At 42.7% G+C, this 72089-nt stretch overlaps 1 long non-coding RNA gene across 1 annotated transcript; it reads right to left on the bottom strand.

Annotated features, from left to right (window-relative positions):
• Nucleotides 1-19934: 19934 nt before the first annotated feature.
• Nucleotides 19935-37009, bottom strand: LOC122218931. The gene is made up of 3 exons (XR_006202178.1): nt 36848-37009; nt 21492-21582; nt 19935-20865 (listed from the first exon to the last, which is right to left on the bottom strand). It is a non-coding gene; the product is annotated as an uncharacterized LOC122218931 (long non-coding RNA).
• Nucleotides 37010-72089: the final 35080 nt, after the last annotated feature.

Raw genomic sequence — 72089 nt, 5'->3', positions numbered from 1 at the left:
AGAGCCATTACTCATAATCTCCAAGGAGTTATGCAGAACTGGTAGAGTACCAGTATGCAGAACTGGAAGACAAGCAAGCACCTAAATGACAGAGTCCAGGGTGGTGATCTTCTGTTTGATTCTTGACAAATTCTGGAATGGGCTACTCTGTCAAGTTGTCTGTGTTTGGACAACAGTCACATGAAGCAATGAACAGAAATGCACAAATGGGAAGTCATTGCATGTTTATTTCATTTATGGCATTATTGTTGAGAGCACACAAAGTTTGGAGGAAGCTAATTCACGGGGGCAGGATAAAAATAGAATGGATATTCTCATTTGGGAATAATAGACCCAGATAAAGTGAAATATACAGGGGCAGATGGAAAGTCCTATGTTTAGGTTTAAAAACAAACAAACAAACGAGACAAATGGGAGAATGTTGAGGATCCAGCCTTATAGCAGTTAGAGTGACCAGTCTTGTGTACTTGGCTGATTTTATGTTTAAAAGAAATACCCAAGTGGCACTTGGCTGGCCCAGTCAGTGGAGTGTGGGACCCTTGATCTCAGGGTTACAGGTTCGAGCCCCACACTGGGTGTAGAACTTACTTAAAAATAAAGTCTTTTTGAAAAAAGGGAAAGGGAAATACCCAAGGGTATAAGTTGGTTTGCCTTCAGAAACATGGGTCACCTCAGACGAGAAAGAAAACAGCTTTACCTGCACTGGCAAAGATCTCATTTTGAGCATTGAGTTGTCTTTTGGGTGGGTACTCTATTTTAAAGGGACAAAAACTAAAAGAAAGGAAACTCTCGGGATCTGGAAATTATGCCAAACGAGTAAAAGTTGAAGGATCTAATTACAGTGTTTAGGCCAGAGAAGACATGTTATGTCTTCAAATATTTGAAGAAACGATGAGATTAGGCCTCTAATTTTCTTTAGCTTGAGAAGCTGAAATTAGTGCAGTGAGGTGCGATTCAACTCAATATTGAAATAACTTCTAAAAATTAGGTCTTCTAAGTTTCATCTAGTACTCCATCCATAAAAATTTTTTTAATTAAAAAAAAATATATCTTCTAAAGAAATGATTGAGCTGGATAATGAGAAGTGTGGTTCTTCTCCACAGCGATCCTCAGACACAAACTAAGTGGCCACTTATCAGGGATGTTGGAAAAGAATTTCCGGCATCAGGTGCGAGTTTGAAATGTATTGGTTTTCCCCTATCTTTATGAAGATTCCTTTTAATTAAGAAGAAATTCCACGGGTCTTCATATACTAATACTTCGACCAGTTACATGAGAAGGTATATATACTAACACAAAAACATTTATTTGGGTCCAGAACTATTGCCATATAGAGATATTTGAGATGGCTCAAAAGCATCTTTATATTTTGCAAAACTTAAGTTCTCAAGACATATTTATCCCAGAGACAATGCCTCCTGCTCTTTTGGATTCATAACTCCTGTGAATAACTTCATGACCTCTCATGTTTCCACAGTTCACGTGGATACTGAACAGGATAATAAAAATATGATTCGTGAGGCATCTGGGTGTCTCCGTTGGTTGAGCATCGACTCTTGGTTTTGGCTCAGGTCACGATCCCAGGGCTGTGAGATCGAGCCCCGTGTCAGGCTCTGTGCTGAGCAGAGAGTCTGCTTAAGACCCTCCCTCTCCCGCTGCCCTTCTCCCAGACTTGTGCTTAAGTGCTCTCGCTCTCTCTCTCAAAAAAAAAAAAAAAACTATATATATATATATATATATATATATATATAGTACATATACATACAAATATATATGTATATATACATACAAATATATATGTATATATACAAATAAATACAAATATATATGTATATATATATATATAATATATATACACATATATATATATGATTCAGGGGTTCCTGGGTGGCTCATTTGGTTAAGCATCTGACTTCAGCTCAGGTCATGATCTCAAGGTTTGTGAGTTTGAGCCCTGCATCAGTCTCTGTGCTGGTGCAGCAGAGTCTGCTTGGAATTCTGTCTCTCTCCCTCTCTCTCTGCCCCTCCCCTGCTCAGGCTGTCTCTCTCTCTCTCAAAATAAATATATACATTTAAAAATAACATGTGAGGGGATCCTGGGTGGCTCAGTCGGTTAAGCGTCCGACTTCGGCTCAGGTCATGATCTCACGGTCCGTGAGTTCGAGCCCCGCATGGGACTCTGTGCTGACAGCTCAGAGCCTAGAGCCTGCTTCCGATTCTGTGTCTCCCTCTCTCTTTGCCCCTTCCCTGCTCATGCTCTGTCTCTCTTTGTCTCAAAAATAAATACAAACATTAAAAGAAATTTTTTTTTTTAAATAAAGTGATTCGATAGGTCTGGTTAGGGCCCAAGAAGCTGCATTTTTACCAGATGATGAGGTGATGTTAATGCTGCCACTTTACAGATCACATTTTGAGCAGCAATAAAGCATCTCCCGGGTTCAAATTTTGTCTTATCACGAGTTTCCCCTCATATCTGTATCCAAGCTTGATACTCTTCCCTGTGGATAATTTATAGTGTAGTTCCCCGGCTTACTCTGAATCCTGGCTTTTACCGTTTACTCAAGCAGAGTGATCTTGAGGAAATTCACTCGTTACTGCTTCCTTTGTGAGGTTGTTACGTAAGATTAAGTGAAATAATGTATGTAAAGTGCTTAGCATGGTACCTGTTGTACGTTTATGGTTGCTGATTGTTTTGATAGCAATGAGCATAAATGTGATGGTAAGAAATTGAGTGGAAAGAGAATACAGGCATGTCTTCTCAAGTGCTGTGTATGTTCCTTTAAACATCGCACATTAAAAATAATAGGGTTTAGAGAAACAGGCTTGTCCAATGCATTTTTTGCAATCAAAGTACAAGGAAGGAAGGGAGGAAGGAAGGAAGGAAAAAAGGAAGGAAGGAGGAAGGAAGGAAAATAATTTGTATCTGGGGAGTTAATTCCGATGGCCCAGGCAGATGGCTCAGCATTGCTGAAGATCGCCTCCATGGATGTTAAAAATAAGCAAAAGAGAGTTCTGTAGCAATTCTGGGAGCACATTGATTAGAGTGGTGGTGGGCAAAGGGAGTGTGGAATGGTCTGGTGGGTTGCTGTTAGGACGGGCCAGGGGGGTGGGCGGTGCAGGGCGGCTGGAGTGAAGAGCCCCCACAAGGCTGGCTGTGCCTCCGAAATACCTTCCAGTAGTAGAGTCAGCTCTTGCCAAGCTGGAAGATTTTGAGATGGAAGTTCAACTGATTTTCCGCCTCTCCTCCTGCAGATCGTAATTCGAATTTATACCCTCCCTCACCTTGGGGCTGGGGAGGGCAGGGATCACCTCTAAGCCCAACTTTCCTGTGCTTCACTGACTTAATTCCAACTACAACACTGCGTTTCAGAACCGGTTACTAATTTCAGCTACCAAGACCTGCACTGCGGCAGAACAGAACGTCCGGAGTTTTGATTTGAAAAATGTCTCAACAAATTTTTCTTAAGTCTACATTTCATCTGGAGGGCACTGAGAAGGCACACTGCCTATAACCCTGTTGGATTCTCTAATCCCTGGGGGCTAGAAGACACCCCAGGGAGAGCACATCCTGTGCACGCCCTGGCGTGAGGGATGGGGTCGCCATCACAGAGGTTCTTGGTGAAACACCTCCCTCGTCTTCCCTCCCTTTGCTCTCCCTTCACTGGGGAGCACAGAGCTCCAGGCTGAAGCATTTTCTCCCGCTCCTAAGTCATTCCTAACCCCCCCTGCCCATCCCACACCGCCTCACCCTGGAGCTCCAAAGAGGACTGCAGCATACACTGGCTAAGCCAGCATCTTGAAAGGGAATGGAAAGGATCAGGTGCAACCTTGGGGTTGGCGACCTCATTCCTCTTGGGAAGGAAAGGATTTAAAACAAAATTCAAGACGAGGCTGCGGCTCTCAGCCCGGGATCTGGGCTCTCAGAGCTTTCGGGTTCTGCCTTGATGTGTGTCTCAGCAGCAGCCCGCCGTCCGGCACAAGGCAGATTTTTCCTCCGCTTGTTTTATTCTAAATAGTCTTCAAAAGCGCCTACGGAACGCAGACTGTCGCTTGGACCGGGTGAACTCACTACTGACGGTCCCGTGAAGGAGACTCCAGCCTGGACCAGCTGTAGCCAGTTTTTAAATTCTCATTTAGATTCAAATTCCATATAATCCTGACACTAGGCGGGAGATAGCTGGAGAGCAAGAAAGGGACAGGGAGGTGCCTCTCCTGTGTCCATGAGGCCCTCGGGTCAAACGGAGCCCTGGAGGCCGCAGGGAAAGACTGGAAATCCTGGGAGAAACCAGCAGAATACTGGATGTGTGCCCTGGTCCATCTAGCCCGGGGCTTCTGACCCACACCTGGTGCGGACACGCCTGCCACGGGTTTATGGGGGTCCCCGGAGACTGTGCAACTCAGAACAAAGTAGCCATACGTGTCTAAATATCAGGCTGTCTCGTAAGACTGCTGAAAAACGTGCAGCCCTGTTTTTGGTTAAAAAATAGAAATAAAAGGCCTGGTGTGGTGAGCAGTGTTTGTCCTTGGCTCGTGTTCGCTTCCGGGGTCTTCCTGAAATCCCTCCTCGCGTGAGTCTTTCCCACCTCTCACCGCATCACCTCCTCCAGATTCACGCTCAACCGTCCCGCCTCCCCCCTCCCCGTCCTTGATAATTCGAGGGATTTATCTACATTAGAGCTACAGGGGGTTATGTTTAATTTGTATACACTGGCAGCAGTTTAACACTGTTTCAAGGGGCTGCGTAGGAAATAAGACACCCTTTCTCTGCTTTTTCACCTTTGACCCCAGGGGAACAGCCCATCTCCCATTTGCTTTGTTGTACAATTTGGTACTCCTGCCCTTCTTCTTCTTCTTCTTCTTCTTCTTCTTCTTCTTCTTTTAAGTTTATTTATTTATCTTGAGAGAGACAGCAAGTGGGGGAGGAGCAGAGGGAGGGAGAGAGAATCCCAAGCAGGCTCCACGCTGTCAGCACGGAGCCAGATGTGGGCCTCAAACCCATGAACTGTGAGATCGTGACCTGATCCGAGATCCAGAGTTGGACGCTTAATGGACTGAGCCCCCCAGGAGTCCCTGGGGTGCTCCTGCTTTGCCACGGAGCACCCCCCCCCCCCCCCCCCCGCCAACAATCCACTCTGCTCTACATTTGGTGACTTTTGGTGAGTCTGTTTGCACCATTGAGGCTTCTCGGCTAACTTGTCAGAGGCAGTGACCTGTTCTCTGGACCTGAGGCTCTGGCCTCAGGACTCTGCTCTTTGCTGGACTCATTGGTCTCTCCTTCGAGGCGGGAGGGAGGCTCATCCCCTTCCGTCCCTCGCGCTCAACATTTAGGGGGGATACTATAGGGTATGTGTTCTCAGCCCCAAATCCGATTTCTCCAGAAGGGCTGACAGGACTCAAACTAACAATGAGTTAATGTTAATCATATTCATCTTCAGGACAGGCCTGGGACACATTATGCTTCTCTAAGTTGCAACGCATGTCGCCCAGGATCCATAGCTGAAGAAATCTATATGGTGCGGAGACAGAGGGGACAGATGATTCGACAAACTATTATTTCCTTAAACTATTGTTCGCTTCCTGTCTCTCTTCCCTCCGCCCGAGATGACCTTCTTCCTGATCACTAATTACCTCTTAATTAGTTCTTTTGCTGTCAGGCCCAGGCCTTTCACGTTGCGACCAGAGGATAATGTCAAAAATGTCAGAATACAAGACCGATATGGTCTCTCTCTTGCTCTGCTGTTTAAAATATTTCACTGTCTATCCAGCAATTACATCAGCATTTTCTGAAACAAAAACAAAAACAAAAATGACAGAGACTCAGAGAGAAACTTCAGCAAACGAATAAACGGTTGACTATACATTTAAAAACTGACGTAGCCAAAATCCCTCGTGGAGACCCCATATGCATTCATAATTCAGAGCAGTAATGGTTCTGAAGGATCCTACAGCGAGGAAACATGTTCAATCCAGAATTTTCTCAACATAGTTGATCACGGAATTCCTTTTCAAGTTTTCCCTACTAAATATCGACAGTACTAGTTTCCACGGAGACCCAAGGGTGATGCTTTCTGGGAAGAAAATCAAGCTGCTTAACTTTGTTGCACTGGGCACAGTGTGATGTGCTGTTTCCTGTCTGCTTGTCCAGACTGACTTTCTGCCCCCGGGAGCCTTGCCCTTTTATATTCCACCTGAACACGGATGCGGGGCTCTTCCTCTGTGCTTTCGCACCTGCTCATTCCTCTGCCCAGAGTTTTTCCTCCCCTTGTCTGCCTGGCAAACTCGCCCTCCCCTTTCTGTGCAAATCCACAGTAGAAGCCTCCCCCAACCTGGAGAATTCTTTCCTGACTCATGCTCATTAAAGGGACTCCCTGCTCCTCAGAGCTACCACCACGCCTTGTTCCCTCCTTCTTACTTTGTTTGAATTCAGATGCTGGTTTATCATTGTGTTTTGGGGTCTAATGTATTCAAGTGGCTGTGAGTTAATGGATGAGGGAGGTCAACTCTGTGCATGTGGTTAGTTTTTAGCATCATGCCTGGAACGTGGTAGGAGCTTACAAGATGTTGGTGAAACAAATGAGTGGCCACACGTCATGCAGTGGTAACATCACTTGGGATTCTGAACTTCTATTCATTTGGATATATTTAAGTTAGAGAAGCCATGTACATCAAGAAATAAGAGCAAACATGTTCTCATAGGGAAATGATAACTCACGAGATATGTGTATATAAATCTGCATATATACATACACATACATGCATAATACGTAAACAGATAGCTTTATGCATATAGGGGACACACAAGACACCTTTGCCTTCACGGACATCGTTTTCTCCAAGTCATAAAACATGGCTATTTACTATAGACAGACCTTGTTTTATTGTGCTTGGCTTTATTATGCTTTGCAGGCATTGTGTGTTTTACACATCGAAGGTTCGTACGTCAAGCCAGTCTATTGGCACCATTTTTCCAACGGCATTTGCTCCCTTCATGTCTCTGTGTCATATTTTGTTATGACAAACATAATCCTCACAACGTTTCAATCTTTTTAATGACCAGTATATTTGTCATGGCGATCCGTGACTTTGACCTTACTACTGTAATTGTTTGGGGGCACCGTGAACCACACTCATATAAGACAGCAAAATTAATTGATAAATGTTGTGTGTGTTCTGACTGCTCCACAAACTGGCCATTCCCCGTCTCTGTCCCTCTCCTCAGGCCTCCCTAGTCCCTGAGACGTAACAATATTGCAATGAAGCCAAATAATAACCCTACACTGGCTTCCAAGTGTTCAAGTGAAGGAAGTGTTGCACATCAGACTTTAAATCAAAAGCGGGGGTGCCTGGGTGGCTCAATGGGTTAAGCATCTGACTCTTGATTTCGATGCCTGCATTCGAGCCCCCTGTGGAGCTCTGTGCTGACAGTGCAGAGCTTGCTTGGGATTCTCTCTCTCTCCCTCTTTCTCTGCCTCTCCCTTGCTTTCTTTCTCTCTCAAAATAGATTAGCAAATAAATAAATCTTTAAAAAATATTTTAAAAATGCTAGAACTGACTAAGCTCCATGAGGGAGACATGTCGAAAGCCGAAATAGGCCCAGATCTCGGCTTCTTGCCACGAACAGTTGGGCAAGTTACAAACGCAAAGGAGAAGTTCTTTAAGGAAATGAAAAGTGTTACTCCCATGAACACACGAGTGATAAGGAAGCAAAAGATCTTATTGCTGATATGGAGATGGAGTGGCCTGGATAGAAGATCAAACCAGCCCCACCATTCCCTGAAGCCAAAGCCTCATCCAGAGCAAGGGCCTGACTCCCTTCAGTTTCACGAAGGCTGACAGAGGTGAGGAAGCTACAGAAGGAAAGTGTGAAACCAACAGAGGTCGGGTCATGCAGTTTAAGGAAAGGAGCCATCTCCGTAACACCAAAATACAAGATGAAGCAGTAAGTGCTGACGGAGAAGCTTCGGCAAGTTCTCCAGACGATCTAGCTAAGATCTAGCTAATGAAGGTGGCTACACTAAACAACAGAGTTTCAGTGTAGGTCAAATAGCTTTCTATTGGAAGAAGATGCCATAGAGGACTTTCAGAGCTAGAGAGCAATCAATAACTGGTTTCAAAGGACAGGCTGACTCTCTTGTCAGGGGCTAATGCAGCTGCTGACTTGAAGTTGAGGCCAACACTCAGTTACCATTCCAAAAATCTTAGGGCCCTTAAGAACGATACTGGATTTAGTCTGCCTGTGCTGTACAAATGGAAGAACAGAGCCGGGGTGACAGCACATCTGTTTACAACATGGCTTGCTGAATATTTTAAGCCCGCTGTTGAGTACTGCTCAGAAAAAAATAAGATTCCTTTCAAAATATCACTGCTCATTGACAATGCACCTGGTCACCCAAGAGCTCTGACGGAGGCGGACAACGAGATGAACGTTGTTTTCATGCCGCTGACACAACACCCATTTTGTAGCCCATGGATCAAGGAGTCATTTTCACTTTCAAGTCTTATAGTTTAAGAAATTCATTTTGTAAGGCTATAGAGAGTGATTCCTCTGATGCATCTGGGAAGAGTCAATTGAAAGCCTTCTGGAAAAGATTCACGCTTCTAGATGTCATTAAGAACATTTGTGATTCATGGGAAGAAGTCAAAATATCAACGTGACAACATGAACAAGAGTTTGGAAGAAGTTGATTCCAACCCTCATGGATGACTTTGAGGGGTTCATGGCTCCAGTGGAGGAAGTCAGTGCAGATGTCGTGGAAACAGCAAGAGAACTAGAGTTCAAAGCGGAGTCTGCAGATGTGACCGAATGGCTACAATCTCATGATCAAACTTGAACAGATATTGCTTCTTATGGATGAGCAAAGAAAGTGGTTTCTTGAGATGGAATCTACTCCCAGTGAGGATGCTGTTAGGATTGTTGAAATGCCAACAAAGGATTTAGAATAGTATGTAAACTTAGTTGATCTAGCAGAAGCGGGATCTGTGAAGATTGACTCCAATTTCGAAATAGATTCTACTGTGGATAAAATGCTATCAAACAGCATTGCATGCTACAGAGTAATCATTTGTGAAAGGAAGGTTCAACCAATATGGCAAATTTTATTGTTGTGGTATTTCAAAAAGTTGCCATGGCCGGGGCACCTGGGTGGCTCAGTCAGTTGAGTGTCCGAACGATCCCAAGGTCATGGGATAAAGCCTCGAATCACGCTCGATGCTTAGCATGGAGCCTGCTGAAAATTCTCTATCTCCCTCTTTACCTCTCCTCTGCTCAAGCTCTCTCTCTCTCTTAAAAAAAAAAAAAAAAAAAGTTGCCATGGCCACTCCAACCTTCTTCAGCAACCAGTACCTAATCAGCAGCCATCAGCACGGAGGCAAGACTCTCCACCAGCAAGCTCAGATGATGGTTAGCAATTTTAACAGTAAAGTGTGTTTTTTTTAAATGTTTATTTATTTTTCAGACACAGTGAGAGAGACAGAGTGCAAGTGGGGGAGAGGCAGAGAGAGAAGGAGACAGAGAATCCCAAGCAGGCTCTAGGTTCTGAACTGTGAGCACAGAGCCCGATGTGGGGCTCGAACTCATGAGCCGTGAGATCACGACCTGAGCCAAAGTCAGATGCTTAACCGAATGAGCCACCCAAGCCCCCCAGCTACAAAGCATTTTTAAATTAAGGGTGTACCTTTCTTTTAAGCATAATGCTATTGCACACTTAGACTGTATAGTGTAAACATAACTTTTATGTGTATTGGGAAGCCAAAACATTCATTCGATTCGCTTTATTGCAACATTCACTTTATTGCGGCGGTCTGGAATGGAACCCATAATATCTCTGAAGTTGCCTGCACTAAATAAATAGATGAGAATGAATGCAATAAAACCCATGCATACTGTTGATGGAACAGACTCAAGCGTGCTGCTGGTCATTCTCCGAATCAGTTCTGCGCCCTTTCCTGGCCGGCTCTGTGCCCGAGGCTGACTCCCGGCCTCACCGCCCATTCCGGCACCAGCTGTAAATGGGAGGACATGAGGAGGGAAAGTGGGGCCCGTTTGCCTTGTTCCCTCCTGCGTTGCCATCAGGAGGAAAGCTCCTTACTGGGCCCAGGCGACCCCTCCTCCCTCCAGGCCCAGGAATGGGCACAGCTTCCCCTACTGCCAGCTTCTGGAAGTCTCCGCGTCCCTCTCCTCCCCCGTCGGTGCCACAGCTGGCAAACCGAGTACAGCCTCTGCACCTGCACCACTTGGGATGAAGTGTCTCCAGCTGGAATCTTGTCCCATATCTCCTCTTGTGCGCATGTGAGTTAGATATTTTTTTGTGTATATACAAACTGTAAACATAACTGTCCATTCCTTTTTCTTTAATTGTCTTTTTTAATTTTTCTGCTTTCTTTATTTTTAGATTATCCTCTGTTACTGACATCCTAACTGAAGGTGACTCATATCTATATTGTGGTGTGTGTGTGTGTGTGTGTGTGTGTGTGTTTGCGTGTGTGTGTTTGCCATCAAGGGAAAACTTTTATTTTGGGACACCTGACCTTGGGCTTGGGAGTTTGAGCCCCACGCTGGGTGTAGAGGTTACTGTTTTTATTTTTAATAAATTTTAATATATTTTATTACATATCATATTTACTAATAAAATTAATAAAATATAGACAATAAAATCACATATTTATTAGTGAAAATTAATAATTTTTACTTTTTATTATTTTATTTTATTTTTAATTTTTTTTAACATTTATTTATTTTTGAGACAGAGACAGAGCATGAATGGGGGAGGGTGAGAGAGAGAGGGAAACACAGAATTGGAAGCAGGCTCCAGGCTCCGAGCTGTCAGCACAGAGCCCAACGCGGGGCTCGAACTCACGGACCGCAAGATCATGACCTGAGCCGAAGTCGGACGCTTAACCAACTGAGCCACCCAGGCACCCCACTTTTTATTATTTTAAAATAAAATCTTTAAAAGAACTTTTAACTGTATGAAAGTTAAAAAATATTTAAACAACCAATATCTCAAACCAAATGAGAAAAACGTTTAAACAAATAACAAAAACATAAGTCACAAAATTTAAGCTCTCCAAAATTGGTTTATGATGGGCGCCTGGGTGGCTCAGTCGGTTAAGTGTCCAACTTCAGCTCAGGTCACGATCTCGCGGTCCGTGATTTCGAGCCCCCCGTCAGGCTCTGGGCTGATGGCTCAGAGCCTGGAGCCTGCTTCCGATTCTGTGTCTCCCTCTCTCTCTGACCCTCCCCTGTTCATGCTCTGTCTCTCTCTGTCTCAAAAAAATAAATAAATAAATAAACGTTAAAAAAATAATTCAATATTAGTTTATGAACTCAGGGCTAATCTAATAGAAAAATCATGAAGTTTGAATGAGTATTGCTGCTACTTAGGGTTTCCCCCATTAAAAGAAAAACAATCAAAATTTATTCTGGTAAATATTAAATTTCTTGTACAGACTGGTTAATACATGCTCATATATTTCAAGGTGGCATATAAAAATGCTGATGCCATACAAAAATGGTCTTCATTGTTTTAAATCTCAGTATGCGTGCCAAATTTTAATGATGGATAAAGTAATAGTGGACTTTTTATTTAAATCAAAATACAATACTTACATTATCTAATTCTGCAGTGTCCAATGATGTGAAAATAATGTATTCACAAGAATTATATCAAATGAATCTTTATTTGAAAAACACTATCCCAAAATTATGTTATATCTACTTGAATAAGAACGACCGTAGCGGCAATTAAATGACAGCAACTAAACCAAGAAGAGATCAGTGAAAACGACTGTGAAGACAGAAAACACTTGCAGATGCACCGAGGCTGTGGGTGACCAGGACCCGGCTGCCGTGGGCCGGGCCACACCTGCAGGGGAGCCTCGATCCCTGAGCCCTCAGCACGTGACCCTCCTCTTCCCTGGGGGGCTGGTGGCCCAGGGGACCCCCGGACACTTGCGGGCCTCTGTGGGCTGTGAGTGGAGCACCGGGAGCCAACGGGCCACTTGGGAAAGGCTGGGAGTCGGACGTGGCGTTGGCCGGCATTTGCCTGTGGCGATCCTTTCCTTCTCTCAGCTCCTCGAGGTTCCTCCAGTCAACACAGCTGCCGTCCAGCTTTCTCCAGCTCTGTCCTCAGGGAAGAGGATTTATTTGTTTGGGGAGAGAGAAGAGAGTGGGGGAGGGGCAGAGAGAGAGGGAGAGAGAGATTCCCAGGCAGGCTCCTCACTGTCGGTGCAGAGCCTGAGGCGGGGCTCAGTCTCCTGAACCAGGAGGTCACGACCTGAGCCGGAACCAAGGGTCAGACGCTCAACCAACTGAGCCACCCAGGCGCCCCACGACTCTCTTTCGATTGGAGGCAGTGCTTCTCTCCATTCTTTGCCCATGTCTTCGGCCGTCTTCCTCTAGAGGCTGGGAATCTGATTTGTGCAGTTCGTGCTTCTACACACGCTGGGAAGTTTCTTCTCGACTCCCAAGCAGCCTGTTTCCTCCTCAAACAACTGTCTGTGACGTTGCACGATGTGTTCTTGATGTAATCCAGGCAGAATTGGAAGCTTCAGCTTCAACCGCAGAATCTCACTTTCAAGCTGTGAGTTTTCACGCTACAAAAGTGCTTCTTCGGTTTGGAGTCTTGTTATTTGTCCTGCGAGCTGTTCATTCGTTTGTTTTCCTTCCCACAGTTGTCTGGCTATTTCTTGATTTTCCTCTTCGTACTTTGAAGGGACACCCTGAAGTCAGCATCGTCGACACTCTTCAGATCAACTACTGACCGGTGGATGGGGCCATTGCCATCTTCTCTTTTGGTTGACTGCCCCTCTCTCTAAGGAGATCAGAGAAGGGGAAGGTCGTCAGCAGGTTTTCTGCCCTTGATATCAACTGGCTGAGTTTCTCCCTCGAGACCTGCCGCATCCCTGCGTTCGGCTGCTCCAGCCCTTCTCTCTCCTCCTCCTTTTCCTGGACTCTCTGCCTCCATCTTGCAACTTCTTGTTTGGACGGTTCTGGACTTTCCTTCAAACCACCCATTATTTCCTCCTGAAGTTGTCCTCTGTCCTTCTCTGATGCCTTGAAGATGGGTTTTTCATCAGTTGCTTGGGAAAATTTAGGGGGCTGGCTCCCCTGTGCCTTTTTCAGGGAGTTGACGGTGACATCTTGGAGTGACGACCTGCTCAGGTTTGGTTTCATCGCCGACCAGCACAAGGTCTGTACGTGAGAGGACCGGCCTCCGCCCCAGGTGCCTGAGGGCCTCATCGGCCTGTGTCACTGGTGCAAAATTCTCACCACGTTCGCCACAGACTTTGTTGCAGGCAGAACACGGTTTGCCTAGAGCCTTCACACTTCTTCAAGTTTGTAGTCTCTTTACACCCGAACCAGCACCGCGGTACAGACCAGGATCTCCCAGGGAAACACACAGAGGCCCGGGACATGGCTCCAGCTTTCAGAAATCACCCACAGGGCGCCCCCCCCCCCACCACCACCACCCAGGTGCTCCAAGGCCAGCTGGAACGTGGATCTGGTGATGGGCGGCAGGCCCTCCATGTCTGCATCGCGCTCCACAGCGCTGTCTCCAAGTGCCAGCGTCCTGTGGGTCTCTACCGATGGCTCAGAACCCCAGGGAATGTTCTGCCTCTAAGATAAACAAGTGCCCGACAACCAGGGCAGAGTAGTCGGGCCGGGGGAAGGGGAGGCCAGCCAGGGGCCAGAAAGCAGTTCTCCCTAACTTGGCCCTGAAACAGAAAGGGATGTCACTTACACAGGCACGGGCGCAAGTGCAAAGGGCTGATGGCAGCTTGGAGCCCCCGCTACTCCAGGCCCACCTGGCCCTACAGCAGACCTAGGGGGCTCAAAGCAGGTCCAGGCCATGTCCCTTTTCTCACACCAGAGCAAGTTAGGACAGAGTGGTGGGGCCCCTCTCCCTGTCCCTGGGTGAGGCTCATTTTCCTGATTTAAGGTTTCCTTCTGCTGCAGGAAGCCTGGTGCTGCCCACGAGATCCCGGGGATCCCACCCTTCTGAGTCTTCTTCTCTCCTCTGTATGTGGCCAGTGTGGGCAGGCAGGGGCCCCGGGCGGACGGATGTCCCCAAAGGTATTAACTAAGAGACCTGGATTCCAACCCTAACAACTCAGGAGAAATCAATCACAGCTGGCAGGTCTTATGATTTCCTGGACTTTCTGTGGAGCCAGTAGCCCAGCGTTCGACCCAGCGTTCCTAGAAGGGGTGACTCTGCTCCAGAGGTGACAGAGTGACTGGGTTCCTTCCCTCATGTGGCCCTCCATCTTGAGCCTGTGCCTCCCAAGATGGCCTCGGGGAGGGTCCCCAGTCCATGAGTCATCTTTGAGAAGTGGGCCTCTGGGGAGGCGGTCCTTCTTTGGGCTCAGTTTACCACCTTTTACTTCATTAAACCATATCTCACACTCTGGTGTCTCTCGGGCAGACCCCGCTCAGGGCCTCCTTGTCCACCCCCGGGGACTCTGTCGTGAGCAGCTTGTCCCCAGTCCCTTTACTGAGAGGGACACAGGACAGCTGTTAGCCGAGGCCTGTCTGGGGGTCCTGAAGGGCTCCATGGGCGCAGAGAACAGAGGCTCTGACCAGGCCTGGTGGTGCAGGGAGGAGGCAGCCAAATGCCCACGGTGAGAGTGGCTTCGTTTCTTCTTTCGAACTGGACTATTTTTTAGGAGCATTTTTAGGTTTAAAGGAAAACTGAGCAGAAAGTACAGAAAAGTCACGTATGTAAAGGACTATTAGGAAGAGAAGCTTCCCAAGGACACTGAGGCACATCAGCCATTTTAGAAAGAACACCTTGGGAATTGTAATCTTTACACATGACCTTGGCTTCTAAGGTCTCATCCAAACAACAGACCCGCGGCATCGTGCACAGACTTCCACTTACCCGCTCGGGCTGAGCTGACCCCACTAGCAATCGAACATGGCTCTGGATATTGATCCGGTCACATGGGCAGCGGCGAGGCTCCCTTTGTGTGAAATTTACAGAAGAGCCCGTTAAAGAGAGCTCTGATGGGCAGAAGCGTCTCGGAGGCTGTGACTTCTCCTCATGGGGCGGGGAGGGAAGGATCTGTGGCCACTTCAACCCCGGCGAAGGGGGTGGCCCCTCTGGGATGCCTCTGAGGACTCCCATGCTGGGTGTGCTGAGCTCTGCTGTTCCCCGGGCTCCTTTCTCCGGACAACCCCTACTGTACTGTGACCCCGCTCGTCATGACCTTCACCCCATTAGTCGTGACCTCCACATGCTGCAGCGATGGTCTATGTTTCTGCCGCCGTGTCTCCCTGGCCTTGAGCTACAGTGAACTCACTGAGCACGAGATCCCTTTTCGAAAAAAAGTCCCTACTGAAAGAGGTGTTGTTTGCTCTCTGGCCCTCAAACACCAAGGCACTGTTGTGCTCCTTAAAATTGTAAATTATGTCTGTTTAAGAAAATGTCAGTGTTTTTTAAAACAGAATAACAGTGCTGGAAAAGAGTTGGCTGTGCTATTTGTTACCAGTGTTTCATGCAAGAAAAATGATACATTCATCATTATGAGTGCCGTCAAGGGGCCTAATGACTCGGGCACAAAGCTGCTTCAGTTCTTGTAAGTAACATGATGGATTTTTTTTTTTCCCCCTCCTCAGCAAGTTATCTGAGTAATGGGAAAGCTCGTAAACTGAGATCCAGGGAGACTTTGTCAATACCGTACTATGCTTAACAACAATTAAAACGTAAGACACATCTCGTATAATTAAATTGATTTTTTTTTTTTTCTGCCAGAAACAAGACTTTTTCAGGTAATGATTGCTTTGGCTGGCGAAAATTGTATTTTTATTGAGGTGGGGGGAGGAAGGGATCTGTTGTTACATTCAGACACCACTCCTTGTGTCTTCAAAAATCCAATTCTTAAATAGGCCAATAGGATGATTTTTGAGTAGAGAAGGGTACGTAGCTATGGATAATCTATGCAATCAAGAAGGAAGCCCTGCGCTGTTAAACATGTTATTTGGGGACATAGAATTTCAGCCCTGCAAGTGGCCTTCGATGTGTAGGAAGGCAGGGAGAAAGGTGTTCACAAAGGGACCAGGGCTCTGATTTTGATCCGGACGTTGGCTGGTTGGGACCCCGAGCAAGGCTCTTAATTTAGCCCTGCATTCGGCAGTGTAACGTAAGCATAAAATGGTCACATGTTTCTGTGTCTAAAATATGTTAAGGTCTGTAAAACAAGGGGCTTCACTTTTTCCATTAAAAATTGCCTTTTAAGGGTAAATGTAACACCATCCCCCCAAAAGCACATAGCTCCTTTTTGACCCCTGGATAACTCTACGAAATTGGGATATTTACCTGAACTTTCCTTACTTGGCCTCCAATCATGTTAAACAGCTGTTGGAATGAATACAAAGGGATTTGCCTGACTTTCTAGTAATAACTTGATTTTTTTCTTCCCCCTGGTGGCTTGAAAGCATTATTTAGTGAATTGAACTTTACCTGTTCCAGAAATGGGACTGGCTGTTTTTCCGTTAATATTACTGGGTTTAATGGGGCTAGCAATATTAAAAGAAACCCTAGCTAGCCATGTGAAAATTTCAAAAGAAAGAAAGACTGTTATTTTCTTTTATTTTTACTCCTTTTTTTTTAAATTTCTGTCTTTCTTTTCTTTCTTTCTTTCTTTCTTTCTTTCTTTCTTTTTTTTTTTTTTAAGCTGTAATAGCCAGAGCAGACAAGGGTTCTGTGCGAGCGGGTGGGGTATCCTTGCTGTGAAATATGCTGGAATGTTTACCAAGCTATTTCCCGTGAGAATCAAGATGTTTCTCTTCTCATACTTCATTTTCATGGCAGTGGCCTTTTCAAAAACGGTGCCTCTGTGACTGCTGGTCAGATTCCATGTGTTGCCCCCTTTGGAAGTCATGGCTGTGGCCTGTGGACCAGCCATGCTCCTGCTTTGGGCAGAAGCACTGAGAGCTCTGCTCCATTTCCCACCATGTGGGGATCGAGTGCCATCTCCTTCCAGTATTTGCTGGAGAAATGTCTGAGGGGTGAGGGCGTGGGAGAAGACTTATCCCTGCTGGCTGGGTCAGCGTGTGCCTCTGTGCCTCACTCTTGTCCTGCAGCCTCCGCTTCTGCCATCACTTGGCCCTGGGCAGATGATGGAGGTGGTGTGGTGGATTGAAATAGGAACATTTCATGTCATGCACACGGGGAAGAATACCAACGACAGAAGGCCTTGGGGCGGGTCTTTCACCATGGATGATTCACTATCTAGTTTGACCTTTCACATGAATCGATAGTCTTCAGTTTACAAAAGTAAAACACGTCAAAATAAAATACAGAATAGAATACTCTATCATCCTACTTCATGGGTTGTTTTGAAATTCAAATCGAATGATCAAGTGATGGTACTTCCGATCATACAGCCCATTCTACAGGTAGTAGATGTTATTCTGGGAACCAAATTCTCTTAAAATAGTGATGATGAATATCACAATCCCTTCATTCTACCAAGAATATACTTTCCGCACTTGTAGTGAGTCTATCGGCTAGTTGATAATGTCCTCAATACATAAGCAAGGAGTCCGTGAGGTAAGAGGATTCAGCAAGTAGGCTAGGGTCACCCCGATAGAAATGAGGTCCAAACCAGGTTCTCTGCTTCCTGACTCCATGATCTTTTTTAATTTTTTTTTTTCAACGTTTTTTTAAATTTATTTTTGGGACAGAGAGAGACAGAACATGAACGGGGGAGGGGCAGAGAGAGAGGGAGACACAGAATCGGAAACAGGCTCCAGGCTCCGAGCCATCAGCCCAGAGCCTGACGCGGGGCTCGAACTCACGGACCGCGAGATCGTGACCTGGCTGAAGTCGGACGCTTAACCAACTGCGCCACCCAGGCGCCCCCTGACTCCATGATCTTATTCTCATTGCTTATCGACTCGCTTGAGTCAAAGAACTAGAATTTGGTTTGGGGGGCTTTTTTTTTTTTTCCTTAACTCTTTGTTGTTTAAAGTTTATTTCTTTATTTTTGAGAGAGACAGAGGCTGAGTGAGCAGGGGAGGGGCAGAGAAGGAGGGAGAGAGAATCCTTAGCAGGCTCTGTGCTGTCAGCCCAGAGCCCGATGTGGGGCTCGAACTCATGAAACCCTGAGATCACCACCTGAACTGAAATCAAGAGCTGGTTGCTTAACTGACTGAGCCACACAGGCGCCCCCGGGATTTGTTTTAATTTGATACCTGCCTAATTATTTTAATCGTATGGCTCTCTGAAAAATATAGTTTATCACATATATGTATCATATATCATATATAATAATTGATATATATTTAGATAAATATATGTTTCAGTCTTTGGAAATGGGAATATTTCAGTTTCATTTACAGAACTTTTAATTTTTAAATATCTATTCATGTTGCCGTATTACAGTAAATTGAATGGCGAGCGAAAGCAACCAGCTTCTTGACTGTAATAACATTTCAAAGCTCAGTGATAAAATATATGCAGTAATGATGTAAAACAGTGCTGTGCTTAGGGCTTTGATGTTTCACAACAATCCCCAAAATGTGAAATTTCTTTGAGTATCAAATTTGAATTCACTCAGGTGAGAAGATATTCGTTCAAGCCTTTAGTTTGGAAATGTGAAGATGAACTCTTCTAGAAGTTCCTTTTAGTAATTAACAAGTTTTTTTAATAACAACAAAAAAGAACATTTTTGTTGTTTTAATTACTTCTATAGTTTTTAAAAAATTTCATGTTTTCCACCCAAGCCCACCATTCTATCTTTAAAATTTCCTTTAGATAAATGAGGTCCTTTTTGTTTCTTTCATTATTGATAGATCCTACATTAGAAAACCACCAATTTATTGTAGCTTGTAATTAATTACAAAAAGATAACTTTGCTATTATTGACTTCAATCTTATAAAACAATGAAACCAAGTATAAAACATTTTAAGTAAATTGCTTTTATAGGATTTTTATCTTCAAAATTGACCATGACTCCATGGTTTGGTGTGATTAATGAAACCTCATTAGTTTGAACTTATGATCAGATCAACTATACTGGGTGAATTTGTTCTACATTTGAACCAAAAGTGTGTTGGTAATAACATAAAGTAGATTTTAGGAACAATAATAAAGACTGGTAAAAGTACTAAATAAGGAAGTGCAGTCATACCTCATCAATGTTCGAACTTGAAGATATTTAAACCAAAGGCAATCAAGTAAACAAGCAAACAGAAAGAAAAGGAAAGAGGTATGTAAATAATCTGTATAATGTACTAGAAAGAACACTAGGCCCAAGTCAGGGGACATAGCTTCCTACCTCAGCTTTAGAAATTCCTGGGTGGATTTGCATGAATTTTCCCCCCGGGCCTTAGTGCCCTTCATTTGTAAATAGAATTGATTAGGCCAAAATGGCTTTGTAACTGTTCTACACTTAATACTAATAGAAGATTATAATATGTCCTTTTTGATTTGTTTATTATTATTAGTTTTTAGTGTTTATCTATTTTGAGAGAGAGAGAGAGAGCTCTTGTGCAGGGGGAGGGGGTGGGAGAATCCTAAGCAGGCTCTGTGCTGACATCACATCAGTTTATTATTAGTTTTTAATGTTTATTTATTTTGGAAGAGAGAGAAAGAGAGAGAGAGAGATCTTGTGCAGGGGAGGGGCGGGGGGGAGGGAGATTTCCAAGCAGGCTCCATGCTGTCAGCAGAGCCCGATGCGAGGCTCGATCTCATGAACCGTGAGATCATGACCTGAGCCAAAATCAAGGGTCAGTCACTTAAACGACTGAGCCACCCAGGTGTCCCTAATATGTCCTTTTTGGAAAAAAAAACAAAACCCTCTACAGCTCTACAGCTCTACTGTATGTGTTGCATTTTCCTGTTCCATAGGAGATTCACTTTGGGGTAGGGGAAGTGTTCTCTGTTCAAAAATCTCTCTTCCTCTCTGTCTCCTTGTATCTATCTATTATCTATCAACTCTCGCTCGCTCGCTCGCTCGCTCTCTTTCTTTCTAAACAATCACTGAGACAAATTGGCCTGCTGTGTTATATGATTGAGGATAGTCCTCAGTGTAGAGAAATTCACATGATCTGGAACAATGTATAGAATAAAATAGTGATCTTGGGGTACCTAGAATCCAGCTGGCTTCATACATCAGCCAGCTCTACCTAAAGCAAGTCAAATTTCTAGGAACTGGAGCATTCATAATTGGATTCTCTGAACATCCATCTTGTCAGATTTTGCCCTGGATTTGACTCGTCCACCTGGTACTTTCCACCTTCCAACATCCTGAACGTACTCACACTTCTGTAATGTAACTTGGACGATGCTTCTCTCCTAATGCAGGTTTGATTGCTCACTGCTCTTAGGTTTTATGTTTCTGGAAACTCTTTTCCAGAATATTTCCTTCTCTGGACTTGGGTTTGCCTATCCTAACACAAAAACATTTGTCTCCTTTGAGCACGGGGAGCTCCACGGTCCTTGAAAACATTCTTTTGGGCGGGAAAAGCTTGTACCCACTGGCACTTTGGCACCCATTAAGTCAACAAGTACTTGTCCCCAGCAGGTGGGATTAGCACAGTGGGGTGGAGTCTCAGATTGCCTAACTATGGGAAAGAGAGGAAAAGGAAAAGGAAGCAAGTGAAAGACCCCAGGAGGGGAAGATGGGAAATTGCCAAATCTGTCAAGAACACAAATGTCCTGATGTTCTCAGAAGAGTTTCGGTTCCTGTCATCAAGGAGCTTTACAAATATTTTTAAAGACAAAGCATAGACTGGAAAAATTAAATGATTATACAGGTATGTAGGAGTTCGCTCTTGAAGTTGATGGATCGTAGAGTTCTATGAGAGTTCATAAGTTTAGAGTTCATCTCTGTTGGATGATTTCTGTATCGATGGACACCTAAACGTAAAAACCAAAACGATTACGCTGAGCCAACATCCTTGTCGCATCCTTAATTTTATGGAAAATTATGGGAAAATGTTAAGATCGCAAATATTCCTGTTCTGGTTAATAGGAACAACTCACATTGGGAAGACAGCTTTCCCAGTCAATGGGTGGGAATACATTATGGAGTTTTTGCTCATGAAAAGAGGCAGAAAGTTGTTACCCTAATCAAGGTCATTGGCAGCAGCAGGACCTGACCTGGCTGGTGATGCTAGGTTCAACCCGCTCCCATTTCTGTAGATTTGGTTTGTTTGTTGTTAATAAAAATAATCACTTCACACACATTTATATTCAAATAGAGACTCAGAAGTCAATAAATGAATCTATTCACTCGGTTGAGTAAAGCAATCCAATTTTCCCAGTGTGTGCACATGTGTTTGTGGTTTGCTAATATTTTTTTTTTGTCTTTTTGAGAAATACATATGCTATAGCTTCAAGGGTGGAAAATTTTGCACACTTCTGTAGGGAGGAAGTTTAATTGTAACCCTTTTGCATATATTCTTGGAGAAAATCTATTTTCTAAAAAAAATAGATAATTCCTTAGCACCTAGGAACATAAATAAAATATTATATTGACATACCCTCTTCCAGCCTTTCCAGATAAGAATATCAGGTCACTTTCTGTGCCTCATCTTGTGCCTCTGCTAATTCTACGTAAAACATAAACACATCCTGGAAAACAGCAAGGAGATATTCCAGTTATAACCTTCCAAATACATTCCACTTCTCTGCATGCTAGAATATATTTAAAACAGATTATATTTTCCCTCTGTGTTTCAGTTTTCACAGTTAATAAGACAGGCATTTTCATGGCTGGCTTGCTGTTTTCATGGGTAGCAAATATTCTGATTAGTATTCCAGATACCAAGTTTACTGAATTTTATCCAGAATAGAAGGTGCCATAAACATGAAAGATTTTACTTCTTGCCATCTATATTTAAAATATCAAAATAGTTCTAATCACAAAAAAAATAGTTCTAATCAGATCATTAAATATGTCATGATTGCTTTGGTAGCTGGCGTTTCTAAAGAAATGTCTTGTGAGCTAATTTGTCTTGAAGGATTTTCATGCCAAGTAGGAGCGGGTGAGATTAAAAAAAATAATCTCCTAGCATTAATCGCGTATTCACAACTGTAAAATAAAACCTTGCTTCTCACTAGAGAGAAGGCAAGCAGGAAGTTCCTAACATTGACTGAGTGTTAAGAGTTTCAGTTCTTATGACCTGAATTTCTTTGCTATTTTATCACACGTGATCAACCTGTTAACCCCTCCGCTGAGTGTAAATAGTTGTGTTAGTCACTGGTAGATTTCTCTCATTATTCTTGTGAAATTTACAGAATCAGTTTGGTTTTAGTGCAAAATATACTTACCCTCCCAACTTCTATCTTCATGGGAAAAATTGAGCCAGCATTTCCAAAAGAGAAGAAGCTTAGCCATTTCCCTCTACCATTTCCTCAATTTGATTCATTCTGAGTCTTATGATATTAAGGATAGCACCATCCTAAGTAAGATAAGTAAAGTCCAGCAAAGTGATTGGCGGGATAATGGAAGAAAATGTGGATGCCCTGTGTGTTGGGGGGGAGAGATGGACATTTCCAAGGGAAGTGATGAACCAACAACATGGAGGTCATGGGAATTGCTGTCACGACTTCTAGAGATCAGCCAAAAAGCACGAAGTGAGTTTTCTTTTTAATTTTAAATATTCTGCGTAAAAATGTGGGGTAATATCACTGTTACATGGGCTTAAAAGTTCACCGGTAAGCCTGGGCATTCTATTTGTTAGTTGATCACTAGTGTCTTGAGTCGCCTGCACCAGGAACCACAGCTTGAAAGCACCTGCATCTAAAATAATATCCTGTGCCTACATTGACAGCATGGGTACCAGGTAAGCTGCTGTCCAATCTCACGCTATTGAGAATTTTCCAGAAAGGGACATATTTAATGCAGGCTGCCATACAATACGTAACATGGTCCTCTCTCTTCTAATACACTCACAGGTACGTTTGATAGGGGGTGAGGATACACAGCTGACTGGCCAGCTCGTGCCACCCGGTGAATGTTCCATGACAGGTACTGGCTTCAGCAGTCTTGGTGGGTATGGCTCTCATCTGCACTCTTATCTCAGGCTGGTTGACAGTCGGAAGACCCAGACTTCTGCGGAGTTACTTGTGCAGGACCCTTTCATGCCTATAATTTTGGTTTGGAGCTGCAGCAAAGAAGCAGCGTGATGGGACCATCTTTTACTTCCCAGGAAGTTGAATAAATGGAAGAGAAGGCAAATTGCCGCTAGAAAGGACACGCACCTTTTGGGGGGGGGGGCCGTTATTTTTGTTTTCAGCTTTAATTTTTTTTTCAGATTTATTGAGATATAATTGACAATAAGATTGTAAGACCTTTAAAGGGTACAATGCGATGACTCAACATACATGTATGTTATCAAGGGACTCCCGCATCCCACAACTGAACTAACAACATATTCATCACCTCTACATCTTTATCTTTGTTTTTGGTGGGGTGTTTTTTTTTTGCTTTTTTTTCTTGTTTTTGGGGGGTTTCTTTTGGTGAGAACATTTAAGTTTTACTCTCTTAGCAGATTTCAAGTATACAATATAGTGTTATCGACTACAGTCACCATGTTTTACATGAGCTCCTCAGACATTATTCTTAAAACTGTAAGTGTATACACTTCACCTTCCCTCTTGCCCCCACCCCCAGCCCCTGGCAACCCCCATTCTACTCTTGCTTGCTATGAGTTCAACTTTATTTCTTTTCTTTTCCTTTTTAGATTCTGCGTATAAGTGATGCCATAAAGTGTTTGTTTTGCTGTGACTTATTTCCCTTAATATAATGCCTTCTATTTCCAGTCCTGTTGCCACAAAAGGCACGATTTCCTTCTTTTTGAAGGAAATGTACATTTCAAAAACTGTTTATTTCTTTACTTTGGGGGGAGGGGGAGAGAGAGAATCGTAAGCAGGGTCCACGCTCAACACGGGCTCCATGTCACCACTGAGATCATGACCTGAGCCAACATCCAATGTCGGTCACTTAACCGACTGAGCCACCCAGGCATCCCAGGAAATGCAGGGTTTGTTTTTTTTTTAAAATGGCAGGCGTCAATTTAGACACAATGGCCCCTGACGTGCCTTCAGAAAATAAGTACTCTGTTCGCCCAGGCAAATAAGGTCTGTTACCTACAGATTTGACTTCTCACATTACATTAAAGGCAAAAGAAAGAAGAAAGAACCAGCAAACAAAAAACGAGAAGGGAAAGAGGGTGGATGGAAGGTAGGAAGGACAGAAGGAAGAAAAAGGGGAGGAAGAAAGGCAGAGTGTTTAAAAATACGCTCCTTTCTGAAAGTTATCCAAGTAGGTAAATTATAAAAGCAACATAAATGTCCAAATCTCATCCCATTTACATAAATTTGCATTCACCTCTTTGTCAGTTCTGACACTCGCTCATTCTGCCAGGCACGGTTAAGCACTCCCAGGAGCGGGATAGAAATGACCTTGCCATATAAGGCAGTGGTTTGAAACTACAGGAGACACACGACCCTTAGCACGCTTGGAAATATTGGACTCTCAGTGAAATGACCTCCATGGACTGCCATCCAACTTTTATTATCCATCCCACTTTCCTAAAGTGTCAGGGACTGACTGATAGATTATGCCTTCTGTACTGGACATTGATAAACCAGTTCAGTGTGTCAGGCTTCGGCTTCAAAGCCGCCCAAGATAGGGCAGAGTGTGAAAGAGAGTAGTCAGCTTCAGAGAGAAAAGCAGACAGAAATAGAGTCTCCACAGAGCTCCAGTTATTTTCTGCAAGCAACTGGCCCTCAGAAAACAGCTACCATCCTGGGCCAGATGCTGAGCATGTGACGCGGGAAGGCCCTTCACAGAGCATGGAGCGTCTCCACCGCACAGGTGTCCTGGCCCCGGAGGCCCACCAACCAGCGATCTGATTCTCTCAAGGGATTATGCAATGCACACTCGCCTCCCAGTGAAAACAGGCCACTTACGCAAACACGGGATGCACTGTTGTTAACTTCGGCTGCTCTCCCTACCTCCATCCTCCGGTTTGGAAACAGGAGACGCCTGATGTAGGCAACGCAGGCTTCGCGATTCTTGGGTCTCTACTTGTTAAAATTGGCAGCCCTAGTTTCCACATGGTGACTATGCCACTCTGAAATGAGGCATGAAATGGGCAAGAAACGGAAACAATGTTTGCCCTGAATGCCCGGGACACAGAAGTTGCAGACGTAAATTCACACGACGAATGGTATTAAGCGTCCACTCGGCTTCAGCCCGAGTTCGGCAGGACTGCGGTAGGTCACGCCAATAGACGGAGTCAGAGCAGAGTGGGGAGTAGTTCGTCTCCTTGGATGCCGCGCCGTCTGAATCTTCTCAAGCCCTGCCCTTCTTCCAACCCACCCACCCGTGCCTACTCCTCTGTAACCCACGTTGCTTCCTGCTTGGTTGCTTTTGCTGGAGGCTGTCCCCAAATATCCAACCTTCCATTTGTGTGCACCTTCTCTTCTTTCTATCCTTGTGCTCAAACTTTCTTAACACTTAGTGGCTCCTCGGGAAGTTTGCGGAAGGGAGGCAGAGTGGGAATGGGGTCCTGGAAGTGATTATTTATTTCAAATGCACACCGACCCAGTAGGGAGAGCCACCAAGCATCACCCATCTTATGTGCCAGTCTATGTATTCTAAGGAAAGAAAAACCATGCCATGTCACCCGGTTATGACTCTCAACCAGTTGCCTCCTGGGACATACTTGGGAAAGACCACTGTCTTTCATATTGCATGCTTGCGTGGGTGTGTATACCCAGAGAGCAGGGACTGGGTGACCCCGGATGTCGGTCTCTATTTTCATTTCTGTCTCTCCCACTGAAAGAAAGAAAGAGATTGAAATGTAAGAGTAGGAGATACATTAGAAGTGTAACTTTGAAATTTATTTGAAATAAAGTAAAATGAAAACCTTTACTTCATTTTAAAGGCCACATATCTTGGGGATTTTGCTGTTCAGGTGAGGGTATTGGTTATAATCACCCCTGCTTCTCTTTCTTTGTGAATTGTTACTTGACTTTTGAGAATTTCTGGGGTTTCCAGGAAACGTATGGGACTTGAGACCAGTATACTGGCAAATAATTCTGGCTGTGACCCCTACTAGTTGTACAAACTGTCAAAATCAGTTAATCCTCTGAAGCCTGTTTTTTTTTTCTTTTTTTCCATAAGGGCAGATTGGAGCAAAGCTCTTTTGAGAATTTTGTAAATCATATGAGATGGAGTGTGTCCAGGGCCTTTTAAAATCAAGCCATTGTGCATGCAGAAGGTTATTATCTGCTCTATGATGCTGGCCCCTACTTCCATTTGAGATGGTTAGACTCTAAGAATTGGTTTTAACTTCTTCACGATTCACCGTATTGGTACACAACCAAGTATTTGCAGAGTGAGAGTCTAAGATCAACGTAAAGAACCCATTCCACACTGGATAGGAGCACGAACTCTGCAGCAAGTCTGTATGAGTTCAGATCCCGACCTTGCTATTTGGCTTTGTTTCCCGATTTGTAAAATGGGGTAAGACTACTGCCTACAGCACAAGATTGGTATAGGGACTCCGTGATGGAGACTGGTGCTTGGCACGTATAATGTGCTCCATGAGCATTTGCTGAAATACAATAAAACGTGCTCAAGGCTTTTGTGGCCACGACTGCTCTCGTTAGTGCCCTCGTCTAATGGCTACAAATGCCATTTGATCGCAGAGTTGTTGCCCAGAGTTCAGCACTACAAGTTTCTTTTTGGTTCCAATGAGATATTGGAAGCCTTTTTTTTTTTTTGCCTTTTCATCCCCAACAAACCACTTCCCGTGATACATTTTTATTGGCAACCAAACGCGCTGCTTTAATGGCACGGAGAATTTAATCAATTAATGAAATTCCATAGGCCATTTCCAGTTGCAATATTTTGAGAGGTTAATTTTGCAAACACCTGAACACTTTGGAGGATCGTGGAGCAGACTGAGCTATTGGCACATGCATAACCTCATTGGACCAAAGAGAGAATGATCAGGATGTACGGATAATCATGTCCCTAGCAGATGTTCTTGGACAAGATGATAATCCCCTACCAACTGAGTGTCTTTGTCTTAAATTGCCACGTTCGGGTTGTTTTCAAAAATAGCGTCACAGAAAAAAGTCGTTCACGGCGCTGACGATATTTACCATGTGTGCTAACTTCTTTCTTTACCATTGTCCACCTCCTTGCTCACATCCCGGGAATAAGCAACTGTGTGTGACAAAAATACTTATCATTCGAACACGAAATGTTACAAAAACAACAGCCGCGAGAGCAACAACAGCAACGACCGAAGAGTGAAAAGAAAGAGAAAAAAGCGTGTGTGTAGAAGCAAGGACAGTTGTTAACTACTTATCAACCATGTTCATATTAGAGAGGATGGTTTATTCTAATAGTCAAGGAACCCTGCTGGCAAAATGGAGTTTTTAATAACTAATGTCTCGTCAAAAAGTACGAGCTAACTAAACCATATTTAGAGTTGACAAGTGGGTTACGCTTTCACATTTTCCACGTGTGATGCAAATGCAATTTAATGCATTTCTTTTGCCCTTGAATTCTCAAACTTCCGTCGGCAACAGTATTGCCCGGAAGGCTCGATAAACATAGATTTGTGCACCTGTCCCCGGAACTTCTGATTCAGTAGATTTGGGATGCTGCCCAAGAATCTGTGTTTGGAAACAGTTTTCTGGCTATGCTGATGCTGCCAGTGTGGGGGCCACACTTTAAGAACCACCGTCCTATCATCCCCTTGTAACAAAGGGAACTGCATTTTATTGTGACACACTGTTGACTTCTGCGGCCCCTGTAAGTCACACCTCCCGGGGCCGACTCCCGGCGCATGTGACTTGCCTCCAACAAGGGAAGGAGACGGCAATGCAGTGGTGCCGTTTCTGGACCCGAGCCTGGCAGCTTTTGCATTTTGTGCTTGTGGAAATCTGCCACTGTGTAAGGAGCCTAACTTCCCTGAGAACCTCACATTTGGGAATGTTCGAGATCAGCACATGGAGAGCGAAAATGGAAAAGAACCGAGGAACCCAGCCGGCAAAGAGACCAAAGGTCCCAGGCAGACAGCCTCAGCTGGGCTCCCCACAGCCAGCCAGCACCAACTTATCTCACGAGTGAGGGCGTTTTAAACCCCCCAGTCATCAGTCAACACCAGGTAAAGCAGAAAAACAGCCAAGTCAACTGATGATTGGGAGAGGTCATAAGCTGTTAGTCTTGGGGTGTTTTTTTAAGGCAGCAATAGAAAATGGAAAAACAAACAAACAGATTGGTACCCGCAGATGGGATGTCCCTGTGACAGAAAGCTTCATCACGTGCTACTAATTGGTTTTGGGATTAGGTGGCAGGCAGAGCTCTGAAGGGACTCAAGGAGACTTTTCCTACGAATGGGCAAATGGAAGGAAGTTATGTTGGTGGCTGGAGGGAGTGGGGCCGGCAGAGGAGTGAGTGCGGACTTCCCTGTAAGGCAGGTGAGGAGGAAGGTACTTAATCGGGTTGTGGCCCTGGGGATGGAGACCTCCCAGCAGGATTTGAGAGCGCAAATGTACTTCCTCCGATAAGGGATAAAAGGCATGAGATGCACTAAGGAGGAAAGTTTGGTCGTCAGGCAAAATTAAAAAGAAATGTAAAGACACCAGGGTTGGCTTCATTCAAATATGGTTGCTTCTCATTCACACTTTTTCCATGTGTTAAATAATTCTCAAAGTAAAGAACGGCCGTCAGGGAAGGACCAAGGCTGTCATTGTAGGTAAAAGGCGGTGTCTGGGTTAGGGTCAGGTCTTAAGACCATTTGTTACTTCCTTTGAAGGACATGAGGTGATGTTTCCTAGACCCTCTCTGCTAGACAATAGGGTTTCTGAGAATCTTTTTTAAAAATATTTTTTAACGTTTATTTTTGAGAGAGAGAGAGAGAGAGAGAGAGAGAGACAGAGTGCAAGGAGGGGAGGGGCAGACAGAGAGGGAGACACAGAATCCGAAGCAGGTTCCAGGCTCTGAGCTGTCAGCACAGAGCCGGACGCAGGGCTCGAACCCACGAGCTGTGAGACCATGACCTGAGCCAAAGTCGGATGCCTAACCGCCTGAGCCACCCGGGGAACCCTGGGTTTCTGAGCATCCTAAAGGTGTACCACATTGAGCCCTTCAGCTAAACAAAAGCCATCTAAGAATTATAAGACATTGTGCCGTGGCCAAAATTACAGAGGAGTCTTTTTCAAAGAGATCTGCTTTTGTGACCTTTATATGTTTTGTAAGGGGATGAATTACAATGAGATTCGTTGGAAATCTATGGGACTTTGAAGGCAATTGTATTAACAGAAGGACTTCCAATTTGGATTAAAAGGGACAGACACAGTTCCAAATAACAGAGGCCTTTGGACCCTTGGATTCCTATTGGCAGGAAGTAGTGAAGAAAGCTACTCATCTACAAATATTGGTTATTTATTATGGAAAAGGAAGGGCAGGTCAGAGGATGGAGCCAGTAGTCATGGGAAAACCATGCCAGGCCCTAATCAAGGAACTGTTTATGTTTACCCCAACAGATTCCAGAGTTTCTTTGACCAATGATTACCACGTGGCTTCCATATTCCCTGTCTTTGAATGGGAGTATCTATTACGGTTTTCCTGTTCCTGGTGTACAATTGTATGTTGGGGAGATGAGGGAGAGAAAGTCTATCTCATATGCTCACAGGTCTCCAAATCAAGTGGGAGGGTGCCTGATGAATGTCCTCTGCACCTAGATTTAGGGGGTGAGTACCTGGAATTCAAGCATAAGGCCATGCTGGAATGAGATGAGGTTTCGGGGTCATGGGAAGAAGTACATATATTTTGCATGGGGAAAGGACATAAATCATTGAGGGCCAGAGGGCAGATGAACCAAACTGTAGGGAGGGGCCAGCTGAGAAGGCACGAATGCCCTTGCCGGCAGCCCCTGGGCTTCAAGCTGACAACTGGCTTCAGCTTGCCGGACAACCGAGTGAGCCATTGCGGAAGGACATCCTTTAGCCCCAGCTGAGCCACCCCAACGGCCACCATGTCAAAGACAATTCAGCACAAACTGCAGAATTATGAGCACATAAATCAGAGTTGTTGTTGTTTTAAAGTTTACTCATTTATTTTGAGAGAGAGAGAGAGTGTATGCATACAAGTGGGAGAGGGGCACAGAGAGAGAGAGAGAGAGAGAGAGAGAGAGAGAATCCCAAGCAGGCTCCTTGCTGTTAGTGCAGAGCCTAACATGCGGCTCAATCTCACAAACCGTGAGATCATGACCTGAGCTGAAATCAAGAGTTGGACACTTAACTGATTGAGCCCCCCAAGCACCCCTAAATCAGTGTTTTTTTAACCTGTAAGGTTTAGGGTGGTTTGGTATGCAGCAAACTTCTTTCAAATGTCCCTGATTGAATTGTTGATTGATATTGAATATTGATATTTGATACTGATATTTGAAATGGTGTACCTTTAGAACAAAGACAGATTAGGGTTCACCCTAAAAACTACCACCCCATCCCTTTACCCTTTCCATCTGTATTGTGGGTAATTTTGCCTTCTAGGATTCGTATTCTCTTTTGCACATTTATGAGGTTTTTTTCTAGATGATAGAGGCAATTTTCTCCATATTCTCAACCCCCACCCTTCTGCTTTTTGTTCATTGCTTGTTAACAATTAGTGGACACATTTACAGTCATTCATTAACTTTTTTCTGCTTCTGTGTAATGTATCTAAGATGGGACTTCAAAATCTTCTCCTCACAGAAATGAGCCAAGTGGACCCTACTGAGACGTGTTGAAGTCTGTCTGGTATGGTGATGATGGCGAGCTTCGGAGCCTCTGTGTCCTCTCTGTGTATTTTCCTAGACTTGAAGGATGCGGGAACGGCTCCCAGCAGTGACCCTGTGGTGCCTCCAGGATACTGCTGGCCTCTCTCCTGCCTTCTCCAGTTCCGACAACTGGCAGTTTTGCCTTTCTTGTTTTTTTTTCAAGTCTACTGAACGTCCAGTTTTCTTTTCCCAGGACTAAGTTAGCATTCTTCCTGCCTTCTAAAATATGGCTCTATTTTATTCTTTTATCTTCCAATGGTAAACCTGAGTAAACATTCAACATGAGGTATATTTGTAGCATTTCACCTTCCCACACTCTACTTAATTCAGTATTGTTCATTGATTCACACGTTCACTTATGTGTCTCCATCTTCCCATCCCCCTGTTTCCTATGCTTATCCTTTCTGAGTAACTCTAAACTAAATATTGAAACAAACATGAAAATAGAGAGTAATGTCCCAGCTGTGATGCATATTTAAAAACAAATATATTTGGCTTCAAAAGATCTTTGAGAAATAGATTATTCTTGAACTTTATCAGCTTAAATTTTCTAGTTACTAAAAAGTTAAAAAAGTAACTAGAGCAAAGGAAAATAGCATTCTGACACATTGTCGAGTTCCTCGTAAGTTTGTTTAGTGCTCCGTGAATGAACAGATGAGATGGGTAAATGGAATATCATCTTGGGGTTCACTCTACACTCAGGGAGATCAAGGCAGTTCAGGGAAATTTCCTTCTCTAGATTGGAACGCGTTCCACTGAGTTGAAGTTGTGTTTGTCTTTCTCCCGGTTTCCCTTAGTGGGGGGTTGCAGATTAGAAAATTGTTCTCCTTTACCTAGGAGTTACCAAGAAGAGAGGCAACATGAAAAAGTACCTTTACTGAGGAAGGAAATAGCAAGCTTCTCCAGATAATCATGTGATGTCGTATTTTTAAAGGCCTCACCCATTGAAGAGTTCTTTCGTCTCCGATTGCACTAACTTGTCTCTTAGAGACTCTCAATCTAGGAGACCGAGTAGAGGCCGGTGATGCTGGATTAAGACAGCATCACAACCGAGGGGGGCCGTGGGTATTATTGGTTAAATGCTATTTGACTTTTTGAAATGTATAAGCAGTCAAAGCAATAGAGACAGTTTGGTATATACCACTGTGAACAAACAACTCTAAAACTCTATGACTTAAAACAACCACCCTCTTACCTTTCTCATCATGCACAAGGGAGTGGCTTGTTAGGGGTGTAGCAGTGTATGACTCAAAATGGCCCAAGTGGGGTCGTATGTCCGGGCTTCCATTTTCTCTTCCAGCTGGGGAATCCGTTTTCCTGCGGTAGCCCCAGGGTTTCTGCTTCTCCGATGCATTCTGCACACGGTCTCACCTCGTGGTCTCTCTGGCAGGGTGGCCGTACTTCTCACAGGGAAGCTGGGCTCCCAGAAAATGCAAAAAGCCAGAGCTGTCAGGCCTTCTCCAGCCTCAGGCCTGGAGCTGGGACAACATTGCTTCCATCGTTTTGTTGTTCGATGCAAGTTTCAGGCCCAGCCCAGATTTAAGGAGCAGGCACTACACAGAGGTGTAAATACCAGGGGGTGTGGTTTCTCTTGGCATGCCACTGTAAGGGACTACAAAGTGCAATCCTCAGTGCCTGCAGACGGAAGCAGCAAGTCTAAAAACGAAGCTTGCAGAACACTCATGTGGCTCGTGCAAAATGTGGAGATGTCAAGAAAGGAAGATGGCCGTGTAATGACGGATGCTAGTCTCCCAAGGACGGACTAAGTAGGAAAAGAGGGCCCCTGGAGGAAGGAAGACTATCCCAGTTGTCATCTGGGGCATTCATTGTTTTGACTGAACTCATCCGTTGCAGTATCATAGAAGAGGATGAATTTTATCACAACTGCTGTGAATTACGCTTTAGAAAAATCAGACTCTGGATGTAGAAATCATCTGTTTCAGGAGTGAATGCGTTCCTGAAAAGTTCTTATTCTTGATGCTGATGTCTTGTAAAGACTTATAAAGTAAAAGGCAATAAAAGGGGCGTGCTATCCCTACCAGACCTTAGGTATTTTAGCTCAGGGCCACAGCCCTGCAGAGGAAGACAGGTATCGGAAGCAATCTTGGACGTCGGAAGACCTCCGTTTACACTTCTGTTATCCTGTTGTTTTATGTATTATTCAAGGTCCTGCCAAAATAGGAATTAAAGGGCAGCTGTCAAAATGACAGCTTAAAAATAATCTGTTCTGCATTATTTCTTTGATGTTCAATTGTGTCGTTTAAAAAAGAAAGAGACATGTTTAATCATCTCCCTATCTGATTAATTTAGATTATCTCATTGTATGATATTAAAAGAATGACAGGGCAATTCATATTTTTTTTTGTATATTTAATGATCTGTTGCCCTAGGACTAACTCAGTTTTGTTAATTAATATTGGAAGAGGTAGCAAGGAACGTTTCAGGGAGAAAGAAAACCCTAAGCGGATCTTCGTGTTTATTAGCAAATAGTTTTCTTGGCTTTCAATTATATTGTCTGTATTGTTTTAATTTTTGAAATCTGTGCCTAGCCTCCCATACAGTGGATTTTTTTTAGGTTCTCCCTAATTATAATCCACATTTCTATCTTTCTGTCACACAGAATGGTATGTATCCAATGTACATTTTTATGCCGCTCTGCATCAGTGCAGGAAATGAAATATTTGAATAGCAGCGGATGTCGTGTGTGGCTTTCGCCCCAAGAGACTTCTCTCAGGAAAAAAAAAAAAAACAGTGGCCAGGACGTCTTTGAGTCCATCAGTATTCACACAGCTTTTACATGTGGCTTCATTCTAATCCTCGGGTATGAGAATTGAGCCGTAAACATGTGTTCTTTGTATACACGACACAAAAGGGCCAAGGAGGAGAAAAAGGAAAGAAGACAAGGGTAGAAATAAGGTTTTTAAATGTCCTTGCTTTCCTGGTGTGAAGAAATCAGATGTGCACCCATAGCTGATGGTAACGTGTGTGTGCACCTGTGTGTGTGTGCGGCGTCTGGGCGTGGCAACCGCTTGGTTGGATCATAATCCCGTTCTCAGAAAAGCTTACGGGCAAGAATGCCGATTCCACTTTGATGCCTTGATAGGCTACTTCTTTTGAATTTGTGGCACCGGTATGTAAGGAGATACGTCCGTGCGGTCACTTACCGTTAAAGGGAACATATTTGGTTATGCTTCTGTACTAACGAGGTCCCTTCGTTACTTGCCTCAAATCCACAAGATAAGTCCAAACCACCTTCCCAGCCCCCAACCCCCTCAGCGCCAGTTTTCTGCACTGCTCTGAAGAATCCGAAGCCCGATTCCACTTGCAGCCAGATGTGAACAATCACCGCTTGACACGGGGTACAAATAACACCTACTCCAGCCATGACTCTTAAATTGGAGCTCTGCCCTTGATGGGGGCTGGAGATTGCTCTGGCTTTTGTAACTTGCACGTGAAAGGTGGTAGGCACCGAGTGACAAGGAGGTCGGGGCATTTAGGTTGCAAGCTGGAAGCAGATCTGGACTTCTCCCACATGAGAAGCGGCTTGGGGTCACAGGTCACAGGTCAACCTGAAGGACTAAGTGACAAAACGAAAGGACAAAACGAAACAGATGCACAAACATAGGGGAAGGAAGGTGCAGGCCAACTTGGAAGCCTAAATGGCCATTTGCCCTCATTCTTCAAAACTTTCAAGATGCTTCTAACGATCCAAGGCTAGAGCTGTTTATGGTTCATGGTGTTCGAGTAAATCGAGTCCTGACATCTAACCTTGAACTAGCAGGAGACACAGAGTAGAACAGAAGCGTCTGGACTGGAAAAGCCGTGGTCCCTTAGCAAGCCTCTGTGTTTGATAAGCATGTTCGGATTTTACCAAGGTCCTCAGACTGTACTCCAAAAATGAAACTAACACCTCTTTTTAATTCCAGAGTATTGATCGTTTTTGTGTTTTGCTGCATGAGTCTCTCTCCCTCTTTTTAAAGTTGAGGTTGCAATCATTCCTTCCTCCTGGATGTCTAGCATTTGTTGTGAAGATTAACAACACGTGTCACCTGCAGAGAAGGCCCCTGCTGAGTTAATGTTCAAGTCCAAGGCGTTCGTGCTACAAAAATCAGGAAAACAGGTCATCCTCCTTAATGCTTGATTCTTGAATTATTTCTGTTTTTTTACTTTCGTTTTTCCCGAAACGTTGTTTTTGGCCAAAGTGAGATGGTCTTCTGTTTCTAATCTTCAGAGTGAATTGATTCCCTCAGAGGAGAGACATAGAACTATTGCATGTAACAGGGTCAAAATAAACATGGTCCACGAATCGTGATCAATAGTAGAGACGTTCATGGTTCGATGAGTACAAGAACAAAGCCAAGAGGGGTGCTCTTAAAAGGAGACCCAGGTTACTCAAGAAGGCCTAAAATGCATAGACATTTTCCTCCACTGGGAATCACTTACTAGAGCAACAGGAATACCTATTAATTGCTGGTGGGAGTGCAAGAAGGTTCAGTCACCTGGGAAGAGAGTTTGTCAGTTTTTTACAACACTGAACATATTCTTACTATAGGACCCAGCAATCACTCTTCTTGGTATTCACCCAAAGGAGTTGAAACTGTATGGCCACACGAAAACCTGCACCCAAATGCCTACAGCAGCTCAACTCCCAATTCCTAAAACTTGGAGGGGCCCAAGATGCCCTTCAGTAGGTGAACAGGCAAATAAACTGTGATCCATCCACACAATGGGCTGTTATTCAGCGCTAAAAAGAAATGAACATCAAACCAACAAAAGACACGCAGGGATCTAAGGTGCATTTTACTAAGTGAAAGAAGCCAATCTGAAAAGGCTACCTACTGTATCATTTCAACTCCGTGGTATTCTGGAAGAGACAGAACTATGGAGACAGTAAAAAGATCAGGGATTGCCAGAGCTGGTGGATGGGGTGGGGAGAAAGACGAAGAGAGAGAGCACAGGAGAGTTTCAGGGCAGTGACGATATTATAATGATGAATACGTGTCATTACACATCGGTGCAAACCCACGCAATGAACAAAACCAAGAGGGGATTACAATGTACTCTGTTGACTTTGGGTGATTACAATGCATCAAGGTAGGTCCATCCATTATAACAAATGTACCACACTGGTGGGGGCTGGGGACACTGGGGGAGTCTGTGCATACCCGGGGAAGGAGGATATACAGGAAATCCCTGTACCTTCTCTCAATTTTGTTATAAAACTAACACTACTCTAAAAAGAAATTTCTTTAAAAGAAAGCTTTTTTTAAAAAAATCATTTAGAAGCGAGAAGTGAGAATTGGAGAAGAAAAACACTGTCACATCCATTAAATAGAAACAAGAAAAATCTTACTGTCAGCCCTGTTTCTATTGAGTCTTTGTTGCTGTCTGACTCTATTCTGGTACTGGTGAAACCATAGTGGAAGTAACCCACTGGCTTCATTTAAATTTCAGTTGCCTTGACTCTTAAACCCATGAATAGACTTCTCCTCATTTGTCTGGTCTGCGGGGCACATCACCTCTTATAAGTATGCTAGGACACTAGAATTCCCCCTGAAAATAGTATTTATGTACTGAAACATTTAAGGAAAGCTACTAAACAAAGAGCAACCGATTTAAAAATTAATCAAATACAATATTAATATTGAGACTGTTGACCGAAATAAATATGCATGCATATTACAAACAGTAAAAAACAAACTGCTTAATTTTTTTTTCCTTTTCTGCGGAAGGGGGAAGGAGTATGCTTTAAAATGTTAGTCTAGGGGTGCCTACATGGCTCAGTTGGTTTAGCATCCGACTCTTGACTTTGGCTCAGATCACGAGCTCACAGTTTGTGAGTTCGAGCCCTGCGTCGGGCTCCATGCTCATAGCATGGAGCCTACTTGGGATTCTCTGTCTCTTCGCCCTCAACCCCTCCCCCCAGTAGTGCTTGCGCTCACTCTCTGTCTCTCTCTCTCTCTCTCTCTCTCAAAAGAAATAAATAAACTAAAAAAAGTGTTAGCCTAATGTCCCATATCATCAGGTCTAGCACAATCATGCCATACCTTCAGTTCCTCAATATTTCTCATTCTTCCAGGAGAAATCAGCCTTTTCTCTTGGGAAATACTCATCAATGTGTTCAAATACTGACAGAAGAGGTGCTGAAAACAGTTTTAATTTGATCTTAGATGTTTTCCCAAAGAAACGAAGCAGAGCGAGAGTAGAAAAAGTCGTCGGTCAGCGGAATGATTGTGCGTAAAAGTTCTCTGTTGCTGAGGTAACAAAGAAGCCTAATTCTACCATTGGAGAGATAGTTGTTGAGGAAAGAGTTAACAAGCTGATAGGAGAGTGATCTAGAAGCCAGAAAAGAATTTCACCTCTTAAAGATAGAATGCATCACACTTTTACCTTCCTGAAGAAAATAATACCTATGGAGTGGAGTATAGTCTGCTTAGTCTTTGTGTTGTGTAACATAAATTCTGAACAGTTATGGCAGGCAACTGGAGGTTTTGTGTACTGCTTAATTATATCATCTTTGGATTGAGAGAGCCATAGATTCTAAAAGTCTGCTATTGTCTTCATCATTTTCTAGATAATCTTATGTAAGCTCCTTAGCCTCTCTACGCCTCAGTTTTCTTATCTGTAAAAGAATGATAATAGTAGAATTTGCCATATAAGTCTGATTTGAGAATAAAACAGAATACTGTGTATGAATTATTGAGAGCAATGTCTGTTCTTTCATAAAAAATAAGTATTTTCTGTTATTATAGTAGGGATCCCTTTCAGTTTTATAAAAATAATTAGATATATCAGGGGTATGAAACTACTAGTTCCTAGGCTACGTTTTCTCAAATCTATAAAATGAAGAGATATGTAAACACAGAACAACATTTAACTATAACAAAAACTTGATGAAAGATATTTGGACTCAGACTTCTGTGTGTGTGTGTGTGTGTGTGTGTGCGTGCGTGTGTGTGTTTCTTTAGTTGGATATTAGGTTTGGCGTTGAACTGCTTAATTTTGTTAATTGAATTATATTATAATTTGATATAATTATGTATCAAAATGCACAGATTTGAAATGAAGATTGTCGTGAATTTTTACACAATGCACAAACATCTTTATTTTTTTTTAATGTTTATTTATTTTTGAGACAGAAGGACCAAAGCACGAGCAGGGGAGGGGCAGAGAGAGAGGGGGACACAACCCGAAGCAGGCTCCAGGCTCTGAGCTGTCAGCACAGAGCCCAATGTGGGGCTCAAACCGATGAACCGAGAGATCATGACCTGAGCTGAAGTCAGACACCTAACCGACTGAGCTACCCAGGTGCTCCTGTACAAACATCTTTCAACACCACACAGTGTAGGACCTAGAACATTTCTAGCACTCTACAAGGCTCCCACCCACCCTGCAGTCAGTATACACGCCAAGGGGAGCCATTATTCTGTTTTAGCTCTTTTTGAATATTACATAAAAGAAATGCACAGAATGTATGTTTTTGTACCTGACTTCTTTCCCTATCATGTCTGTAAGGGTCACCTACATTATCATGTGTATCTTTCTTTCATTCTTTTTTATGGATGTAGAGAGTTCTGTTGATGAATATCTGTTTTCTTTTTTCTAGCGAGGGGCTATTATATGACAACTGTTGTGTACGTAATTTGGAGGACAAAAGCATTCATTCCTGATGTACGTGTATTCACCGGTGGAGGTGAGGGTCATAGAGTATGTAGATTCAGTAGGTGTCGTCAAATATTTTTTTAAAGTCATTGTACAGTTAACAGTCCCACCAACAATTCAAGAGTTTTCATTCTCCTCAACCCTTTATATTCTTTGTTTTTATTTGAGAAAGAGACAGAGAGAGAGAGACAAAGAGATAGAGAGAGAGAGAGGGAGGGAGGGAGGGACCGGGAGACAGACAGCTGGGGAGAAGGGCAGAGGGAGAGAGAATCTTAAGCAGACCTCACACTCAGCAGGGAGCCTGACACAGGGGTTCTTCCCATGACCTTGGGACCATGACCTGAGCCAAAATTAAGAGCTGCAGGCTCAACTGACTGAACCACCCAGGCACCCCCAGCCCTTTTATACTTAATTGCAGTCATTCTTCAGGTTGTTAGTGATGTTGTACCCTAATTGGTATTTTTTATGATGAATAATTATGTTGGGCATTTGTTTATTGCCCTAATACTTTCATAACCATAAGGATCTGAAAGCTCAGTTTCAAAAGTTGCTCAAGAAGGGTGGGCATAATGTCAGTTTCTTGGCAGTGAAAAAGGTGAAAAGAGAGGACTAATGTTTACTTAGTACCCCTTATGTTGTATGGACATGGCCTGTGCTATCTCAATTAATTATTTTAACAGCCATTTGTGGTAGATATTTTTAACGAATGGTAAAATTTATATATTTATGCATAGAATCCATCCAATTTTCTATTCCCTCTTCTCTTCCTATACTTTTTTTAAATTTAAAAAAAATGTAATGTTTTTTTATTTTTAAGAGAGAAACAGAGACAGAACATAAACAGGGAGGGGCAGAGAGAGAGGGAGACACAGAATCCGAAGCAGGCTCCAGGCTCTGGGCTGTCAACATGGAGCCTGATGCGGGGCTTGAACCAACGAACTGTGAGATCATGACCTGAGCTGAAGTTGGATGCTTAACCGACTGAGCCACCCCGGTGTCCCTCTTCCTGTACCTTGATATGCTCTGATTTTCCTTTGACCCCCACATAAGTCAGAAGGTGTTTTTCCAGATTTATGGAGAATAATGGTTATTGCTATGGCTTCTTGATGATATTCATTTAATCCGTTGACAATCTAACATTATGTGGGGTAGCCTTCTGGTATATGAATTTGTATAATAAAACACTATTACCATTATAACTTACAAAACTGTGAACTTATTTCCATCTTGAAGAAAAACATCCATCCCTTCCTTCTGGCAAAGAAGGAACCCAAACTTTGAATTCTCAAATTGTAGTATGAGAGATAATCAATAACCTGTTTGCATCATTGCTTATTTTCAAAGGCCTTGCAGATCCCAGGTTCAAGTTAATAAGTAATCTTATCCCTACTCCTGAAGAATCAAATATTCAAACTCTTGAGTCTCAGAAACTCTTCCTTATTTGGGACTTTCTTTTTATAAAAAAAAATGTTCTCATATCTATACTTAGTCTCGTTGACAAAAATCAGCCTGTTTAAGAAAAAAGACACTGGATGCAAAATGTTAACCTGAGAGGAAAATTGTTAATTTTCATAACCTCAGAAACAAGTTTATGTAGAGCCTCAGTTGGGCGTGTTTAAGTTGGTTGATGGTGTTAGTGACTTTACTACCAGCTAAGAAGTTTCCTACATCCTTACTGTTTCTTCCTCTCTCCTTACTCAGCCCTGCTACCCAAAACAAAACCCCCAAACCCAAAGGAAATTAAAAACTTCACTGGAAAAAATAAGTTGGCATTTATATATTAAAAATATTAAAATATACCTTAAGTATTAACCAAAGCTCTTCTGGTGTGGTTCTCAAGAATGAAGGTGGAACCAGTTAGAAATGTAAACTCAGCGTCTGGAGTTGGTGCTATAAACATTTTACACAAAGCCGGGTACATAATAGACACTCAAAAAAATTGTTTTTTTGATTCATCTGATTTTTCCCTGTCCAGATACTTTTAAATATCAGTGTTGTCCCAGTAGGCTTGTTTATCTTGTGTCTAAGCACAAAGGTTTGTTCATCTTTAGTATTAATTCCTTTTACAACAAAACTAAACACATCTTCCCTGAAATATCATATTAAGCCATTTAATCTTCTGAAATGTACCAGCTCCAGATCCGTTTTTTTTAAATGTCTTCATTAAAGACGAATACATTATCCACAAGTGTCACCAGGAGCAAATACATTAGCTTCTGAACTCTTTTGGAAAATGTCAAACGACATGGCCTAAGTCCAGCATGCCCTGTTGTACAATTTCTAAATTTACCTTGGCTTATGTTTTTGTGTGATATAATATTCAGTGGCTGGAGGTGTGCCTATAATTTCAAACCCATGTTTTGCCATACATTTGAGTAGATTCACACAGTTGAGTTGCGAGAAAGTTTATGGATCTGATATAAATGTACTATCTCGTGTTTGGCAATGGTAATTAAATATTTGGATAGACAGGTGGGCTGGCTGCCAGCTCCCCACAGGGGTAGCAATTTCTGATGCTTTTTCCCAAGACTGTTTATTTTCCCTCAAAGTAACTTTATTAAGTTAAAAAGTCACAATAAATCTCTATTGTAGAATCCAACAGATTCAGTCCTTTTGGAGCAATGATGTATTCTCGGGTAGTTTGGAATAATTCAGGTTGATTGCCTTCAATCTAATGTCATTTGAAAAGATAGAAGCAGATTTTCATGTGGACAGAGTGGGTAGCTGGGAATCAATCAATCAATCAATCATGGAAACAAGCAAACCCTGAGCTACAGGTCAGGGAGAATGTGGGTGAGACAGTGACCACATTTTTGGTTGGAATTGCTGCTCAAATTGCTGGGAAAGATATTTCTAGACAGTTATTTTGGACATACGTGAGTGGCTATTCTGAGATTTACGGATAGGCTGGACAGGATATGACTGGGTGTGACAAAGATGTGGCTTCTCTGGAAAAGCAACCAAACCAGGAAAGGGGATGACAGAAATGCAGGAGAGTCCTTTAGATGAACATTCCTGTGTCCCTGACGATTTGAAGTGTTAATCTATGAAAGTGTGTGTATAATGGAAAGGAAATGTGGTTTTCACCCCTCGCTCCTGTTCAAGTTTCATTTTCATTATACACAGTGATGGGCTATGGTATGTTCTTGTACCTTGTATCTTGTATCTTATTCTTCTATCTTGTGTCTTGAAGATACACCTCTCCAAGGCAGCACGTGCACAGGCATGGCCTCAGGCTGCAGAAACCCGAAAGTAGGACCAGAAGAGGAAGAACCCTTTAGAATGAAATGCAGTTGGAAGGAGAATCACGAGAGCTCACAGCTTACTTACCAGCTCTGGCACGTATATTTGGTAATTGATGATTAAAAATGAGAGCAAACCAGCTGTTAAATGAAAATAAAGAATATACTGCGTTGCTCCCCAAATCCACATGGTACTTCTAATTTTTATTCGTGTGCATGTTACAGTGGTTTTAGACATCCTTCTGGAAATATTCTCTGTTTTATTTACCCAATTCAACAGATAATTGTTGACTATCTAGATTTGAGAAAGTTTCACATTCTTTGAGTGTGAATTGCTGGGTGGCAAGACAGAAATTAAAGTGGAAAGATCTGCAGTGGCCAGGCCGTGGAAGGACTGCCTTTTCCTGCTGAACACTTGAGATTTATTCTGTAGGATGTGAAAAATAGGATACACAAAGTGGAACTGGGGAAAATAATTGCATTTCAGTACTATACTCAGTGCTCACTTTACTTTTGCTTGATGTGATTAGAGTCTCAGTTCCCAAATTTATCTGAACATTTGGAATCCTCTGGGGATCTTTTGCATATTTCAAAGCCCAGACCACGTCCCAGACCAATTAAATCACAATCTCTGGGAGCGTATGTTGGGGAACGTTGGTTTAGGAACAAAGAAAAAAAAAACGAGTATTACTTGGAGAGGATTGAATTGACTTGAGATGGGTTAGGTCAATTCATTTATTTATTTTACGGGTTTTTTTTTTCATGATTTTTTACTTCCTAATTTGTAAGCAATGGAGAATTGGCATGAGGAAACAGGGCCAGGTCCTCTCACACAAACAGAAATCTATTCAATTGTGTTTCTGCATAGGCACTTTGTATCCTGTGGGTAGAATTAAGGGCTTGGGATATGGCGTGGAAGATGAATTTCCAGACACTGTATCTTTGGACCTATAAATTACTCTTTATTTTTCCCACGGAATCATGCCGCCTATGAATATTTTCTATATAATATACTAGTATATTTGTGCAATATTGTACTTAGAGAACAAATAATATTTATTTTTGCCATAATGTGGTGATGTGTCAGAGCAGGCATGACCACATAGATCCATTATAAATACTATTTCCTTGTTATTCAATTCAGATAGGGATTATTCATACAAAGGGTTTTTCCATTATGTCCAGGGTCACACTTTTTTCTTCCACTTTGTGTTCAAACTAGAGATCTTTCCCTTGGTCTTCCTTGGATATTGAGAAGGACGGTCCTCCCGCCCCCCTTTTTAATTACAAAATGCTAGTTAACACACACACATGTGCATGCAAGCACACACACACACACACACACACACACACACACACCCCTAGTGCAGACCATGAACTCATTCATCTAGCAATTGACCTTAACCTAGAAAGCTCACCTGAGACATGGCAGAGAGTGATCCTGTGTCCCAACTCCAGATCTGGTAAATTTAAATGCGTTGCTCAGAAAACTGCATTTAAAACAATTTAATATGTCTGTTATGGGTGGTCTACTGTCACTGTTAGAAACACTGATGTTAGCAACTAAGATGCAAAGACAAATAAGGGGAAAAAATTGTCTTGAAAGGGTTTGGGGACAGAACAACTTTTTGTGGCCTCCATATTTGTCGCAGACATTGTTCTGAATCTGAGCGATTTTTCTCCTGCCACGAGGCCTAAGAAGAATGTCCAAGCTATGCTCTCTTCCATGTTTTAAACGGGCTCTCCTTCTCTTTCTTACTTTTCATGGCCTGATTGCTTGCTCTCACCTCATATGCCTCTTTTTAGAAGTATATGGAGTCTCCTCATTCCTTAGTTTTGTCCCCCTTAATCCTATTTTCTAACTTTTTATTTTATTTTATTTTATTTTATTTTTTTTTTCAACGTTTTTTATTTATTTTTGGGACAGAGAGAGACAGAGCATGAACGGGGGAGGGGCAGAGAGAGAGGGAGACACAGAATCGGAAACAGGCTCCAGGCTCCGAGCCATCAGCCCAGAGCCCGACGCGGGGCTTGAACTCACGGACCGCGAGATCGTGACCTGGCTGAAGTCGGACGCTTAACCGACTGCGCCACCCAGGCGCCCCTATTTTATTTTATTTTTTTAATTTTTGTGGTGCTCGGCCATCAAAGGCTCTACCTGGACAGTCCAGCCAAGACAGTCACTAGGGCCAGATGACCCTCCCTTGGCTTCTTGGTCCGTCCATTCAGTCGTAACATGCTACTACCTGGGTAACAGGATGCAGTGGAATGAATGTTGAACTTGAAACCCCGCGATCTAGTCTGGCTTTAGCATTTGCAACAGGATGCCCTTGAACGAATTCCTTTTCCAAAGTACAGTTTCTTCTTCAGGGAGTTGAAAACGCTCATATCTGCTCTGCTTACTGGATGACGTTATTATGAAACAAAGTGAAACTGCTATATGTCAAAATAATTTGTAAACCTCGGAAGCCTCAAAAATGTCTAAGGCGGTGGTTCTCAAAATGTAGCTGGCATCAGACTCACCTGGAGTACTTATTAAACACGGCTTGCTGGCCCCGGGATTTGTGATTCAGCAGGCCCGGAGGAGGGACCGGGAGTTTGCTTTTTGAGCAAGTTTCCAGGTACTGTTGATGTTGATGTCGCTATTCTCGGGATCACACTCTGAGAACACTGGTCTAAGGTGTTATATTTTACTTTCTCAGTCGTCATCTGCTTTCTATGGCTCCTTGTGGATCTAAAACCCCGAGACGCCATCGGTAAAGGTAAAGTGTAATAAGAGTAATTTGAAAATTGGCCAGGAGTGTAGGTCTTTATAAAGTACCTACCAAATGGGATCCCGAAGCAGCAGAAAACCATCTCATAAGTAAGCTCCACAAGGCTCTAAGACATTTTATTTTAAACCTCGTGTTTTCTCAGATAATCATTGAGTTTACTTTTGGGGACTATGGAAGTGGTCAGTCTTATCCCTGAACCGAAGCGGGATATGCCAGATTGGGGCAACCACGTAGGGGTCTCCTGCCCGTCTTCTCGCTGCATGCACGTTTAATGGTGCAATCCTGGGATACCGTAGTGAAGAGGAACAGGACACTGTCAGCCTCGAAACACACTTGTGGTGCTATAAATGGTAATGCAGAGAGCACGCGAGACAATTTTAGCTGGAAAATGAATTTACGCCGCTACGTAGCTATGGAACTCTTTGCTACCAAGCCAATATCATTCGGGCTTATGGCTGTTAGACTCCACAAAGGGAGGTTAATTAATGAAACAAGCCTGCTCTGAGATGGTCCAAAGGAAGCGTGATGGGTTGAGCCAACCTTTGAGGTGCCAAACAAGACCACATCTGCCTACACAAGAGAAGGAGTGGGCTGGAGTCAGGAAAAGTTGGAATCCTGTAGATTTGTGTTATGACTCTGGCTTCTCCAGCCTATCTCTGTGCAGTATGTGTACTTGACCAAGCAGTGGAACAATCGGTCCTTTGAAGGAAAGACGGGCCAGCCTAATTGGTCTTTCCCAAGTCATTGCTCAGACTGCTAAATTGAAAAGAAAAGATGGGTCAGCGCAAAGCCATTCACATGACTCTGATTAGCTGCCGAGGTGCTACAAAGGCCCCAGCCATGGAATCCGTGCTCACTGTTTCTTCAGGGTGCAAGGATGGATCTGGCCGGCAGCGTGGCTCTCCGTTGCCCTCTGCAGGGATGAACAGCAGGAGCCTTGTCTGGGGAAAAGACTCCAGAGAACTGCAGGCCTTAGAAAGATCTATACACTGGTGGCAGTAAATTTCAAGGCATGTCCGGCTCATCAAGGGCCTATCCAGTGTGGGTGATGTAACAAGCAGGCAACGTTTTCAGGAGCCCAGTTTAGTGCTTTGGATGTACGCGGCATTTGCTGACTTGGGAAAATGGGGTGATTTTGGTCTTGGAGGCACATAAGGGAAGGATGAGGGCTGCCTGTCTCTTCCCCTTCATCGGAAGGCAACAGCATTGTGGGTGATGTTAAGATAAAACAGAAACAGAACAACACACGCCATCCCCTGCCCACACACGACTCATTTTTATATATTCAGTACTGATGGTAGTGGAACTAATGAAAAGCAGATTGGTCACAGCAACATAGAAAATCAATTCTCAAGCTCTTTCTTATTCAGGTTTCGATAGGACACTGCTCTCATCTGTTACGTGAGGGTCTCAACGTGATGTTTCAAATGCGTTATTCTTCAGGGTGGAAATGAAGACACGCGCCCCGGGTCACGCACAATAATGAAAAGTGACCTCTTTCTCAAAATGGATGCTTCCCATGGCTTTATGTTTCCAGTCTGATGGGAAAGAACTTGTGTAATTCTCTTCCATGAGGCTCTTTCTGGTGATAGGAATCACCAGCTGAAAAATGAGACGTGTGCATTACACATGCACTCGTAAGTTAATATTGATCAACATTTGGGGTATTTTATGACTTTGTGGTGACCTCATGCTTTCTCATGTCCTCACATGTTAGCAGGACTTGAAACCAGTAAGCCTGACTACACAAATACATATTCAAAGACAGATCAAAGACCGTAGTCTCTAGCCTACAGCCAAAGAACAAGCATTTAATACACGTTTCCTCCAGCAACATTCGCAGCAACATGTCTTTAGGAAATACATGCAGAGGAGACATGGAGGGGATAGGTTAGAAATGATCTCTAGAGGGGTGCCTGGGTGGCTCAGTCGGTTAAGCATCTGACTTCAGCTCAGGTCATGATCTCACGGTTTGTGGGTTCGAGCCCCGCATCGGGCTCTGTGCTGACCGCTCAGAGCCTGGAGCCTGCTTCGGATTCTGTGTCTCCCCCTCTTTCAACCCGTCCCCTGCTCACATTCTGTGTCTGTCTCTCAATAACAAATAAACGTTAAAAAGAGAGAGAGAGAGAGAGAGAGAGAGAGAGAGAGAGAGAAACTGTGAAGCATCCAAAAGTGAGCCACAAAGATTAAGGAGTTGGAAAACAAGCCCAATTTGAAAAGGTTAAATGAGACGGATTTTTTTTTTAAGCCAGGCAGAGTAAGTAGAGGGGGTCAGTGAATAGTGATTTCTATCACGTGAAGTGTTGTTAAACAGATAAAGGTGGCCCACTATTCTCCATTGTCTGTGAGAAAGGATCAAGAGAAAAATGTGCTCATGTGTTAGCCGTGAGGACTCCTTTTACATGCGGGGAATAGTTTTCTTATCTGATGTTTCCAAACGTTGACTGCAGTTACTTACCATTTGATTAGGTCATAAAGGTAGTTTCCAAGGGTACTTGACCAAAGAATAACTAATAATGTTAACCTTTGTTACATTCTTTTTATGGGCCATGTACCATATTGGGCATGTTATATACACTATGTCATTGAATTTTCATATGAACTTTTTGGGAATTGTATTTTTATCCCCATTTTATGGATATGGTCAATAAGGCTTTTAGATATTAACTACCATGGATATTTAGTGGAGTCAGTTTCCAAACTGAGGTCCATGTGAGTTTAAAAGCCATGTCCCTGAGCACCTTGATGTACAACTTTCCCCCCTGTTGTGCCGTTTCCCTGTGTAGGTCAGTTCATATGTTGTTGAGTTGGAGCCTCAACGATAATTTAGAATGCAGATTTACTCTAATAAGTAGCTCAAAGGATATTTAAAGAAGTTAGTAGTTTTGCCTTTTTTCTTGACCCGAGGGGCAAGTGTGATCTTACAGAGGAAGAGCCCACTCCAGTGGCTTGTTCCATGTGGTTCTGGGGGTTGCAGCTTGTGTTCTCTGGAGTCTTCATGACCACCCGTCACTTTGCCTTGACTTTTACTGGCCTTACCAGTGAAGACACTGAAGATGGGACTGTATCGGAAGCACGGGTCCTGAGAGTCAGGCTCTGTAACAAGAGAGCCTTGAGTGCTTCATGAATGTATAGAAGCAGATGAAGTTGCTCAGAGAGATATTCTTATGTAAGTCCCTGAAAGTCAATATTCCCTCTTCGTACAAGGTCTAAGTAAGTAAATTTAAGCTACACGTAACATCGCCATGAAAATTTCTATGGGTTTGTACAGCTGTATCTGACTGTATCTGACGTTGAGAGTCTGATACAAGGTAGGTAAATCAGAGAGAGAGAGAGAGAGAGAGAGAGGAGAGAGGAGTGTAACATTAGAATTGCTATATAGATCTTCACTATATCACTATACTTTATATTGGGAAAGTGCTAAGCCCCTAAAATATATGTGTACACACTGTGGATAGCGTCAGTGAAGTTTGGGAGCCCACGTAGACTTGGAATGGTTGTCGATGTTGGCAATGCTTTTATGGTGTTCTGACTACCCTCCTGGGAAGAACCCAGAAGGTCTAGTAGGAGGTGTGCCAGGGCCTGGGCTCAGCATAAGGTAGCCCACCTCGTACAGGGTGCAGACGTGTGTTCCAAATTGCACATTGCGCAGACTTCCTCATTCCGAGGCTGTGCTTTGAGTCTGTGTTTGTGTGCTTGGCACCAGGGCACCCTCCCGCCAGAAATCCAAGCTAGAGAATCAGGACAAATAATGCAGAGCAACTCAGCAAATCGGACCCAGGGTGTGAGGTCCAGCGGCCAGTGCCCAAGAATATTACAGGAGGTTGTTTGGGTAAAACTGAAAGGAAACGAGGCCACGGGCATGGGCGAAGGGCATACCTAACAGCTGAATTGTTGATGGTTGCCAGGTCTGTTCGTATCACGTAAGATGAGCGTCACGTCACAGCACATCACATAAGAGAGCTTACTCAAGCCTTCAGTGGCACTGAACCTTCATCCGTCTGATTTCCATTGGCTTACCTGTGACTTTCCTAATATCCCCTTCATCTTAGTCTTGTCCCTTGGAATACAAGTGTACTGAAAAATTGAGCCACCTCTCCTAATGTTTTTCATTACCTTGCTCCTGTGGCAACCAGTTTGAAGTACCCCCAGAACTACTCTGGATCAGTACTGCTGGTATGCAGGTCGAACACTCACATCATATCCAGAATCATCGGTGTCTTTAATGTTACTTAGCAGAATTACCAATTGTCCCTGATAAGCAGCTTCTTTCGTTGTCCTTGGCTGCTACTGAAAACACACACAATTCTGATGGCCTCCTTCCTCACCCTGGCTACTTTATCTCTCTGAGCAGATAACTGTCCTTCGCCCGATTTTATTAAAAAGAATAATAATAAATAAAGTTTTAAAAGGAAAGGATTTTATTAAAAAATAAAAGAGTCTCATTGGAGACTCTAAATCTGCATTTGCAAGAATCTTTTGTCTCCAAGGAAGAGTGACACTTGTCTACTCTAGAATGGAACCTTCTGCCTGGGCATGGAATCCCATAACTGCCTTCCTTATTAGCGACCTTGCTCTAGCAACTAACCCCGTATTGTACCAGGTATTCCCTCATCCTTCACTTCTCTTTTCCCTTGGCACATAAACACGGTGAAGTGTCACCCCTATTCTTTAGAAGACTGCCTCTCTTTCTCGGAGCAATACTCTTTTGTTTTAATCAACCTTCCAAAAATTATTTTATTGTGTCTACTGTCTTCGCTCTCATTCTCCTCATCTCGGCTCTATATAATCTGTGTTGTTTTCTTATCCATCTACTGAAACCATTCATTTTAACATTAACAACATCTTCCTCGATGCCCAATCTGGTGGCTACTTTCAAACCTCACCTGGCATGATTTCTCGGTGGTATTTGACATTCCTTCCTTTTTGAGACATGGATTCCCTGATTCCACTTTCTCATTTGTTTCTGACATCTCAGACTGTTCTTTATCAGCCTCTAGTTTCAGGTCCTTTTTCTCTCCTTTACCCTTAGATTTTAGGGCACCTCCAGATTCTGTCTTTGGTTTTCGTCTTTCTCCTTTCCTTCTTATGGTGTCCTCAGTCATCTTTTCCAATCTATTGATCTCAATAGCCACAGAGAGGTCAATGGCTCCTAAAACTTTCCCCTCCCCTCGTTGTCTCTTCTGAACTCGAGGAACATATATCTGATTGCCATTGGAATTATCATCTGGGCATTTTACCCGTATTTCAAAATCAATAGCTATGCTTTAAAATCTCGTGTTCTTATATGCAACCAATGAGGTGAAGGGAAGTGGAGAGATATAAGAATATGATCATTCTAGACCAAAGTTAGAAGTTTGAATGAAGGATATAAATTGGCATTTGTGAGGATTTGATCTGTGTCATAAATGAAGGAAGATATGAAGGAAGGAAGGAAGATACACTAACTGTAAATGGATTGATTACATGCTTGTGCAACGCTTACTTATCAGATTAAAATAAAATGTCAATGCAAGGTCAAAGTTGGTTGGTTAACCCTTTGTGTGAGCACTGGGACTGTTGAGAGTCACACTTATTCCCCACTCCTCATATTTCCACAGGAAGGAGAGAATCTACACTGCCTTCTCAGGAAAAAACAGTATGGGATAATCAGTTACTCTCGGTTCCTTCATGGGTCCCCGGGTCTGGAAGAAATGATGATTGATCGGTGAATTTGGGAGTAAGAATCGAGTGCGGTGTTGCGTTCAGACCTCTTTCTCTTTCTCTCTCCCTCCCTTTTACGTCTGCCTGTCTACAGGGAGGGGAGTGTCTTACTTGGGGTGTTCATCTGAAATTTTAGGGAATAAATTCTATTCAGAGAGAGATTAATCGGAAACCCATTAAAGACTGTCTAACTCAGGTTATATTATCAATTAAATTGATAATATGAGCTTTATAAGTTTGATTTCCTTAGGTCTTTTTTTTTTAACTTGGAAAGAGAAGAAAGAAGTATTTATTCACTTTTAAAATGCTAACACATTAGCAGTGACAATTCCACCATAAATCAACTGTGATCAGATATTCTGAAACTTGTTTCTTTGGAAGTTTCTCAAGGTACTTTTCCCTTTATATCTCTTATTGAATCACAATAATTGATTCTTTATTTTAATTCTCTAAAAGGGATAACTTTCTAAATTCATTTATACACGGTAGGTGACAGTTTTGATCATGTTTCACGTATTTATCATATCTTTTTATACACTATTTTTTTACTTTTATAATCACTTTTATCATCATGTAAGGAATTACATGATAATTAAGCAAAAAGACTCAAAATATCTAGTATTGTCCATGATAGGAATAATATGATCTATCATTAAAATACAATGGAAGTAAAGATCTTTGATATAACATAAAAATTAATAGGTATGAGAAAGACATCCTTTCTTCATGGATTGAAAGACTTAATATTATCGGGATGGTTACACTCTCCAAGCAATCTACAGATGCGGTGCAATCCCTATCACAATCTTAATGGCTCTTTCTACAGAAATGAAAAAGCTGATCCTGAAATTCATATGGAATTGCAAGGGAACCTGAAGAGCCTAAACAGTCTTGAAAAAAGGAGAACTCACACTTCCTGATTTTATAACTTAATGCAGAGCTCTGGTGATAATTTTAAGAAGGTGTGGTGTTGGCATAAGGATGGACATACATTCAAAGGAATGGAATTGAAAATCCATAAATAAGCTTATACATCTATGGCCAAGTGATTTTGATGAGGGTTCTGAGACCATTCAATGGATACAAATAGTGTCTTCAATAAATGATACTGGGCCAACGAAATAGCCAGATGCCAAAGAATGAAGCTGGATTCTTACCTTATACCATGTACAAAAATAAGCTCAAAACAGACCTAAGAGCTAAGTATAAAAGTGAAAACTAGAAAACTGTGAGAAGAAAACATAGGAGGGAACCTTCATGACCTTGTATTTGACAGTGGTTTCTTAGATGTGACATCAAAAGCACCAGCAACAAAAGAAAACAAACTGAATTTCATAAAATTTAAAATTTTGTTTAATTGGTGAACATTAGCAAGAGAGTAGAGAGACAACAAATGGGGTGGAAGAAAATACTTGGAAATCATAGTTATTTAGGTGTTTAGTAACCCTTAAACACCTAAGGGAAATCATAGGTGTTTAGTATCCGGATTATATAAAAAACTCTGACAATTCAACAACAAAATGAGAAATGACCAAACATGGGCAAAAGACATGAATAGATATTTCTTCTCCAAAGAAGACGCACAAATGGCTACCAAGCTCATGCAAAGCTGTCACCATCATTAGTCATCAGAGTAATGCAGATCAGTGCTACTTCAGACCTACTGGGGTGACCATAAAAATATTAAAAACAAATAGCAAGTGTTGGTGACAATGTGGAGAAATTAGAATCTTCAGGTATTGCTCGTGGGAATGTGAAATTGGGCAGCTTCTGAGGAAAACAGTTTGGCAGTTCCTTGAAGAGCCAAACCAGAACTACCATATGATTCACCAATTCCACTTTTAGGGATTACCCCAAAGGATTAAAAATGAGTGTTCAGAGAAGCAGTTATATGCAAATGTTCATAACAGCACTCATCACGATGGCCAAAAGGTAAAACAACCCAATGTCCATCAATGATGGATAGATAAGCAAAATGTGGTATATCCATTCAGTGGGATATTAGTTAGCCATAAAGAGGAATGAGGTTCTGATATAGCTACAAGCATGGATGAGCTTTGAAAATATTTTGCTAACTGAAAGAAGTCAGACACAAGAGGCTACATATTCTGTGATTCTCATCATATGAAATATCCACAATAGGCGAACTGATAGGGACAGAGAGAAGACTGGTGATTAACAAGGGTTGTGGATGGGGAGGAAAGGAAGGAGATTCTTGAATGGATATGAGGTTTCCTTTTGGGATGATGAAACTATTCTGGAACTAGATAGTGGTGGTAGTTTCACAGCATTGTGGATGTTTTCAGCGCCATTGAATTTACGCTTTAAGTTGGTTAAAATGAGCAATGTTATGTTATGTATGTTTTACCACAATAAAAAATGAATGTATATGAAAAGAATTTGATCACTCATTTAATCAGATAATGAGATAACTTTTTAGGATGTTAAGGAAATGTAACAAAAAGATGCTCAAACATACTTAGCCGACACTGAACTCTTCCAATTGTTGTTTCTTATCCATGCTGTAAGATACTAGTTATTTTAGAGACAGTTCTAGAAGCAGGGGAGGGACTGGAAGCAGGGAAAATAAAAACGTGTTCAAGGTTCATATCCTGCAATCACAGAAAAAGACATTACGATATCTGTAAAAGTAGGAATTGTCAGTGTCTTTGAAATCCTCCTGTTTACTTAGCTATTGTTTTAATATTTATGCTCTACTATTGAAATGAAACCTTTAGTGATTTCCTAGAGCATGGATTATGTATGTATGTTTTGGAAGAAGGACAGAAAAGGAACCATTCAACAAGATATGCACAGTTTTAAAGTATAGATTTATAAGCAAAAAAGTTTTCGTGTACATAAAAGACCTCTTTTGTGAAATGAATATTTCACTTCCTTAAAGAAGAAGGCTAAAATGTTTTATTCCTTGTATAACACACTGAACAAATACTTGTTTCTGACTGTTGATTCATTCCTGCATAACATGCATAACATAGTTTTAAGGGAAAAAATTGTCTTATAAATTTTATTATTTTTTTATGTTTTTATTTTATCTTTGAGAGAGAGAGAAAGACAGAGAGAGTGAATGGGCCAAAGAGGGGGGGCAGAGAGAGAATCCCAAGTAGGCTCCCTGCTGTCAGCAGACCCCGATGTGAGACTTGTCCTCACAAATGACTAGATCATGACCTGAGCCTGAGTCAGACGCTTAACTGCCACCCAGGTGCCCCTTGGGAAAAAATTTTTTTAATGAACAAACTGGGTCTATATTAATTAGATTTTCACCAGTGTGGCTTATGTTCCCATCTAATTATGCTCTTTCAAATTTCAGTAACTGTAGGTTCCTAATTGCTAACTCCATCTTATAAGCACACAATTTGTCAAATCTCATTTGCCGTCATGAGTGGAGTTTTTAGGAGCCTTGCCCCTCTTGCAGAGATGTCTTTAGTATTCCTACTTCTACTCAGTGGACATAATGGCTTGTGTTTTCATGTAGAGGTAAGCTATGTTCACTTGTTTAGATGCCATTTATAAAAAAGAGGTGGAAAGCAAAGGTTATTTATCAGATTTTTTCATAAAAGTTTTTTTTTTTATTTTTTTTCAAAAATTTTAAAATATTTTTAACATTTATTTATTTTTGAGAGAGAGAGAGAGAGAGAGAGAGAGAGAGAGAGAGTGCAATCAGGGGAGGAGCAAAGAGAGAGGGAGAAACAGAATCCAAAGCAGGCTCCAGGGTATGAACCATCAGCACAGAGCCTGATGTGGGGCTTGAACTCACAACCTGTGAGATCATGACCTGAGCTGAAGTAGGATGCTTAACAGACTGGGCCACCCAGGTGCCCCAAGTTTCTGTATTTCAATTGTAAATAATCAGATGAATCCAGGGCAGATAACAACAATTAACATGTTACTGAAAAAATGACAGAATGAAATACACTCATATAGTTTTATATATATATATTTATTTATTACATATTCATATATAATTCTATAATTTAATTATGCATGTATGTTAAATGCAGTATATATGTTTTATGAGGCAGAAAAGAAGATCTGGTTCCTCTGTACTTTTGGGCAAATGGGAGAATTGGCGTAGTGATAAGCTCTGTTTCAGTCAACGAAATTTAAAAGAACATAACATCTAGATGGAAGCATTTGAGAACCAGTGGGCAACTCTTCATCAGCCCCTTCCACTTTAACAGCAATCACAAATGTTTCAGCTGTTGTAAATTCCATAATCATGAGTTCTTATTTGAGGATATGGAACCGACTTTTCACGGGACCAAAATGAACATGTGGCGTTAGTGAGTTTTAAGCCATTAAGAGTCAGGAATTGTTTGCTACAGCAACATAGCCTCTCTTTTACTAATATAATATATTATAGGCTTAGGTTGGGCAGTAAGTGCAAGACAGCAGGTAATATGCATGTATTTGAAAATGTACATGAAGTGCCACGATATGCACCAATGTACACGTACTCCTATATTGCTGATTCAATGGCAATTTTCTTCTCTCCAAGGAATTGGTGTAACCCTATATAGATCATCCTTAAGTTACCAGGGGGTTATGACCTGAGAAACCTATCTTATGTTGAAAGTATAGGAAGTCAAAAATGCATTTAATACACCTGACCTATATAGCCTCGCCTAGCCTAGCCTTCTTGCTTGGAACACTTACATTAGCTTAAATCTAGGCAAAAAGCATCCAATACAAGGCCTGTTTGATAATAAAATGTTGAATGTCTCATGTGAGGCAGCGGATACTGTACCGAAAGTGAACAGCAGAATGGTTGTATGGGGACAGAATGGCCGTAAGGTATAGGTTGTCTGCCCTCGCTATCACTGCCTGCCTGGAACCAGCACCACTGCTCAGCATCATGGGAGAGGATCTTACGGCACATCGCTGGCCCTGGCAAAGCTCCAAGTTCAAAATTCAGTGTCCGGTTTCTATGGAAGTTGTATGGCTTTCGCCCCATTGTGAAGTCAAAACCCGTAAATGGAACCGTTGCAAGTTAGGCACGTGTCTGTGTCAGCACAGGGATGTATTTGCCCTGGCTCCTGTCTATACCCACTTCTGTAGTCAGCAAGTTCAGGACACTTCACAGCTCTATTTCCGCGTACCAGACTCTTCCGTACTAATCAACCTTAGACTTATTACTTCTTGGGAGAATGGCTGACACATGGGTTACATAGTGTTCTCATTCTTTAAGCCTCTAATTTTGGAAACTTAAATCTATAAATCGTATCTTTAATATTCTATTTAAATTACCCATAGCTGTCTTCTAATTGCCGAATGACCAGAAACGGAAAAATCCTGGAAAGAGGACTCTGGTTGTATTTCCTAAGAGTCAGCTGAATGCTTCCCGTGGTCTTTTTGCTGTCTTCTTAGGGTTTTGCTATCTTCTTGGGATTTTTGTGGAAAATTTCGCTGTCAGAGAACCATGAAATTTGCCTTCACTGAAACATCATGATAGTAATTATATACTTAAGCGTGCAATTGTATTTTTTAAATGTCTCCTTCAACAATTAGGTTGTCACTTAGAGGAGTGTTCTTTTTTTTAATGTTTATTTACTTTTGAGAGAGACAGATACAGAGTGTGAGTGGGTTAGGGGCAGAGAGAGAGGGAGTCACAGAATCCGAAGCAGGCTCCAGGCTCTGAGCTGTCAGCACAGAGCCCGACGTGGGGCTCAAACCCAAGCCGTGAGACCATAACCTAAGCTGAAGTCAGACACTTAACTTACTGAGCCACACAGGGGCCCTGAGGACTATGTGTTTTATTTACTCCTTTGTGTCCAGAGGCCAGAACCATTCATGTCACATAGTCGATGTTTTAACCCTACCACATAGTGGGTTTTATATTTTTTAAATTTTTATGTAATTCATTTATTTATGTTGAGAGAGACAGAGACGGTGCAAGTGGGGAAAGAGCAGAGAGAGAGGGAGAGATTTGAGAATCCCAAGCAGGCTCCACACTGTCAACACAGAGCCCGATGTGGGCTCCAGCTCATGAACATTGAGATCGTGACCTGAGCCAAAACCAAGAGTTGGATGCTTAACCCACCGAATCATCCAGGATCCCTATTAAATATTTATTGATAAATGACTGAAGGAAATTTCCAAGGTTGATTTCTTCTCGTGTGTGTGTGTGTGTGTGTGCGCGTTCCCTTCCAGGACCACTCTTATTTACATGAGACTTGAGTGAAAATCCATGGAAGAAAGAGTTGCATGGTTAGTGTAAGGGCTCTGTTTCCCCTCCCTCCATCCCACCTGATTTCATCTGGTGCATGATAGCAACATAATTGAAGCATGCATGCGGTTCTGAATACAAAACACATAAAACCACATAAATCACTTCATTTTTTAGCCTTTTTATGGTTGTGATTCATGGCAGTGTTGGTGAGACTGGGTGTCAGGAGGGAGAGTTGCATTTGTAATTAGAAAGCGAAACAGATGTTGAAGCCTTCATTTTAAATGATGTTTTCCTTATAATAGTCCTCATTGCTTGCTGATCATTTTCTATTTCACCTATTGAAATTCGCGGTGTAAAGATCCGGGTCTCTAGATAATGCTCACCATATGAGCGCCTCACTGCAGTAGAGCCCTGACAGTTTTTGATTCATTATGCTTATAAAACAAGACCCCCAAAGCTCCCATGTGTGAAGGCGCAAAAACAGAAACAAACTTTAAAAAATTCTTTTCTTTTTTTGGAGGCAAAGTATCGGGTGTATAATCACGTTTACACACTGACTTTTAGACTCTAAACGATTACAGAATTTACGTAGCATGTCTTGACCAACAACTACTTTCCCAGCTGATCAGACGGTAGAAGAAAGGCACCTATATCCTAAATCAAAAAGGAACAGTGCTAGGGGAATGAAATGTATCTTAGCTCGCCGAGTCATGTGATGAAAAACACCATCTGTGCTGACCCTATCATGTCTCCCAGAGTGTGGTCTCACACACCTGCTCTGATAGGGGCAGTGTGGCATTGATGTACCTCTGTTTTTCCAACACTGATACCTGGGCCACGGAAAAGATGTGATGCTACTGATTGTAGTTCAGTTAGGATTTAGAATAGAATGGTGTACATTGGGTAGGAGTGGACATGAAAACGGGGGGCAGGGTATCAGAAATAGTTTCAGGCCAATTGATCTTTCCCTCTGCTCCTTTCATTCTTCTCCCACCCCCATCTTGAATATGGGGCCATGTAGATATAGCTGGCTGAAGGTGGAAAACAACTTGAGTGATTACAAACATATCTAGATGTGGAGACCTGAGAACAAATGGATGCCTCCCTACCACCTCCAATATCACAAGGGCAGGCACTATGTCTACAACATCTTTCACTACATTTATAGAGTCTAACTCAGTAAAAGGTGGAGGGTAGGGGTTCAATAATTAATTATCATTAAGCCATCCAACATGCTACAACGTTACTCAACAATAACTAGTCTTTTGCTAGTCGTGAACATTGAGTCAAGTAGACCCAGATTTTAAGCTCAATAAAGCACTAAAAATATCTAGAACCAGATCTCAGATACAAGTCTGCGGACCAGCTTCTCTTGCCTTGAGAAAGAAACACTTTTTTTTTTTTTTTTGGTCTGGCTTCAGAAATGGAAGTGATTGTCCACATCTGACCCTGAACGAACCAGTCAGCTCCTTCTTCAAATAGAATGCTTCTCTTAGGAAGAAATAAACATCAGCCATGGAGCAAATGGAACGTACAAGATAGGAAATTCAGGTAATGAGTTACAGAGATGCATTGAACAAATCTGCTTTGATGTGACATTGGAGCACTGGTGGCAATAAGATGTTGGCCAAGCCCATTTGATAAAGCACATGGAAAAACAAATTTAAACTTCTAGTGTAACAGCCTGTATAAATGTGTGTGTGCACACATCACTCTTTGATCAGTTAATGGAATCCTCACTGAAACACATTTTCATCCCCAAGTGGTTGTGAGTCAAGTTTTTCAACTTTGGCTTTGCATTCTTTTGCAGGGCCCCTTGACTTCATAGTCGCCCTTCACTCTACTTCAAAGCGAGGTGTGTGTTTATCGTCCTTGTTGTGCATAGAAGAAGAAGAAAAAGCTTTTAAGTGGAGCCTTGCAAATGTGCCCAGAATAGACATCAGTGCAGAAAAACGATTATGTACAACAGCAGACCCGTAGAACCCCGTTCATTAAGGGAGATGTTCTCCATTAGGGAAACTTCTCAAGTCCTTTGTCCATCCATAGAGATGAGCCCTTTGTTCTTTCTTTGATAAGAAGACATTGAACAGGTGATAGACCAACTTTCAATTACTCAGCACACTTATGATGGCTTTCCTTTATTTCTATAAATGAACTTGAAGAATAAATCCTTAGTTCATAGGTGACCCACTGCTTTAAGCAAAATATTTCAGGGCAAACCACATGCAGCCAGCCTCAAACGTCACAATATGTCAAGACTTCTTCAAATTAGAGTCTGATCTCCCTCTACCCAGGGGATGTCACTGTCACTTTATTAATACTTAGACGCTTTAATTGTAACCCGTGAGCCGCTAAGAGTAAAGGATCCAGTGCAAGATTACTGGCTGTTGATGGAAGATGGTAAAGCCCAAGGTCCCGGGGTCCAGAATCCCACCTTTGAGTGAACAGAACGAGCGTCAGGAGAGACTGGCTGGCTTGTCATTGAGGGTCCGAGGAGAAGCCTCTGCGTGTATGTGTATATATCGCCCGGGAAGAAGAGGCACGATTGAGTTGTGTATTATTCTGGGCTCGTTTGCTCCTCATCTGAATTGCTGAATAATCATGATCAGCTCTGGAGAGGCCGTGTCATTTCGTGCGTGAGACAATCTGGTGTCTGTCCTGTTTTTGTCTCACCTTGGGGGTCAACGCCTCTCCGCGGGTGCCCGCACTGCTGCGCAGGGGAGCGTGGGGCCTGCTGGGCATGTGTAGGTGATGGCTTCCAGCTGTTCGCCTACAGGAACTCGCTGGAAGTCTGTGCCAACGTCAGAGCTCTGGACGTTCGGCGGCAAAAAGCCTTGCAGGCAAGGTCACGGTTTTGGTCCTCGGAGCAAGAAACTAAAGAGAATCACGGTCCACACTGTCCCACAGGAGAGCTGACAAAAGTTAGCTCTGCTGCAGAAAACATTTCGCACACATAAAATGCCCACTGCTCCAGAGGCAGAAAAAGAGAGAGAGAGAGAGAGTTTAAAGCATGTGTTTGAAGGACACAAAAACTACCTCTGGAATGTTGTCCACATGCGGCAGGTAAATAAGTCTTTGCTAAGTGAAGGCCCCTTTGTTTCTCGGCAACTCGGCAGTTAGTCCTTCTTGCTCAGGGACCAGAATCAACCCCCTTCCAAAATTCAAGCCATCTGCGCCATTAGTCATATAACCAATCCTCGCCGATACCTCACCCCACCCAGTGGTCTTGAAAACACGGGTTCTGTAGAGTGTTAAAACATGATAATAAATGACAACGCGTGATGATCTATGAGGCCTCTTACCACTCTCCGCTTCGCCCGGCTGGGAAAACCACGATTTCCCAAATCTTCACAATTTCGAGCACTTGTGTGTGTCGAACAGACTTCTAAAAATGTGTCCATTTTGTGGGATTTTAAAACCACTCACTCATGGAGGAAGCCCTCGGCTTCTCCCGAAAGGAGACTCCGGGATCAAAATGTCTTTTTAAAGTCTTCCCGTGGCCAAGCAGTCGGCGAGTTGGTACCGATCAGCAATCTGGAAGCTAGTTAATAATGCAAAATGTTCTCTTTCTTATGGTAGAAAATAAAAAGTAGGTTTGGCCTGGCTCGTTCTGGACGTAGTTCTGTTTCTTGAGGCCATGTCGTACAAATGAGCGAGGCTGTCCCTTGCTGTGAACATATAGAGAGTGGCTTGCAAATATTAAGCCATTAATGTCCTCAGTGTCCTTAGGGCCAGACAAGCTGGGAGCCTTCTACATCCAGAAGTCAGAACCGGTGTCCTAAGACTGGGTCCACCACTCCCACAAGGGCCACAGTGATAACGTGTCGTTATTCAGTGAACGTCTTTCACTGAACGTCATTCAGTGTCGTCGCACCGAAGGACTCGTTATGAATCTTCTTGATTATTTCTTCACCGGGTAACTTCTTGAGAATCCGCCAGACTTCTTTAATAAAATTAATGCGGGGTGGTTCCGAATACCAGCAGCGAGATCCCATGCACACTTGTGAAAGGCCCTCAGGAAACTTAGGGATTAACTCTTATCAGTAATAGAGGAGATATGAAATATTTAGAGGGAAATATAAATAGGTACCTGCGAACCGTCACTCGGCACATCATATAATACAGGGCTTGAAGTGTTTTTGGAGTCCAACTCTGGCATTTCCCCTGCCATCTTGACAGTGAGTGTCAGTTACGTCGTACAGGTATGCTGCATTAAGAGAACATTATTCAAGGGAGAGCTAAGACCCAACTAGTGTGCAAGATGTTAAAATAACAAACTGTCGGGGGAGAAAAATGTCAAAACTATAAAATACAGCACAGATGGCAGAGCTGAGAAAAAGCTCTATTCTTATGCAAGGCTAGTCGATATTTACACACTGAAATCGATGTCACTCACATGTCATAGATTATTTATTGTCTGAGTATACACAAACACGTGGGGTCATCGACACAGAGAGGCATTTTGACAGTGCTGAGCACTGAACTTCAGTGCATCATTCTGGAGGTTTTTCTCCCGAGTAACTGTCTAACTTTTAAAACATCTTCAAAGGATGTTGCTGAGAATAGCCTGCCTGATGGATGCGTCACCACTTGTCAATCAGTTAATCACGCGATCAATCAATCATTCAATCAATCGGAACTAGAGATTCTCGTGAACAATCACTCCAGGGCTTTTGCATTTCATCAGGCAGTGCAATTTTTTAAAAAATTACAAATTGAGAATTGACAAAGAATTGCTGACATTTTTTTTCCAAGCAGGAATTTAAATAATAGAAACAACGAGTACCATTTGTTATTACTAGTACTCAACAAAAGAAATGGTATTTTAACACCAAAAAAGAAATATGAATATGTTTCAGATTAAAGCCTAGTCTTTTTCAAGAATGAAGAGTCGGGACCTTACACTAAGGTGTTTATTCATGGACACACACAGACTTACGTGCATACATACATACAACTGTTCTCTTCCTTTATGGACTCTATACCAACAGTCATTGTGACAGAATTTAACAGACTAAGGAGGGGAGTCTGACATAATCCCGATCTGAAATAGCCCCCTATATGCCCATAGGGTGATAATGTGAAATCTTTTCCAATCATAATTCAACCCTAAAACATCAGCTAAAAGAGAATCTTGGGTTTTGATGTGAGGTGCCAATTAAGTTATTGCCTTTCAGCTCCAAACCTGCGCTTCCATACTTGGGGAATGTCCGCGGGGGCTCTGCAAACTGGGTTTCTGCTTTGCTAGCTTGAGCAGCCAATAGGGGGCGCTAAGGGGAGACACAAGGCTACAGAGGGAAAAACCAGTTTGTGTCTTCCTGTCTGTGTCCCCTGAGCAGCCTGTGGGCTTTCGGACAGCTCGCCCTGAACATCACTCCATCAACGCCTCCTCGCTGGGGAGCAGCCGTTCTGTGTCGTTGGATCCGGTGTGCCATCTTTCCAATATTTGCAGAACCAACGTCATCAGGCCCCCAGCAGCCAGCCGGTACCCCATCCTGGGGGCCCTGGGTCCCAGGCCCATGAGGCCCTTCTTGTAAGTTTCCAAACTGCAACAATCCAGTCTTGCCTCTTCCTCTCTCTCCTGCCGGAAGCTGATTCCTGCAGCTACTACCGCAATGATACCTGACAGCAGAGGTTGGCAAACGACAGCGCGGAGGCTCAATCCTGAATCCTTTGCTAATTGTTTCGTAAATATAGTTTTATTGGGACACACCCAGGCTCACCCATTGTATGGAGGCTGCTGCTTTCTTGTTTCTGCGGGAGAGTTCAGTAATTGCAATGACCTGGAAAACCCAAACGATTTAAGCTGGCCCTTTATAGAGAACATTTGCAGATTTCTGACTTAGAGATCCCTTTTTACCCTTTGAGTTACCAAGTTAATAATCTTATATCTAATTAACTGTGTGTGTGTGCGCGTACGCGTGTGTGTGTGTTTTAATGTTAAATTCTCTTTTTCAGATAACTGAGTGAGACATTTTCAAATAAACAAGAAACTGGTGAGTTAAGAGAACTGGAAAACAGACATTGGAAGGGAGGGAGAAAGAAAGAAAACACTCCTAGGTTAACAGGACCTCCCTCAAGAAGCCAGCACATCACCAGACTCTGGAATGACCACATTCCTAATGATGAAGGAAACAAAATGGAAAAGTTTTGTACCAGGCAGAAATGGTAAATGGTCAAGAGAAACTTTTTAATTGCACGTGCTAAAATCAGATAAAGCGGCAGCAAGGATATTTATGGAGAGCACCATTGCCATGGCGACAGATACAACAACAGATCAAAAGAACAACTTTAAAACCAAAGCAGTGAAATATATCACTGAAAGTGAACTGGAGGTCTATTTAGCATTTTCCTTCACTCTGCTTTAATAATTTTAAATGGATCTTATGAAAGTTGGAATTATGAGCTCAGCTTACATCTCTATACAATTCTGCATTCCTTTACTTTATATGGCACCTTTTTTTTTTTTTTTTTTTTTTTTTGGTTACAAAAAAATAAAAAGCTATGCAAGCATGAGAAGAGAAATATAGGTATCTACTCTTTATTTTTATTCCATCTTTTGGCAGGAGCCCATTAAGGATGTAACTAGTGGGAATATAGTTTCAACATGATATTCCATTAGGCAACTTATTTTTGGCTACTTATTAAGAAAGGTTGCCTCATGTACTGTTTTAATGACTAAATCAGGTTTTTCCTACCTGGTACACAAGGAAAGATTTCTGGGCTTTCAAAAGTAAATGTCAGTCACTACAGAGTAATAACAGTTTTGTCTGCCATCTCTGGAGATTTCATTGACAGTCTTTTTATTAGAAATCATTTTTGTAAGACATTAAAACCTTATTAATATTTTTGGCCTCTGAATATCAGAAGCCAGCTAGCCTACAAAGATTCTCCACCAGAATTTGTAGTTGAGCGTTTTCTATTTTTTAAGAGGATGCTATTTTATACATACGTATATACGTACACACACCCGTGCGCATACAAACACACACGTATGGGTATACATACGTAATTCTCAGTGGAAAACAATTGTTCCTTTTTACTCTCATGTTTCTTAATACACGCCTGCTGTAAACTGGTAACTGCTATGTCTTTGAAGCCTGCCATAGTCTTTAATTAGGAAAATATATATATGTATGTTATAGGACTCAGCATTGATGAAAAACATAGTTGGGGAGGGGGATAACTTGGACCATGCCCTTGGCATTTAGACAATTTAAGCATTATCTGATTTAATGACAGGAAAACGCAAGAGAAAGCATTTCATACAATAGCATTTTTTTATAGCAGGGTGTCTCTATATCAGGGCCTGGCCAACTATGGATGGTCAGCCAAATCAGACCCACTGCCTGCTTTCGTAAATAAAGCTTTATTGGAACACAGCCAGGCCCATTTATTTACATACTGTCCATGGCTGCTTTCACACCGCAAGGGCAGATTTATAACTATAAATCTATAACAGCTATAACAGAGAGTCTAAGGCTTGCAATGGCTAAAATACTTACTACCTTGCCTTTTGCGGAAAAAGTTTGCGAACCCTAAACTGTGCAAACCTGGCGTTTATAATTACGTTATTTGATCTCAGACTTTACCTGCCTTCTTTCATTAGTCTCCAGAGAACCAAAGGTTGGAAAAGATGAACGTATGGCTTCCCAAGTCTCAACGTTCTCAAATAAATGTACACCCTTTCCTCCCATTTCTGATAGTCCTCTGCTGTCCTTTTGACAGTTAGGCAGGCTCCTACCCTCCTTCTCCCTCACCATCTGTACCCCTTGGTGAGCGAGTCTTTCCCCTTCCACACCACGTGCGTCTTCCTCTTCTCTCCATTCAGACTGGCACAGTTGCGGATCCTCTTCTAGATTATTGAAATTACCTCTGATGCACCCTACCTCCACGCTACCCCTTCTTCAGTCCATCCCCTCATTATCAATCGGCCACTCTTGCCAGAATGCGAATTGAGCACGTCCCTCTCTTGATGCTATCAGCTTATTGCTTTTATCGTCTCTCAGAATAGTTCTTAACCTTGCTATCACGGCACAGTGGTATGAGGAAAGCTATTCCACGGTCGTCTGATGGAGACAGAGAGCTAGATCTCACTGGCGAATTTTGAGGGGTCTTTCTGATGACGCAAACAGGATTCTGGTATCCCTCTGTTTACCTCGACTCCCTGGGATTCAGACACACGTTTCCTAGGAAGGAGAAAATGGGATGAAACTGCAGGTAGTTCACCTGCAATTATACTTTTTTAAAAAGTCTATTTATTTTGAGAGAGAGAGAGAGAGAGTGTGTGTGTGTGTATGTGTGTGTGCACTTGGAGGAGGGGCAGAGAAAGAGGAAGAGAGAGAGAATCCGAAGCAGGCTCCGCGATGTCAGTGCGGAGCCTGATGTAGGGCTTGAACCCACGAACCATGAGACCACGCATGACCTGAGCAGAAGTCGGACGCTTAACCGACTGAGCCACCCATGTGCCCCTGGAATTATACATGAACATGGACGTTCCCCTGGAGGGCTGGGGCACATGGGGATTCTTCTAATGAGAATCTGTGACCTACAGAATGAGCCTCAGCATCTTAGGATGTACTGAGTGGGCCCAAGACAACCTTCTCCATGGGGTCTGTCATCAATTTGTCACGTGGTCTTCATGTCACTGCTGCTGATCTGTCCCCGGTTTCTTGGCTGTCCTTCTAGTGTCCGTTACCTCTGCACTCTTGGCGTACTATTTCCTCAGCTTTCAGTGTTCTTCCTCATCTTAATGCTTGAGGTATTCCTATTTATCCTTTATCTCTCTCTCACACACACAATAAATAAATAAACTTAAAAAGATAATAAAAATAAGAATCCGAGAAAACTGATGTTTACTGCTGGAACTCTACCCTAACTTCTCCTCACAAAGAGTGAAACGGGGAAGAGATTTCACTCACACCCCAGAGTTAGGAGTTGAACGCTCTCTGTATTGTTCAAAGCCTTAATGGACAAAGAGCCCTACCTGAAATAGATAAATTTGCAAATGACGCAATTTCAGAATTCGGTAGGAGAAGGTTTGGGGGGTGCTGACCTTTCTCACTTCATTTGTGTTGAGCTTGTGTTGAGCTGTATCTTTCGCTGCCTGGGAAGTCTCTGTCCTCTCTTCTGCATGGATAGAGTGGAAATTGAGAAAGATTCCTGGAGAATCCTATAAGGTTACCTGGGTGCGTTGATATGAAGTCGGAGGTACAGATGCCAGTGAGGAGCAGAAGAGTTTTTCAAGAAGAGTTTGGGAGGTTGTCAAAAATAAAACATACCGCCTTCCTCTTAATCCTGAGGGCACCAGCCGCTGAAAATATACATATGCTTAAAAAACATACAATTTCAGGACTTTTAACTTTCAGGATTGTTTTCTTAACCAGAGGCTTGTTTTTGTTTTTGTTTTTATTTTTGTTTTTGTTTTACTCTCTATGTGGTTGTTTGGTCATCCAATTGATGGTGAAAAGTCCAAACAACCAGTTTACAAACTACAATATTACGTAATGATCTTTTCTTCATTTTTAAACTGAATTGACTGGCTATAGTTTTCTCATCAAGTCACAGGGTTTAGTTAGAGCTTGTGACCCAGTAACAGTGAAATAGCAGGTTTTCACCTTCGAGTCATTGTTTAAAAAATGGGGGGGGTGGTGGAATCCATTATAGTCGAGTTTAGGAAATTTACCATGAGATAATTCAATCTGAACATGAATTGTGAGTGAGAAGTTGATTTCTGGGTTTTCCATAATGGCACAGGAAGTAATCAAACTTGATCAGTGACAAGAAACCTATGAAATGGGCACAGCTAATGGGGCTATTTTGCCCTCAAAAGTTTTTCTGAAAACATAGGGTAATGCTTTAAGTGCTGAATTTCCCCACCTGTAGCAAAAGCGTTTCCTTAGGGCAGAGTCGACGTGAATAGAAACCACAGTGTGATGAAGAAAAAGTCTGGGATGATTTATGTGTGTGGTCTGGCTTGAAAGTGGGTGGCAGAGGTAAGGGAAAAAAAAAAAAAATTAATGACCTTTCCAGGGCCCTTTTAGTCCTCTAGTTCTATAGAGAGAGCTGTGTTCCGTGGAAATGGAGTGATAAAATGAGGGCTCAAAAAAAAAAACATAACAGGGATTATTATTAAAATGTTCTCAGAGATGTGGACAAAGAAAGTGAGACTCAGAGGCATGAGTTCCACTGGAATGATGTGTATCAAGTGCATCGACAGCTGGATGGGACAACAGGGTAAAGAGAGCCAACTTCTAGAAGTATCTGCCAAACCCAACAGTTGGAAAACAACCAAATGAGTAAAACTAATTTGTTTTCTTTAACAAACGTTTGCCTACTGCTTACTGTGCATCTGACACACTTGTGTTTGGTGACTCCCGACTCGTTTAGGATTCTTAACAATCCTACGTGAAAGGTCCTGCTCTTAGCCTCATTTTACTGGGGCACAGGGATGTTGAGTAAGAGGTATGGGGAACACAGACAGCAAGCGGTGAGGCCAGGATTCAAACCCAGGCGGCCTGGCTTCCGCTCTTCACCTCACGGAGAATGAAATTCCCAAGACAGAAAAGGAGTAGGACCTCCTGGGAAGGCACCACGTGAATTGTGCGCAGCATTGGCGGGAGCGAAAGCAGCCCCAGGTCAGTTGTTTCCAGCGCTGGAGCATTTTCATAAAGTCATATCTCGCCCCTGCGTCTCCTCCAGGTGCAGGACGTACAGGGAAGAAGGCAGAGAGAAGTGGCAGCAGAGCGATCTAGCCAATCTGGCGAGATTGGTCTTGATCGAGAGATTACTTATTAGTGCGGTTGGCTCTTCCAATAGGGCGGAAATGAGGGTTGCTTTAAGCCGCTTTCATGTTTCACGAAGGAATGTTTCTCCGACTTTCTACTGTTGTCTGAGAATCTGTGAGTGCCCTTCAACCTTTATCTCACCACACGGCCAGGGAAATGAGAGATGATGGTTTACCCGTTAGCAGCATCTGTCTGCGATCAAAATACTGCATGACTCTCTCAACAATCTACTCATAGGACTGTAAAATTCTGTGTCATATAGAACAAGTGGAACTTCCTTCCAAGTCAACTGGAATTAAGGGAGCATTTTCTGCGGGCACGTGAGGAGGAAGTCCGTACGATTCCGCCAACGTTATCCAAGGCACCACCTAAGTCCTTGGTGGCCGACCCGGACACCCTTCTTCCTTGTCCTCTGGTAGCTTAGCTGACATTTCATACGTGAATTTTGGGAAACGGAATTTTGACAAACTTAACATATGATTGACTCCGCTTCAGGGCCTCCCTTGCTCCCAAGGGACGGTTGGCTATCTGGCTGCTGTCATCTCAGGCGGGGCTCTGGGGTGTCACATTTTGAGCCATTCTGGTCTGTCGAGTCAGCTGGCCTCGCACTCAGCAACGCCAAGGGTCGGTCTTTCTTGTTATTTGTCCTTGTAGATACTTCAGCTTTTAGAGCAGCAACTTACTGGACACATCATTTAGCACAGCCACTTAAGCCTGTGGCAAGAGGGATGGCGAGCTCTGCAACTGGGCATCTCCACTCCTGCTGCAAAGTCAACATGATTTCTCAAGGCATAGGACCAGGCCTTGAAAAGGAAGATGCCTGCCGTCATTTGCTCTAGGTAGAGACTACAAGTGAAAGTCTGTGTCTTTGACTCTCTATGAAGGTAGACTTCCTGGAGGTCCGGTTACTGGGACAGTCTCTAGCCTGGATTGGATTGAGCCCTACCCTGCCATGGGTGAGGTAAACCATATGTTCTAAGGGAGGAGTGACTGCATACTAAGTCGTATGGCATGTCAGGGTGTGTGTGCGTGTGTGCGTGTGTGTGTGTGTGTGTGTGAGTGATAAGTCCCCTCTGGGGACAAGTAAAATATTGCATGTGACTTATCTATTAAGCCCAATGCTTATTACATTTAAGACCTGAATACATATTCATCAAATGCTTGATTCATCTACAAAGCTTGTCGTGCCCTGCTTCCAGATATGGTTTTTGGCCCCAAAGTGTATTAACACACTGAGTGATGATATTTAAGCTGTTTCTCTGGGTCAGACCAATGGTCTGTCTTCCCTCTTCTCTCATTTTAAAAGAAGATATTTAGAGAGTATAAAGGTATAAAGGCAGTCTCTTACTTTTGATTCAGAGAAAATCACATCTTTAAAAATAAAGGTGTTCCAGGAGAGTTAGTTACCCTATATTGCTACTCTTTTATGGCTCTGAAGAATTAAACCAAAGGTATCTAAATATAAACCCTTTAGATCATTAAAGATAAGACATTAAAAGACACTAGAAATTTCTATAGATCATTAAAGGTATAATGTTAAAAGACACTAGAAATTTCTAATATTCTCCAATGTCTCTCAGTCTCTCTCTCTTTTTCCTCCCCCCCCTCCCCCCACCTTTCAGAGAGCTTAATAATCTCCTAACTGCATGGTGTAGTGGGTAAAAAGTTATCTTTAGGGCTAACGGATCTGAATTTCCATTCCAATTCTCCCGGTTACTAGCTGTCTGAACTTACTAAGCTGCTTAATCAGAGGCTTGGCTCTTAGATCTGTAAATTTGGTATAAAAAGGATTTCTTAGCACAGATATTACAAGGAACAATAAATGTATGTCTGATAGTTCCTCTATATTACTTAGCACATAGAAATGCAATAACTACCAGTTTCCTTTCCCTTTTCAGTTGTAAATGACAAGTAGAAGCTCCACTCTTTAAAACACTGATGGCCTGGGGCGGCTGGGTGGCTCTGTTGGTTGAGCATCCGACTTCGGCTCAGGTCATGATCTCCCGGTCTGTGAGGTGAGTTCAAGCCCCACGTTGGGCTCTGTGCTGACTGCTCAGAGCCTGGAGCCTGCTTCAGATTCTGTGTCTCCCTCTCTTTCTGCCCCTCCTCGGCTAATGCACGCTCTCTCTCTCTGTCAAAAATAAATAAACATTAAAATAAAATAAGTAAATAAATGAATAAAACACTGACAGCCTGATTTAAACAACATGGAACCCCACCTGGAAAACCTGTCCTAAACAAGAACAAATTCAAAAGACCCAAGGACCAGTGCCGGCCCACTGTTGGCTCTTCCCTCTCACTTGCATTTTCTTATCTTTGATAATTGAGAGACCGTGATCTTTGTCCCTGAAGGCAGGAAGTTTGTGTATCTGTTGTACTGTGCACCCGGTCTGTATTGGATTACTCAGCATCGCTTAAATAAACAAGAACGTACCAAACACATCCTCCCCATTGAGTGCAGAGCCACCTGAGTCAGAATATCATTTCTTTGTAGCTTGACACACCTTTAGGAAGATCAAATGCTGACCCACCCCCCAGCTGCAAGTCCCTTCATAGAGCTGACTCTTAGGGTGTGGCCTTTTTTGGGGGGTCTGAAAGACTTCTGGTTGAGTCAAAACTTCTCGTAGGCTGATGAAAGAATTAATGACAATGAATGATCCGACCACAGCTCAGTTACCAGTTGCAAGTAGATGTTTTATATATTTGCTAGTATATAATTATTATAAATTATATTACATAATACATAATAGGACAGAATATGTATAATATTATATAGTAACATATATCAAAAAATATGTAGGGGCGCCTGAGTGATTCAATCGGTTAAGCGTCCTACTTGAGTTCAGGTTATGATCTCACGGTTCATGGGTTCGAGTGCCGCATCGGGCTCTGTGCTGACAGCTCAGAGCCTGGAGCCTGCTTCGGTTTCTTTGTCTTTCCCTCTCTCTCTGCTCCTCCCCTGCTTGCACTCTGTCTCTTTCTCTCTAAGAAATAAATAAACTGAGGGTTGATGGGGGTTGAGAGGGAGAGGAGGGTGGGTAATGGGCATTGAGGAGAGCACCTGTTTGGGTGTTATATGGAAACCAATTTGACAATAAATTTCATATTAAAAAAAAAGAAATAAATAAACATTTTTTAAACAAAAGTATGTATATTTATGTCTTTCTATATGTTTACACACACACACACACACACACACAACTTTTTTGAGTAATATATATCCTGATCCATTGAATGATGATATTAAGAAGATGTCATGTAATACTTTGGTTTGCCAGGACAGTATCTGCCCATACAATGCTTCCCTGTTTCGGAACACAAGGAAGATTTGATTCTTCTCTCTCTTCACCTTTTTTCTTTCAGTCTACCATCACGTTTTGTGGATGCCGTCTTCAAAATGTGTCACGTCCACGCGACCGCCACTTCGGTTGAGGCCGTAACTTGTCACCTAGCATATTGCGGTGCAGCTCCAGCAGGATTTCTTGCTTCCGTTCTTGGTTCTCTTCCGTCTATGCTTCCCCTGTAAACATACCTTTTCAAAAGGTAAACCGGTTCCACATAAGCAAGGTACAGGCTAATCGACCTAGGTGAAAGAATTCTCCATCCTCAAGCATAAACATGGATCCTCAAATACCTCAACAGGTGGCACGCCCAAAGCAGAGGTGGGACGGAATCCAGTCCTTCCTCAGCATTCCAGGCTGACTCAGCATGCCAGCTGGGACATTGATAATTACAGTCCAGAGGCATTTTAATGCCTCAAAATTATCCTCATGACCACTGGCTGTCACTCCCCATCCTCTCCCTGACCCCTTAGTCTTACACACAACACCTAATCTTTCTCCATTTTGTCTCTATAGGTTCTGTCATCTCTTTTGGACACTTCATGTAAATTGAGTCATATAATATGGGTCTTTGGTGATGGGCTTCTCTCATTTACTGTAGTTTTCAGGGTTCATCCATGTCGTGGTATGTGTCAGTATTTCATTCTTTTTTATCGCCAAATAACATTCCATCACGTAGCTATACCACATTTTATTTGTCCATTCTGCAGTTGATGGACATTTGGATTGTTTTTACTTTTTAGCTCTTATAAGAATGCTACTATGAACATTTGCATACACATTTTTGCGTGGACAAATGTCTTTATTTCTCTTAGATGGATATCTAGAAGTAGAATTGGTGGGCCACATGCTAACTTTATCTTTATATTTTGAGCAATTGCCAATTTCTTCCCAAAGTGACTGCACCATTTTGCATTTCCCCCTGCAATGTTACGAGGGTTCCAATTTCTTCACATCCAATCCAACATTTATTATGGACTCTCTAGTGGTCGTAAAGTCATATCTCATTGTGATCCTTGCCTTCTTGTAAGGAAAAATGCATAAATAATTATCCTTCGCTCTGCCGTATGCAGCCCAAGTTGCCATCGATACCAATGGGCTAGTGAGTGAATTCTGCAACAGGCTCAGTCAGAAAAAGACTCCAAGTAGTGGTTGGTGGTTTTCCACCAAAACAATATGTGACATGAAGAACTGGAAATGACTATATGGAAGCCACTTTATATTTTTGCCTTTTCTTTACAAATATTAAGAAGGAGCTGTGCAACAGAGCCTGATGTTCAGACGAGCCCTGGGATTCTTCTCCATGTATATGCACAATGTCTGACTCTATGACTTGAAGGAGGCATGTATCCGGGACTGTCATTATGAGAAGAATGGCTCATTGAAGGACAGAAAGCAGAGCAACTTCTTAAATCCCTGTTCCTTCAGTGTATTCAGTGTAATCTGTAAAGCGTCAGATTTCATGGACCACCGTGAAACACAGCTGCACAGAAGCCAAGCCATCCCAGAGCAAATGTTCATAGCAATAGGCTGGGGTAAAGGCTTCCACTCAAAAATCCTGGTCACGCTTGCACCATGGGTTCCATATTAGGC

The sequence above is a fragment of the Panthera leo genome, chromosome B2 (genome assembly GCF_018350215.1).
Source record: "Panthera leo isolate Ple1 chromosome B2, P.leo_Ple1_pat1.1, whole genome shotgun sequence".
NCBI lineage: Eukaryota > Metazoa > Chordata > Mammalia > Carnivora > Felidae > Panthera > Panthera leo.
The sequence above is the reverse complement of the archived record's forward strand: the minus strand, read 5'-3'. Positions and strand labels throughout refer to the sequence as shown.